We start from the raw sequence: 72,089 nt of genomic DNA, 5'->3' as shown, positions 1-72,089 counted from the left end.
CTGCTCGGCCTCCAGGGCGACCTTGGCCTCGACCTTCGCAGTGTCTAGGTCGGCTCGCGAGGCGGCGAGGGCGGCTTTGGTGGTCTCAAGCTCTTGTAGCTTGGGACGGGCCTCTTTCAGCTCGGCCTGCGCGGCCGCTAGAGCGACCGTAGCCGCCTGCAAGGAGGTCTGGTGGTTTGCCACAACCGCCTGGTGCTCGCTCCTCATCTCCTCGAGCTGGGCCTTGGTCCTGGCTATGCTCCGATGAAGGGCAACGACGCTCTGCGAAAACAGAGAAACACATGCCTTAAAAAAAAAAAAAGGGAGAAAGAAAAAAAAAGGGCAAGGCATGATAGTCAAAAACCATAAAAGGTTGAGGTTAGCTTACCGTTAGGGCCATGCCCAGTGAAGACTCCAGCACGCCCACCGGGCTCCTGGTTTCGATGGCCCTGAGCTCCTTCTCGTTGAACTTGTATATGTGGCTGACGGCGTAGTTCGCCGACTCATACACCGTCCCCCGGAAGGCCTCTGGAATCTTCTCCAGGTCCTGGGGATCAACCGGGATACGCACCTCGGAGGTTGAAATTGCCGAAGTCCCGGGTTCCGCCCCTATGTCCCGGACGAGGGCCAGAGCTCGTGGAGGGGCTGGGGGCATGCTGCTCCCCCCTGCGGCAGGAGGAACAGTTCCCACAACCTGAGCGGCGGGAGGCTGCTCTTTCTCCTTTGCAAGAGACTTGGTCGGGGTCTTGGCGGTTTTCTTTAAAGTCCGGGGCTTCTTCATTTTGGGCCCAGAGGCCCTGGCTGAGGGATTCCCCCCAGTAAACGCAGCTCGAAGACTCCCTCCGGGCTGAGACATCTCTTCTGTCAAAACAAAGATATGGTTAGTACACAAGTTAGCAGCCATTCAAAAACAAAAACAAAGGGGGAAAAAGAGAAATTCAAGTATATATATATACTAAAAGGGATCCTTCCCCCTGAGCTAGAAGAAGAACCTATGGTTACGACCATCGGCCCCGGAGCTCCTGTGGGAGAATCTAAGTCGATTATTTCCCGAGCTGGCGCAAGGTCTGGATCCGACTCTGGTTTCGGGCTAGATTCTTCTACATACTGCCTAAGTCCTGGAGCTATGGCACCCCTCCGGAGTGATGGCCATGACCGAAGGTTGGTCCCATACTCCTCAAATAGGATCGACCTAAAGGCTAGGGTGTTATCTACGACTACGGTACCCCTAGGTCGGCTATCTTGGTAATCCAGCACGAGCTGGTTGAGACAGTGAAGCAGGGTTGTATCCAGGTCCGGATCACTTCGGTGACGTTGGACGAGCTGTCTGGGATTGAACCTAGCTAGCCTGGGGTCGGCGATGGCCCTATCTAAATTCCTAAACATGTAAGGGTTACCTTGGCCAGAAGGACCCGCTGCTGCTCCGGACTGGATCCTCTCCTCGTCCGTTCTCTGGGCGACCTCCAACGCCCGCTTCCTGTTCCTCACGAGGGGAACCTCGTCCTCCTCATCTTCGTCCCCCGCGACCCCCTCCACGATGGTAGGCCTAGTATCGCGAGCTGGTGGAAGCGCCCGGAGCCTCCTTAGGTTCAGAGTCTGATTTGGGAAGATCAGCTTACAGGCCACCATCGTCTCGTCTGTCACGAGCACACGGTAATCCTTTTCACTGGGGGGCAAGCCCGCCAGTGTCTCGTACTGGGCCCTGAGGGTCACAAATTTCTTTGTCCTCGCGAAGATAGCTGCAGGATTAATCTAAGTCAGAAAGGGATACAAGAGGAGCTAAACAATACTTAACTTACGAGCTAAGGTTGAAAAGCACTTACGAGGACGATTGAAGTAGTGGAGCTCGCAGTTTCGGAACCCCGTCGACATAAAGAATTGATCTTTGAAGTCGTTGGGGTGGCTGGGCAGCTCGATGACCGCAGCCGTGTTGGGGAACCGGGTTAAGTAATAAAACTCGTTGCCTCGCCCTCGCTGCTCCGGGCTGGCCTTGAGGCAGAAAAAGTACAAAATATCTGCAGGAGTGGGGACCTCCCACTCCTATTTCAAGAATAAGTATCTTAACCCCGCCAACAGCCGATAAGAGTTGGGGGGGGGAGCTAGAATGGGGCCAACCTCACGTAATTGAGGAAATCAGCAAAATACTGATCCAACGGGAGGAAGGCCCCCGCCTTAAAATGCTCGTCGCTCCAGGCCGAGAATGCCTCGTGAAGTGGCGCGCAGCTCCACTCGCCCTCTGTGGGTGGTCGGGCAACCACGGATCCTCTCCCCAGCCCGATGTTATGGGAGAGGAATATTTTGTTGACCCTCGCCTGGTCAGTGATCTTTGAAACGATCCTCTCTGCCTCAAAGAACGCGTCAGGAGCCACCTCGAGCTCCTGTTCCACCGCTGGCCCGAAGTTGGGGATCGGGGATTCGGCCATCACCTCATTTCCTTTGTCTTGACGGGAGGACGAGCTTCCTATAGGCTTCTTGGGAGCATTCTTCTTGGGTCCCATCTGGTCGCCTAGTGAACAAAAAGAAGAAATTTTAGAAAAAGGCGACCTAAGGTGGAAGAGAATCTTAATGTGTTTCTTTGAAACGAGCTGAGGTAAGCCCAGCCCGTGGAGAGTGAGACCACGCGGTTCTAAGAACACGCGCATGTGCTCCCAACAAATCCCCAATTACTCGGAATTCGTGTGTCAGGAAGGTCAGGATAGAATTTGCCTTGGAAGGAAAATTTCAGTAGGCAATAAGGCAAAACCGACTGTGAAGCATGTCCCCTAAGCTACCCGGTTTTGCACCCAAAAATACCGAATGCTCTAAACAAGCATACCAAAAATGCTACCCAGAAAAGGCATCCTGTAAACCATGTTCCTAAACGGTTTTCTACAGCAAAGATACCCTAACCTAAAAGGCTTTCACCCTTCATTCCCACAAAACCCAGCAAACCCTTGCATGTGGCTACAGTAAATATTTACCTAAGCTACAGTAAAAAATAATTTTGAAACATGCACAGTCAGGAGACTTACAGAGTGTTTGGCTGGGAAGTGGATGAGGATATCGCCTGGGTTGGGGCTTCATCAGAGTAGTTGGTTCCAAGGCTTCGAAGGAGTCTTTGCACCTGAACTTCTTGAACGTTGGGAATGGTGGTCGGGAAGAAGAAGGTTTTTTCTCTTGAAGATGAAGAGAGAAGAAGAGGAAAATTTCTGAAAAATTTCAAATGAAGGGGATGCCTGTGCGTAAGGTGGCCACCCCTTTTTATATGCGTGAAGGGTCACGTGAAGAGGGCCGTTGGATTACCCTGATGTGGGATCCAAGGCCCTCCACTCGAAATATGAAACGACGGCTGGGCATAGGCTAGGCCATTAAATGCGGTTTTCGGAAGACGTACCGTCACCAACCACAATGTTCCACGTATTCGGCGCCTGCGTAGAATGTGGAATATGAAGAGTTCAGGGGGAAGCCTAAAAGCCCCTACTGTGGCCCTACACGACGTCGTGTACCACGAGCAGGGGCTTGGGGGGCAGATGTACTCCTTGATTCTCCCACGGGCTGATTAGCGAGCTTAGATATGGCCTAATCACGACTACCACGTGAACATCCCCAAGACCGGAGCTGCCATCATAAGGTCCTACCTCCTTAGCTCGAGGTAACCTAAGGGTTCGCCAAGATTGCTTAAGGACTGAGCCTGGGCTCTGAAGACCACAGGTCGAGGGAAGCATCCAGCTCGTGGTACGAGCTGGAGTTGAAGGCTGTGACCTTTTATAAAGTCAGTCACGCAAGGTAAACGTGCATATATCAGACATCACGTGTCTGATATACCCCTGACTTCTCGGACACGCTGCAGGAACGTGCGTATTCAGAGACTCACGACTGGTTTGGGCCATGCGGCCCATTATCCCCTTACCTATTGATTTGACCACACTTATGTGTCAGGTTTAGGAATTAATCATGAATGTCACAGAGTTGACATGATAGGTAAGAAGGTCACGGGATGACCTTCTTACCAACTCCCAGGTGCCTTCTCCTATAAATATGGAGACCCTGAGAGTTATAAGAGGTTGGATTCTATATTGTAAGAAATACCCTGTAATCAAATATCCAGTATATAGCAATAATACTGACTAGTGGAGTAGAAGGATTTTAACCCTTGAACCACTCAAAAAACGTATTTTGAGTCACCATTTCATTTCTAAGATCATTTATCTATTTCGGTTCAACCTAAGCACTAATCCCTTTCTCTTCCTTTCTTAATTACCTGTTGGCGAAGAACCGCGTCAACAATATGTATGTTGTGCTTGATACCACGGATTGTGGTGATATATTTGTGATGTGCGATCCGAGACGGTCCTAGGGAGTAGATTAGAAAAATAGTCACAACGGAGTCAAATACCCAGCTCGGGGGGAGCCTAGGGGTATTTTGGGAAATATAGCACATGTTTGGGGTTACTGGGTAACGAGTAGTAATTTAGCGATTATTAGTGTAACGACCCGAATTTGCTAATCGGGCTTAGGGCCTTGATTAGTGTGCCTGGAGGACAATAAGTGATTTAATATGCTAATATGTGGATTTATGTGAATATGTGATAATGATGCATGTTTAATTGAGTTAAATATGCATGTGGGCCCCGTCTGGATATTAGGGGCATAAATGTTATATATATGTGATATGTCTGTGCAGCACGATCCGAGACAGTCCTGGGGAGCAGTTAGCCAGGAAGTCACAACGAGGTTGAGAATCCGACTCGGGGCGAGTCGAGGGGTAATTTGGGTACTAGGTGTGTTATGGGATTATCGGGACATGAAAATAAATATTTGGAGATATATTTGAGGATAGAATGTCTAGGCGGGAGTGTTGGGGAAATTTACCATTTTATCCCAAGCCTTGAGGTGACCATATAGACATAAGTTTAATAAGAAAAATCTTAGAGCTATTCAGAACACTTAAGGAACCGACTCATTTTCTCTCTAAGCAAGTGGATGTTTTTCTCTTTGGAGACTTAAGGAGAACTTGGAAGAATTGGCTAGAAACTAGAAGGGTTTCAGCTGAGAAATCTTGGGGAGCTTGGAGCTTGAGGATTGAAGATCAACTTCTGGGATTGAATTCAGCAAGGGGTAAGCTTTAATTATAAGAATATGCTTAGATTTGCTGCTGGTTTGTAAGAGTTTGCATGTTGGTTGAGTTTGATCTGTTTTAAGTGTTTTGGTTGAGCCTTGGAGTAGGATTCAATGGGGTTTTGGTGCTGTTATTGAGCTGAAATGATGGTGATGGTTATCTGGGATTATTAGTTAAGTTTAGGATGAATTGGCTTGAGGAATGGTTTAGAAAAATGGTGTGAAAATCTAGGTTCGGTGGGGAGGGCGGCGGCCCGTGTGCGCGCGCGGCCATGGGAGGCCGAGAAGTTCATGTGCGCCGCGGCGCTTGGAGCGCGCGCCGCGGCCCGTGTGTGTTGCAGGGGTGTGCTAGCCTCTGCTTTGAGGCTAGCCACGGCTCTTGAGGGTGGGGCCGCGACCCTTAGTGCCAGTTTAAGTTTTTAAGAGTGTTTAGGCTTGGGAACTCAATGGGTAAGGCTCGGGATGGATTTTATCACCCGGATTGATAGAATTCAAGGTCCCGGAGGTTAGGGTTATGGCTCGGAGATATTTATTGGATTATAATTTGATGGATGGATATTGTTAATATGTTGTGACTAGGGATTCGGAGAGACTCAAGTTAGAGGACTGTGCTCAGGACGTCGGTGCTCGGAGAGCTCGGGACTCAGGTAAGAAAACCCTTGTTCCCATAAAGCTTGTGTGCAGGGTTGAGCCCAGTGTGTTTGAATAGAATTGGTGTGCAGGGTTGAGCCCAATATGTTAGAACTGCGGGGCGTAGCCCATTAACTGAATATGCTAGAATTCTATACTTGCTTGCTATGCTATGTATGCTATTGTATGAATGATCGGCAAGAGCCGGGAACGATGTAGGCCGAGGACGGCAGAGGCCGAGAACGATGAAAGGCACGCTGAGTGCAAGGCCGAGAACGGCAAGGGGCCGGGAGCAGCGTTGAGCACATGGAGTGCGAGTTGCCAGGGCGAGTCCCTAAAAGGATACCTGGGATATCCTCACGGCGTGGTCCACGAACCCAGGGCTTGGTAAACGCCTGGGACGGCTAGGCCGTATGTGTTTAGCCCACTGGTGGCCTGTTTATATGCTTGACTTACGTGTTGCATATGTTATCTGTTTGTGGGTTCTCTTGTTGGGCTTCGGCTCACAGATGCTCTGTGGTGCAGGTAAGGGTAAAGAGAATATCAACCAACCATGAGTACAGCAGGCGTGAGGCGGCGTGTACATGTTTGGCTAGCCTGGCTGCCACAGCCAGAGGGTTTTGGGAGATGCTTGTAAATGAACTTAGATTTTGTCGTTTAGCCGACTTAGTTCTATTTTTATGTTGTAAATATTTCTAAACTGTACTTTGGGATCCCAGATGTCAAACTTTTACGGTTTTCAATGATATGGAGTTAATTCTAAATTTTTCTTCTGTTTATGGCTTAATTACCCTGTTTGACTTAAAACCTCGGTTAGCGAGTTGAAAACACGTTTTTAAACTCACCAGTAACGGCTCTAAGGAAGTAGGGCATTACAATTAGGGCATGTCGGGATTAAATGGGTATTTATAGGAACACTCGAGGAATTAGCGGGATGAGGCAAATGACGGGATTTCCCTTGGGGGCGTTAAAAGGCAAGTGTTGGTCTAATGGGCATTTTGGTCATTTTGAGGCAAGTGGTAGCTTAGGATAGGCTAGGTGACCCTGAGAAACCACTAGAACCAAGTAATCTCTTAGCCCTCACTCTCTCTCACGTTTTTGTTGGGTTTTATACCCTTATAAAACCGTGTTTGTAATGCCCCGAATTTCCTAATAAGGGTTAGGACCTTGATTAGGAGGCTGGGAGGGCCATAATTGATTTATCATGACATTAAATGATCATGTGCATGTTAATGTGAATTATATTATTATATGATGATTAAAATGCATGCATATGGGTGTATTTATAGTGATAAGGGCATTTTGGTAATTTGTCATGTTGAGGGCATATCTGTAAATTGGGTGCATATAGTAATTTGTGAATGAGATTTTATTATTATGGAGATATATTCGAGCTATTCGGCATGAGACGATCCTAGATTATGAGTTAGCGGTTTTGTCATAATGGGGTCAAGTTTGGGGTAATAGAAATGTTTATTTGATGATAAATTGGGAGTATTTGAGATCATGATGGAATTCTGGAAGTTTTGACTATAATGTCCCCGGGGGTGTTTTCGGGACCCCGAGCCTTAGGTTTTATTTGAGGTTACTTAAGCTTGAAGTAGCTTGTCAGATAAGAACGTATGTTAGAAAGTCTCTCTCTCCCTTCCCGATAGCCTATTTTACTGTTCGAAGCTTTCTTGAAGGAATCTCGAGTTCTAGGAGTCGGAACCAAGCGAGGGTCGAGGCATAGCGATCCTAGGAAAGATTAGAAGCTTCTTAACCGAAGGATTTGATGGAAAACAACCCAATCAAAGGTAATCTAAGTTTGAAGTTTTGAGTTTCTAAAGTTTTTAAGCTTAGAATTGGACTTTGTGAATTGTTGAGTTTTTGGTTGGTTTGAACCTTGGGTTTTGAGGGTTTTGGAGTATTGGGAAGCTTGGGAACTTTGATTTGATGATTGAGGGAATGCTTAGGTATGTTTTTGGAGGATTTGGAGTGTTAAAATCACGTTTGGGAATGGTTCTGGGTTGGGCGCCGCGGCTCTGTTCTTGGGCGCCGCGGCCCTAGCTCGAGGCAGCAGGTGGGCTCTCTGTTTTGCTGGGCGCCGCGGCACTTGCCTCTGGAATTTCTGGGGGCCGCGGCCCAAGGTGCCAGGGCCACAGCCCTTGCCCTGTTTTCATCCCGTTTGCTCGTTTTGACCCTGGGAACTTAGCTATAGGCCTCGGGAGTGTTCCTACTACTTGGATTAGTTAGGATTTATCTTCCAGAGGTTGGATTTTGGTGTGGAAACCTATGTTGATCATTTTATTGATGGTGTCCCATATTTGGTTATGACTAGGTGACCGCTAAGGGCTTAAAGGTTGATCGTTCTCAAGGGTTGTTCTTATATTGGTTCTAGCTCGAATCTGAGGTAAGAAAACTGCACCCTGTGTATATGTGACATGCATGGCTATTATTGGTGCATGTTGGATTGTTAAATATAATGCATATGATGCACGAGAAACATGTGATTAGGACATGCTTTATAGACTAAGTATGATATTGTTCAGAGCTTGAGCCTCTGTGTTCGTGCATAGTCCTAATTGTACTAGTACATGTTAAGTAAGCATACTGAATACCTTGTTTATGGATATTGGATATGTGATATATGTTTGGTGGCATGGCTTACTTGTGTGTGGCACTGACTTACTAGTCATAATCGGCAATGGTGTTAGATCCATCTGTGAAGCTGTGATTTACTAGTCAAGTTCACAATGAGTTAAACATTGGTCGTGTTTTACTGACCTAAGAGTCAGAAATGGCATAGCGTCATGAACGCCGAGCCAAATGAAGATTAGATCTAATCGATATCAGCAAGAATGACTCATATGGGGTATTAACGCTGGACCGACCCTAAGGTCGATGAACTTATAAGCGCTTGGCTAGTCTGAGACTAGTTATTCAGAGCCAGGGCATATGGCCCGGTGACTGTTCATCACATGGCTAGAGGGGGCTGTACCCACTTTTGTGACTGTTGCGACTGTTACCTATTTATTGGGGCTAAGAGTCCTGGATGATTATTATGATCATTGGTTGACGTGTTATACTCAACATTATGTGGATCTGTTGCCTATTGGAGTAGGGCGTGTGCCTTATGATCCGATGACATGTTATAACTGTTCATGAGCATATTAAGTTTTCTTGCTGGGCTTCGGCTCACGGGTGCTATGTGGTGCAAGTAAAGGCAAAAGAAAGCTGGACCATCCTTGAGTTGGAGAGCTTAGGTGATGAGGTGTACATATGCAGCTGCTCGTCCACCACGGCCGAGGTTGAGAAGGAACTAGGGTTAAACCCTGTTTTGCCGCATAGAACGGCCTGCTGTAAATATTTTCTTGTAATAGACTCTAAAATTATAATTTCGGGATCCCAACATATATATTAAACGTTCTAATGAAACGTTACATCTTATCCAAAGTTTTTAATCCCTAAACCGCTAATCATACCTAGTTACACGATTTTGGCCAAATGACTCGATTAGCGAGTTTAGCACTGTTTACAAGGCACACCGTAACGGTCCCTAGAGTTGGGGCGTTACAATGTTGGACATGTAGCACGATTTCATATTATCAATAAAAGTAGTAGAAATCATTTAGTTTGATAACCGTGTTGCTTGCTTGTTTTATTACATGGTTATTTAAATAATACAAACATTTATAAAATCCCGAACATATGGATAGTTACAATTATAGTGACTAGGTCACAGTGGATTATAGTTGTAATTATATGTTAAAAAAGAACGAGTCCTACGATTAGATTAGTGCATTGGATTTTCACTGATTAGGAAATCTACGATATGATCTACTTACACATTCAGGGTGTGATGTCTTGTCCAAGGCATCGACCAAGTAGATAAGATCAGATGTATTTAGTTACATCGGACTAGGACTGATATTGATTATTGATTGATAAATAAGTATCGTTGTTATCAAATCTCATCAATGTCACAACGTTGACCATATATTAAGTCGATCTTAATTCTGAGTGATAATATTCTGCTAATTATATTATTTAAATCTTTTGACTTGTTCGTTACCAGCTTACCCTACGATCTAGCATATACTTACATCTTGGAGATTTATTAGTGTAATTGAGTGGAAGTATTATTCATAGATACGAAATCTATAACTTCTGTATGAGAAGTGAAAATATGATTTCCTTAATAGCTTTGTTCAAAAGGTTAAATGATTGAGATCTCATTTATGTGATTAAGTTCACAGAAATATCATTTATAAGAAACTTGGTGGGAGTTAAGGATAAAATACTGATGAGGGGTAAAAGGGTAATTTGCACCCAGCTCGTTAATAAGTCATCGATAGAGGATTGACTGATTGTAATGGTTATAACAATGGATAACGTATTTATGGTTTTGAAAATACATTCTATGAATTCAAGAGTTCAATTCCGAGTCTATAGTGGAGTTAGGAGGAATTAATAAGGTAGTGAAATTATTCGTAAATAAATTCACGGTAACTTGTTGGAGCTTGATTTCATGGATCCATGGTCCCGGCATCACCTTTGAGTAAATCATCTAGAATGTCTCAATTAATTGATTTAATTATCAATTAGGATTTTTAAAGTTGACTAGGTCAATTTTAGAAAATTTACATAGATATGAGATTTAGAGAATAAAAGAAAATCTTTGGGTAAATTTATTAATATTGATAAATTGGTATCAATATAAATAAATATTATTAAATCATGTTTCAAATTATAATTAGTTAATTTGAATAAGGATTAAATTAATTAATTAAAAAATAAATAAATAAAAGGTTTTGAATTTATGCCTAGTTAGGATTTAAATTCAAAACAAAGAGATTGGGTCCAAGTCCATTTATGGCAGCCCAAGGCTTTTATTTTTGTTTATTATTTTTAATTAATTTAAATTTAAATAAATCCTATTAAGTTGCCTATATAAGGAATATGATATCTAGGGTTTTTGGGAGAAAGCAAGTCATTCTCAGTTGATTTGGGTAAGTGAAAACCTAGACAGTCTAACCTTTCTTGGCCACTCTCTCTTCTTCTTCTCTTCATGATCTCTATCTCATGTGTTGAGAACCAGCCCACACTAGTTCTAGGTTGATCAAAGGCTTGATGAGAAATACTATATTGCTGATCTTGTTCAATCTCTTGATAATACTCTGCTACAGAAAGGAATCAAGGGTTAGAGAGATTGAAGGATGGAGTTGTTCCAGTTCCGCTGCGTAATGTAAGTTCTTACTTTACTCTGTATTTGTATCAATTTCATAGGAGCATGTTCTAGTAATTTGTATGTTTGTTTGATAATATGTAAATTGCATGAAAATAAATAAATATCCTGCAATGAGTTTTTCCAATAGTTTTTCTCTCTCTCTCTCTCTCTCTTGGTCTTTGGAGAAGTTTTGAGAGTTTTGAAGAAAATGGCCCAGAAATTGAGAATTCAAGGCTAGGATTTGTTGGGGAGTGAAGCTAGAAGTGCTGGGAATTGGCTCATGGTCGAAATCAACACAAAGGTAAGGTTTAGAACAAGTTTCTTATTGAATTTCTCTGTTTTTTGTTAGAGTTTTGGGGTTTGGAACTTAGGTGATTGAATTTAGGTTGTAATGGAGTTTTTGTTTAGATTTTTGAGTTTATGTACTACTTTGAGTATAATGAAAGTGTTTTGGGGCTCAATTTGGGCATTAGAGCATGTTTGAATCATTTTGCAGGAGGTTTAGAAATTTGAAAAAGGTGGAAATTCTGGGTTCGCGGGGTTGCGCCGCAGTGCTGTTCTTGAGCGCCGCGGCCTGCATGAACTCAAGAGGTTTTGGGGGTTTGCTGAAATGCCTTAACGCCGCGGTCCTGTGTAGGGTGTGCTGCGGCGCGTGTCCAGGGAAAATTGTGGCTTGGCTCTCTGACTTAGAGAGGGACGCGACCCTAATTGTTGGGGCATCGCGACTCTAATTGGGGGCACTGCGACTCCAATAGGGAATGATTCTACTACCCGGTTTAGTAGAATTCGAAGTCCTGGAGGCTAGTATTTTAATCCAAAGTTCTTATTTGGTTTAGGGCTTGATGGATTGTTATTATGGATGCATTGTGACTAGGTTTACGTCAAAGCTCAGGTTAGGGGAATGTGCTCGGGATTGCATTAATCTATCAGCTCGGGACACATGTAAAAAAACTGTTTGTGCCCATAGAGCAGGGCACGACCCTATTATTTGTGTGTTTCAGGGCATGACCTTATTGTTTGTGTTTAATATATGTGCGGATATCTATGAATGTTATGCTGTGTGGTGCATGCTTATGAACGAACGGCGAAGGCCGGGTACAGCAAGGGTCGGGATCGGCGTTAAGCACGCTGAGTGCAGGTCGCTAGGGCGAGACCCTCTAGGGTGTAGTATCCACCCGCTCGGTGAAGACTGCGAACCCTGTGCTTGGTAAAGCATCTGGGTCGGCATAGACCGCTATATGTTTGTTTTGCTGTCTGTTGAACTGTTTATTTCTGTGATTGAATTATGATATATTATGCGTTGCGTTTTCTTGTAGGGCTTCGACTCATGGGTGCTCTATGGTGCATGTAAGGGCAAGGGAAAGGTTGACTAACCATGAGTTGGAGAATGTTGAGCAGCGTGTACATGTTCGATCTACTTGGTTGCCATGACTAGGGTTGTTTGAGGAATTTACTGTAAATGACTGATTTTGTCGCTTAGGTCAACTGCATTATTGACTTTTGAATTGTAATACATTTTGAAACAATATTTTGGGATCTCAAATGTATAACTTTTATGATTTTAATGAATGTTCCAAATCTTTTATAACCAATGTTGTTAATTGAGTCTTTATTTCAATTTAATTACACTTTTCAACCTAAAACCTCGATTAGCGAGCTAATGACACATTTATAAATCACATGGTAACAACTTTAAGTTAGTAGGACATTACACTTATAAGTTCTTCCTATAAATATAAATCTAGTGGATGTATGGTGAGTCCGAATCACCCGAACCACTTAAAAAATATCAATCTATTCATTTACTTCCATGTATTCTCATTTTTATATTGACGAAAAAACGAGTTGTCAATAAATAATAAGAAAATATTTTAAAAATAGGATAATTTCATAATATTTTTGGGGTGTAAATATGACTTTTAAAATAAATAAAATTTTTATTTACATCCATAAATATATAAGGTTTCATTTTTAAGAATTTGACTAAAATATATCAATTTATATCTTTGATTCTATTTATAAAGTTTAAAACTTATTTAATATACTCAATATTTTTTTTTTACGCAAATACTCTATTTTTTCCATTTAAATTGAGCTATATAATAACACATCAATAAAATAATTATTAGAAAAATAAACTAATATAGAATTAAGTTTATTGTATTTTTCAGAAATTTATAGTTGATATTATATTTAAATATTAAAATTTTATTTAATTATTTATTTTAATAAGAAAAATTAAATTTTGTCATTTAAAATCTGTAATAAATGAAGTACGTAATATAGAAAATATATAAAGTTTAGTTATAAATAAACTTTTATTTATTTATTTATAAAATATAGTATTTATATATTTATGAGGTATAAATATAAGTTCTAATAAATAAACAATAAAATAGCCGAATTTACCATTAAAATAAGTTTTTTCTAAAAAAAAAAAAAATTAGGTAGAGAGGGCCTCATGAACAAGAAGTCCAAGTGATGGGTATTATGATATTCCAAGGTAGGAAAGGGAGTTTGTTGAAGACTTTTCATTTTCCACTTTGGGTAATTTTTCTTTGAAACTTCGTTAGGTTCAAGCAAGACCAACACTGCGTTTGGTTTAAGCAAAACTGCTGCATTTTTCCATTCTTTTCTACTGTAAGTGCCAACTGGGTCAAACGAGTAAGTCTTATGAAGCAAAAGACTAAAAATGGTAATTTGTGATTAAAATACCAAAATTTTCATAATAGTTGCACTTTTAGTACTAAATTAATTTTTTTTAGTAATAATACCAATTTTTTTTATTAACAATCATACTTAGTATCAAATCAATTTTTTTTACGTGAATAATAGAGAAAATTACAAAATACACTATATAACTCAAAAAAATTTAAAATATAATGTATCTTATATTTATAGGGTTAGTTATTTCAAATATATGATTTTTAAAGGGTATTTTATAAAAAAATAAGAAAAACTAAAGGTAAAAGTAAAAGTAGAGGAATAAAGTGCACTATACATTATGCGTAGAAATTTCTCAATATTCTCTTTCCTATTGATATCTCTCTACTTTTTTCTCTCATTCTCTTCATCCCCTTCATTTTCCTTCGTCAGTTTTCTCCATTTTTCTGAGTAATCTGACCATTTGTATTGCTCCATGGTACCATTTTCGTTGGTTTCAGCTCAATTATTAGGGTTTTAAGCTTTCTTCTCTTGATTTTTAATTTTTTATTATTTGGGTTTCAATTCTCATTGTGTATAACCAAATTTTTTCATGGTTTGTTAGTGTTTCCTATTCTAATCTTAGCTTCAATTTTATATGTTTGACCTTTGTGAATTTTCTGTTTAAATATATAATTTATGTAGCAATCTGTTACATATTTGTAAAGTATGTTTTCTGATTTTCTTTCATTATTTTTTTGGTATTTGATATTATGTTTTAAAATATCTATTATATATGTGTGTTATTGATATATGTAGCTTGCAAGTTCGTGCTAGCATAATAGATACTTTGCTATGATGTTGGGTTGTTGTGATACTTTGTAGGTGACTTAGTGATTGTGTATCTACGAGTTAGCTTGCTTTGATTGTGATAAAACATGACTTACTTTGATTTTATAATTCTTTGTAAGGAGTTGCTAGTTGGTACAATAGTTTGATTCTATTTTTTTGATGCTGGAGATAAATTTATATATTACAATTCTTTTTTAATCTATATTATGGTTTTGTAACAATATGTTACAAACATATTTTAGTTCTGTAAAGATGTGTTACAAATTTGTTAATATGTTTTATACATTGTTGTGGTTGCAGTATATTGCCTCTTAACAAATCTGTTAATTTTTTTTTGTTTTGTAATGGTCTATTTCAAACATGTTAATACTTATTTTGAATCTGTAAAGATCAATTACAAGTTTGTTAATATGTTTATAGTTACGGTACACTAAGATGGCAAAATTTATTTTTTAAAAATTATATAATTAACAAAGAAAAGTTGTCACCAATATTTATGAGCATAAACATTTTTTCTATTTTATAGTTGTTTTATGTATCCCTATCAGTACAATTAAACTAAAACAAGACTAGTACAGAAAAATATTGATAAAACCCCGTACAAGACCAATGATGTAAATGATGGTTATAATATCATAACAATTTGTTTCAAGTGAAGAGTTTTGGTGTAGCTTGATCAATTTACAATTGTAGGCATGCTTTTTTCAAACGATAGTTGGTTATTGTAAACTCTAAGCTTTTATTTATTTTTTATCAATATTCATTGAGTTAGTCTCAGATGTTGCTTCACCATGTAGTTGTTTTGGGTTTGTAGTTATTAATGTCAGGAATATAAATTGAGATGAGATGGTCTTTAGCGTGTATTTAGTGTAACTTTGGGGTGGGCTTTAATGTACAATGGGCTGGTGTGATTCACCTTAAAAATGTAATTAATTATGATTAATGTATATTTATAATTTTTTTTATAGTTTACTGTATATTTGTGAGTTTGCCTTAATAATATCAAATCTTTTTACATAAATATCAATTTATTTTTTATATAATAATAACAATAATTTAAATAAGTGTAATATTAACAAAAGTTTGATATTATTACTATATTTTAATAATTTGGTACTTAAATACAACTATTAACAAATATTTGATATTAATAGTGTTAAAAAATTAATTTAGTACTTAATACACTTATTAGTAAAAAAATTGTAATTTTTCCGTCAAAAAAATTAATTTAGTGCACTTAAGCATACATATCAAATCTTTTATAATTAACTATTATAAAAGATTTAATATTTTTGCCGAATATACGTATTAAATAGTTTAAAATTTGTATGGAGTGTGATAGATTTCCTTTCCGAATTCAAATGGTTTTAAATTTTACAATATTTACCTTATTATTATTATGTTTATAAGTGATTAGTGCCAGTGGTGCCACCCAAAATTGACTAATGGTTTTTTTTTCTTCTTCTTCTTCAAATAAATGTATATAATGTGAATCAATAATAATACTAATAAATATGTAGGTTGTTGTGTGATAAATGTTATAATAGTAATATTGGGATAGTTAAATGTTACCCAACAAAAAGATGGGCCAATTCATAAACCATGATGGAGTGGTGCCTTGGTCATACTTATTCATAATAATCTAATTGCCACCTTCATATAAATATGAAGCTCGTTATTATCTTTCTTACCCTGTTACCCACGTCATATTATTATTATTTTCAGTAAAAGACCAACTAAACCAAGTCTACATACATTGCTGTTGTTGATCTTATAATTAGTTTTGAAGGAGTGGAAATTAGTCAATAGTTTTTGTGTTCCTAAGCATTATTCAAAGTAAACCAAGTCATTTGTCACAATGGGAGTGGGACATTTTATATAATGGCAGACTTTTAGGTTTGATTGATTCTCAATTTTCAACTCACACGGGACCACTCCCGATGACTTAATTTATTTTCTATTGCGAAACAGTATCATCCATTTCTAATTCAGTTGGTTCATATAAATCTCATAACAACCATAATTTTATGTTCAAAGGTATATCTTTATCTTTACATAGTATAAATGTGAATTTAACAAAATTATTATTTTTATTTAGATTTAATATTTTTTATTATTATTTTCTAACATTGTTAATTTTAACATGATCTAAATAAGGTAAATAATTATTTAAAAAAATATCATCTAAATAAATTGGAAAAATAAAATAATAAATAAATTATAATAATTTCTAATTATATATTTAAATTACTCTATCAATTATTTTTTCAAAAATTATAATCGAAAAATATTTATGTGCATAAATTTATTCTTTTATTTATTTTATTAATTACTTATTTTGTCATTTAATATATTTTGTTTATCCAAACGTATATATATATAAAAGTGAAACAAGACATATAAATATGCATGTTTTTTATTTCACCGTTTAATTTTTCTAATGAAAAATTATTTATTTTAATTACTCTAATCATTACAATTTTCTTATTTTATTTTTTAAAACTATAGATAATATTTTTGTTTAATTTTTTTAAATTTTTTTGTCATTTTTTTATAATATATAATATTATTTATTTATTTAAATTTTATATGATAATTTAAAAGATATAATAAAAATAAATTAATATTTTTTTTGTATAAAACTAAATAAATATATATATTTTTACCTAGTTCTATAAATATATATTTCTCAAGGGCAGTACATGGGAAATATATCCCAATTTTTGTATTAAATTCAACAAAATAAATATTTATATGTAAAATTACTATGATTTAGCTGTAATAAATAATAATTTTTAAAAATTATAAAATTTTCAATTTATAAATTACAATAATAATTATTTTGATCACGGGTCAACAAACTTTTCCAGTTCAAAAAGTCTCCTTTGAATTGAAAATTCATATAATCACATTTACACGGCATAACATAAATGTATACATGCATAAATACATACATATGTATGTGTATGTAGGTATAAATACATACACTGACTCGCCAGTCGCCACTTTCATTCGATCTTCGTTGACTTCATACATACCCCGTTTTTTCTAAGTAATTCGTTTTTGTTTTCTTTACAAAGACCCAAAAAAAAATTAAAATAAAAGAAAAGTAAATGGAAAAAAATGAATCGATAAAGAATTGTCAAAAAGCCTTGCGCCTACCGACACGGTTTCTTCTTCTCCAGATTTAGCATTCGTAGTCCTTTTTCTTCGTCTTCTTCTTCTTCTTCTTCTTCCTTCTCCTTCTCCTTGATAAATCTCACTTGGCCTGGGTCGTTGCCCAATTCAGTATTCTGTGCTCGGCTCGGGTCCAATGGATTGCGGTACTGCCTCTGCGGACCATCACATCAAAGGGCTTCCTACCCATGGTGGACGATATGTTCAGTATAATATTTATGGTAACCTCTTTGAAGTTTCTAAAAAGTACGTTCCTCCAATTCGCCCCGTTGGTAGAGGTGCTTATGGAATAGTTTGGTAAGATGTTTTGTCTTTGTTTCAGATCTTTGCTTGCTTTATCTCTCACTTCTAACTCCACTATTTTTACTCCGAAGCCGAAAATTTTGTGTTTGAGAAAATTGGTTTGTGGTAAGGATACCAAACATTTACTTAGTTGAATTTGGAATTGCACTAGTTCAGTGAATTTGGAATTACACTAGTTCAGTTATGGTGATACTAGATGACCTTGGCGAGACCAATGTAGATTAGCTGGACCTGTCGTTATATGTACTTGTTTTTGTGGGTTTGATTAGTTATTGCTGTTTTCTTTAGCTATGGAGCTGGATTTTGTAGTGGGACTTTCATGATTTGAGAATTTATTGATTTTGTGAAGAGTATAGAACATAAGTGGGTTTTGGTGCTTAGAACTTAGAAGGGTTGAGTCTGATTTCTCAGTGGGTACTGCTAGTACTACTATGTCTTTGAAATAATTCATAAGGCTTTGACATGTCTCAGCGAGAATCGGAACTGCTGAAGTTCATGATGCATATGTTTGCCTTCAAAATGAAATAATACATCAATTAGGTGTTTTGTCTACTCACTGTGGATTTGATGAATAATTATTAAAGCTGGCTCAATTTATCGCATCACAGTTGAATTGAACTATTTTTCCCAAAGTAGGAAGCTAGTTTTGTTCCGGTCTTGCCACTGTCCGATAAAGAGAATTGGTATGTCTTGTTGTGCAGTTAGCAATATCCATAAGTTTTGAGTTCATATGCTATAAGAAATAAATAAATTTAATTATGGTTTTCTTGTGTTAGAGATGTACTTTTTCATGGTTCTAATTTTATTAAATATAGTGTTTGGGTAAATGACATGTTTATATTAAATATAAGTCATATATGTCCTTGTCTGTGTTTTTATTTTGATTCCTCTCTTTTCTTTTTTCTTTTTTTCATGTGCTATTGATACGATTAAGGATGCTAAATTCTCATTTATTTATTTTATAGTGCTGCTACTAATGCGGAGACAAATGAGGAGGTTGCCATTAAGAAGATTGGTAATGCATTTGACAACAGAATAGATGCAAAAAGGACTTTACGTGAAATTAAACTTCTCCGCCATATGGATCATGAAAATGTAATTTCAATCACCTTTTAACTCGCATGTTTGTGGATTCAATACAAGTTCTCTCTTCATAAGAAAATTTGGTATTTACGAGCTGTGGCATGATGTTCTTAGATTCACTAATTTCTTTCCATTTATTATTTGCTTGTGCATTTTTAGATAATATAGATTTTGGCGTTTTATTTCAGAGTACTGATAATTGTTAGCATTGCCTTCTTGTAGTTTGAATTGTCATATCAAAGTATGTTTTCACTTCACAAAAATTTGATGGTGATATGTCACCATTCATCATTTTGTCATTGTTGAAACAAAAATGATGATGAATCCAGTCCTCAACTAGTTGTTTGAATCAACTAGAAACCAAATGGGGTTAGGGGTTTGAACCTGTCCCTATGCATGCAATGAAAAGGGATTCTTTGATGCTCTTTTGTGATTGTGTATAATACTTTATATTTTAGCACCTTTGTGTGTGGGTGTATGTTGGTGCAAATACTTCTCATAACATACAGCCTTGACATATCATATAGGTTCATATCTCGGAGATCATTTAGTTTGAGGCTTATAAATGTGTAAAATATTGGAGCGAGGGTGATATTATTTTGAGGTTTGGGCATTGTAGACATGTCAATGGATAGTGAAGATTTGGAGTGGAACTGCCTATACAGGAAATTTTCTCCAAACCTTTATGATTTGATTGAATGAATAGAATACTTATATTTTTTGTGTGCTCTTTCCCTAGCCAGTCTTAAAGATCATGCTTGCACAAAATGTGAAGTGCTTTGGGTAGTCACTAGGCAGATATCATAATTTTCTTTTTGAGTTTTTTCGTTTCCAGTCACGATGCGGTTTCAAGATTGTTTGTATGTTTTCTGGGCTTAGAAAGGTGTCGAACCTTTATTGTTTGCCATTGTCATTTCAAATTAACATCTGCCACTCACACTTAAGTCTAGCTCAAGTGTTTGGGTGGGTGTGTTGTGGGTAAAAAGTCTGGGGGTTCGAAGTTCAAATCCCAGCTGGGGCTAGTTAAATAATGTGTAACAACTAATTTCTTCTTAAAAGATAATAAATAATAAGCCATCTCCCATCGACTTACCTGTGTTGTGTATTCAAATGTTTTTATGTTATGGTTAATACTTTCTGACTTTTGAGACTTATGCGTACTGGTTTGTTCTTTCTTGATCACAGGTTGTTTCCATCAAAGACATCATACGACCACCACAGAGGGAGAACTTCAATGATGTTTATATTGTATATGAATTAATGGACACGGATCTCCATCAAATAATACGTTCTACCCAGTTATTGACAGACGATCATTGTCGGGTAGGTTCTTCATGAATTTCTTGGTGCATATAAAATATTTAATTTCAGTATTTCTATTTCCTGTAGCCACCAGAACAATTTTGATTATTCATGTACAGATTTCCAACATAAGATAGAATGTTGGCATGTTTAACTTTAACCTCTAATTTAATTAAGTTTTCATTTTTATTTCTGCTGTTACTGCTGAAAGCAGAATGATTTAAGAATATTTGGCACTTAAAGACAACTTTTGAGAAATTGATCGTTCTGCTTTAGATGAAAACTCTTATGGTTTAATATTAGCAGATATACAAAAATTACAAGTAAAATAAGGATAAACCTCCATTCGATAATCTTATAGTAGCAATTTTTGTGGTGCAAATCTGGAGCTGGCACTGATGAATTTATCCTATCTATGCAGTACTTTCTGTATCAGTTATTACGAGGACTTAAGTATGTACATTCAGCAAGTGTTTTGCATCGTGATCTAAAGCCCAGTAACTTGCTTCTTAATTCAAATTGTGACCTTAAAATTGGGGATTTTGGGCTAGCAAGGACGACTTCTGAAACTGATTTCATGACTGAGTATGTTGTTACTAGATGGTACCGAGCACCAGAATTACTTCTTAATTGTTCCGAATACACTGCAGCAATTGATATATGGTCAGTGGGTTGCATTCTTGGTGAAATTGTGACCAGACAACCTCTGTTTCCAGGAAAAGACTATGTCCATCAGCTGAGACTTATAACAGAGGTATGGTTTAAAGGTTTGCTAAAACTTTTTTATTAAATCTAGATTACTTTCATCTCTCAGGCTTAGGAAATTACATATTTATTATTATTATTTGAGATTACGTTATGCTGATTAATATTAAAACATACATTTATGATGAGTTGAGCCCTTACCACTCAAACACATATTTACCCACCCAACCACTTGAGCTAGCCTCAATTGGCCGTATTTTTCTTTCTCATTTTGAATTTCAATTTTGCGTCTAAACCTTGTTCATCCCATTGATCCTTGTATATGTGTTTTGTTGTTATTATCCCACTCTTTTTTGTTGTTGTTGTTAAGGGCGTTCTGTTATTTGAAGGATAATCTTCCTAATTTACAAACAACTTTGGGGGCATGATGTTACATTTGAACTTTAAAAAAAAAATACATGGTCTAGAAAAAAATTAAGAGAGAAAGATGAACTTTTTTGAAATATAAAAATGGTTGCATTTTGAGCTACGTAGAGTAAGAGCTATTCAATTATATTATATACATAGAGGGAAAGAAATGTTGTAGCTATCTCTTACACACCCTATATGTTCTTTGTTCAACAAGATGCTGCTCAATCATTGTTATATTTGTTTGTTTTAATCTTTTCAGATGATCTTGTAAATTCTTCCCAGGGCTGTTTCTGTAATGGTTTTTTTTTTTCGTATATACACTTTGTTGTTTAAGCTGTATTCATCATTTTTGTTTAGTGGCAAACCTGTGAAATATTTCTGTTATTCTGAGCAGCTCATTGGTTCACCTGATGATACTAGCCTTGGGTTTTTACGAAGTGATAATGCCCGAAGATATGTTCGGCAGCTACCACAGTACCCGAAGCAAGACTTCTCTCTTAGATTTCCTAATATGTCTGCAGGAGCTGTTGATTTGCTAGAGAAGATGCTTATCTTTGATCCAAACAAGCGCATTACAGGTATACCAAATCATAGTCATGCAAGTTTCTCTCTTCCATCCAAAAATAAAATAATAATGTTGAAATGGTGAGGAAAAAACACCTTTCTTGCTGTATTTCTATTCTCTGATATCTTTTGTACAACCTAGGACTAGAGATATATATAGGATATTCAAGAATAATTACATTAATCACAGAAATAGGAATCGATTCCTATTCCTAGGAATCCCAAAGATCAAATATTAATACCCCATTTTTTCTAACTGTCAATACTCTCCCTCAAGCTGGACTATAGATATTGATGAGTCCAAGCTTGTTTACAAGAAAATCAAATGTTTGTTCAGATAGTCCCTTTGTGAGAATATCAGCAAGTTGTTGATTAGTATGCACATATCTAATGCTGATAACTCCTCCATCAATTTTTTCTTTGATGAAGTGACGGTCAACTTCCACGTGTTTGGTTCTGTCATGATGTATAGGGTTATGTGCAATGCTGATAGTAGATTGGTTGTCACAGTAGAGTTGAATAGGGGCTTCATATTCAATCTTCAATTCTTCTAGTAGACGTTTGATCCATATAGCTTCACACACTCCATGAGCCATGGCTCTATACTCTGCTTCTTGCAACCACAATTTGCTTTTTACTTCGCCATGTGGTTACATTCCCCCATACCATTGTGCAATATCCAGATGTAGACTTTCTATCATCAACTGAACCAGCTCAGTCTGCATCTGTGAACACTTCAACCTTTCTCTCAGTTGTCTTCCTGAAAAAAAGACCTGAAAAAAAGACCTTTTCCTGAAGTTTGCTTGAGATATCTCAGAATTCTATACACTGCATTGAGATGTCCTTGACACGGATCATGCATGTATTGACTGACTAGACTCGCTGCAAAAGCAATGCCGGGTCTAGTATGTGAGAGGTAGATGAGTTTTCCTACCAGCTGTTGGTACTTCCCCTTGTCAACTGGACTTTCTTCAAACATTTTCCTTTTGTCTCCGAGCTCAATTGGAGTTTTGCTGGGCCTGCTTCCAAGCATTCCGGTCTTCTTTAGAAGATCTAGAGTGTATTTTCTCTGGGACACGGAAATACATTTTTTACTTCTAGCAAATTCCATACCCAGAAAATATTTGAGAGCACCGAGATCTTTGACTTCGAACTCCTTTGCCAACATTTCTTTGATTGAGTTTATCTCCTCAATGTGATTACCAGTGATAATTATGTTATCAACATATACGATTAGTACCGCAATTTTTCCACTTCATAAGTGTTTGATAAAGAGAGTGTGATCAGTCTGGCCTTGTATGTATCCGAGTCCTTTGACAACTTTCAGGAAACGATTGAACCATGCTCGGGGAGATTGTTTCAAGCCATAGAGAGATTTGTTTAGTTTGCAAACTGTGGTTGTCTTGAGAGATTCTTCAAATCTCGTAGGCTGACTCATATACACTTCTTCTTCAAGTTGTCCATTCAAGAACGCATTCTTTACACCAAGCTGATGTAATTCCCAATCCATGTTAACTGCTAGTGAGTAGAACTCTGATAGTGTTGAGTTTGGCAACTGGAGCGAATGTTTCCGTGTAGTCAATTCCATAGGTTTGAGTAAACCCCTTGGCAACTAACCGAGCTTTGTACCTCTCAATAGATCCATTTGCATTGAATTTGACGGTGAACACCCATTTGCACCCTATTACCTTCTTGTCTGGTGGTAACTCCACTAATTTCCATGTTCCATTATGTTTAAGTGCTCTTATTTCTTCAAGCACTGCTGCTTTTCACTGAGGAGAATCAAGTGCTTCTTCGATATTCCTGGGAATCACAACATTTGATAGATTCGAGGTGAAAACTTTAAATGGAGATGACAATTTTGAGTAAGAAATGAACTTTGAAATGGGGTGTTGGGTGCATGATTCTGGTTCCTTTCCTTAATGCAATAGGAATATCTAGATCTGACTGTTTGTTAGATGGGAGAATACCTGGATCTTTTGAGGGAAGTGGTTCCATCATCGGATTAGGCGTTTGACTATGCTGAGGATTCATAACTTGTTTATTTCTTTCTCTCCTGGAATACACCCGAATCTCTTTATGTACGTTTTGGTCTTGAGGATGTCCTTCTGGTTCAGTGATTTTAGGAGAGGTTGGTGGATTTTCTTGTTTAGGAGGGAAAGTCTAGATATTTGGTTCAGAAGAAAGTGGTGTGGAAGAGGTAAATGGAAAAAGAGTTGTTAAGGGTAATTCTAACCCCCACGGCCACTGAGCTTATTGCTCGTGATGGTTGGACTCCCCCTGAAGCAATGTGGGAGTGAAGTAAGGAGTATCCTCGAAAAATGTGACGTCACATGAGATGAATATTTTTTTTGGTGATGGGACAATAACACCGATAACCTTTTTTAGGTAGGAGAGTAACCCCAAAACACAATCTTAATGGCTCTAGGATCAAATTTACTTCGATGGTGGGAGTGAACATGCACAAAAACAGTGCAACCAAATACTTTAACAGGTAGAATATTTGTAGAGATGTGAGGATGTAGAGATTGAAGAACAGAATATGGTGTTTTGAACTGAAGGGGTCGACTAGGGAGGCGATTAATGAGATAAGCAGCGGTAAGGATAGCATCGCCCCAAAGATGTTTAGGGACATGCATAGTGAACATAAGAGCACGAGCTACTTCTAAGAGATGACGATTTTTGCGTTCAACAACTCCATTCTGTTGCGGAGTATCAACACACGAGCTTTGATGGACAATCCCATTTTTGAGAAGATAGGGACCAAGAGTGGTATTGAAATATTCAGTACCATTGTCGGTACGGAATATTCTTATAGATGTTTGGTATTGTGTTTGGATCATTTGATGAAAGTTCTGAAAAATTTGGCATGTTTCAGACTTACTTTTAAGAAGATAGACCCAAGTGGGACTTGTGTGATCATCAATAAAAGAGATAAACCATCGCTTACCATGAGAAGTATTGACCTTGGAAGGTCCCCATATGTCACTATGAATCAGAGAGAATGGGTTGGAAGGTGTATATATTTTGTGAGGAACGAAATACGCGTGTGCGTGTGCTTGGCAAATTGACAAATATCACAATGAAAATCAGTAATATTCTTATTTACAAAAAAAGATGGGAATAAGTGTTTTAAATATAAAAATCTTGAATGCCCAAGTCGACAATGCCATAACATAATTGTTTTTGAAACAGAGTTTGAAACAAACGATGAACTTGAACAAGAATTAGAAATAGAACTTGAACCCAAACGTAGTAGAGAAGAGAGCTCGTTAACTGGATGTTGCCTTTCAAAGAAATAAAGTCCATTACGAACCCTAACAATGCCAATCATCCTCTCCGATGATAGATCCTGAAATTGACAAGAATTGGACATGAATTTAGCGAAGCAATGATTATCACTGGTTAGTTTTTGGACAGAGATTAAATTGCATTGCAAAGAAGGAACATAAGGTACTGATTTAAGAATGAGGTCAGCAGATAATTTAATAGTGCCTATTCCAACAATAGGAGAATGGGTGCCGTTTGCAATTGTGACACTAAATTTAGTGGAACATGGAGAATAAGTATCGAACAAATGTGGTAAACTTGTCATGTGATCAGTGGCGCCCGAATCGATGATCCATGGTGTGTTGGAGGTGGAAGAAAAATTACCGGAGTGTGCAATAGAGGCACTATGAGTCTCAGGACCGGAACTGGGGTTCATGGATGATTGACTCAAAAGAGTGTATAGGTGGGCAAGTTGTTCCTTACTGAATGAAGGGGTACCGGCACTATTCTGATCATTGGTACTCTCAGTTTGAGTTTGATAAGCCTTTCTTTCATTTTGGCGGCGAGGGGTCCAATTGGGTGGTTTACCATGGATTACCCAACAAGTAGATCAAGTATGACTGTGACGTTGGCAGTGATCACACTAAGGCCGATCACCCTTACGATTAGGTCGAGGGTCAGGAGTGGATCTGCCATGTGGTGGAGGGCCAGATTTTGATACGAGAGCTAAGCTTTCAATGGGCTGCAGGTCAGGAGTAGTGAGCATGACACGACGACGTACTTCTTTACGTCTAACCTCAGAGAAGGCTTCTTCAGTGTCAGGAAATGGGGCACGACCCACCAGACAACCTCTAACTTCATCAAGATTACTGTTTAACCCCGTAAGAAATTCAAAAACTCGTTCTTTCTCTAACTGCTGCCGCTGGATTGTAGTGCAGTTAGCACATAGTGGTGTGGTATCCAGATACAAATCGAGCTCCTGCCACAAGTCTTGTAAGTTGGAAAAATATTGGGTAACAGTTTGATTACCTTGCTTGATTTCTTTAAGCTTGGTATGGTTTTTGAAAATCTGAGAGGCGTTACCAAGGTCAGAATACATTTTTCGGGCAGCGTCCCACATTTCCTTAGCAGTCTTAAAGAATAGATATTTGCGGCTGATTTTTGAGTCCATTACATTAATTAACCATGCAACTACAATAGAATTTTCAGCTTGCCATACCTTGTATGTAGGATCATTGAAAAGAGGTGCAGGGAGATCACCAGTAATGTATCCTAGTTTATTACGACCACAAATGACAAGTTTGACAGATTGGGCCCATTGTAAATAATTTTTATCATCAAGTTTATGGGCTGTAATATTAAGTGAACCACTATAAGGCTATAAAGAGAGCCCATAGACCACTGGGCTGAGTGTGGGCTGAGTTGGGGTTAGAGTTACCTTCATTGGGCTGGGTTGAGCGAGGCCCAATATTCTGAGAGGTAACCTCCTCACTATTCGACATCACAGTGAGATTGGTGGCTGTGAGTGAGAGAGCTGAGAGCTGGCCGAGGGCTACGGGGGCCGACTGTAGCGCCACCGGACTGGACTGCCGCTGGACTGGACTGGCCGAGACGCCGGAGATGACGCCGGAGTGGAGCGACTGAAGGGATTGTAGGTTTGGAGCAGGTGCCAAATGACTTTGCCGGAGGCCTGGAGTGTCGCCGGACTGGTTTGCGACCGGAAGGAGGGATGACCGCCAGAAAAAATGGAGGAAAAAAACAGAGTGTGGTCGGAATTGAGCCTTACAGCTCTGATACCATGTTGAAATGGTGAGGAAAAAACACCTTTCTTGCTGTATTTCTATTCTCTCATATCTTTTGTACAACCTAGGACTAGAGATATATATAGGATATACAAGAATAATTACATTAATCACAGAAATAGGAATCGATTCCTATTCCTAGGAATATAGGAATCCCAAAGATCAAACATTAATACCCCATTTTTTCTAACTGTCAACAAATAAAATAAAAGAAAATGAGTCGAATACGGAAATAGAATAGGAATATCCTCTCTATGCATAAGGAACATAGTTTTCCTTCTTGTTTTGGCCGGAAGTTTACTGGTCTGTCTGCTTTCTAGTAAACTACCTTTCTTAGTGTCCATATTAGCATTAATTTTCTTTCTGCTCATATCCTTGCGTGTCAATGTTAATCACTTTGCAAATCAAAGAAAGTGACTTTCAGGCCTGAGTTTTAATCCAGTTAAAGTAAGGGTGATGGTTTTGCTTAACCTGAGGGTAGTTTGAGTGGTGAGGCCTTTGCTCCCACGTAGTTCCAGGCTAAATTCCTTCGGGCAGTTGGTCGATTACAAAACTTTCATGCTTACCGTATATTGCTGGGTTTGACTAGACTCCAATTAGACTTGAGCCTGCTAAAAGTTTAGGGGTTTCTTTCCGGGATACCATAAGGAAAAAAGAAGTTAATTTTGTGTAGTTCAGCTACAGGATCCCGAAGAATTACTAATTTTTTTCTTTCTTGGTTTTTGCAGTGGATGAGGCACTTTGCCACCCGTACTTGGCACCTCTTCACGATATCAATGAGGAACCAGTCTGTCCGATGCCTTTCAATTTTGATTTTGAGCAACCATCATTTACTGAAGAGAATATCAAAGAGCTCATCTGGAGAGAAACTGTAAAGTTCAATCCTGATCCGACTGATTGAGGATTATGTGGTGATCTAATGTACACAGTGTACACTAGATAATTGGCCAGTTAACAATGGACCACAATGCTTCTTCCTCTTGTGGAGGGGGAAAATATAGTGGGTTTTACTGAAAAAAATGTTTTGAGATGTCATTCATCGTCATTATCAGACAGTATCAGACACATGATCCTTTGATGTATGTAACATTCAAACCAGTTAAAGCTTGTAGTTAGTAGTAGAGCAGTTGATCTGTTTAGAGAGCGCCAGTCCCTCGCTGCTGTAGGTTTGTTGTTCTTTGGTCGCCTTACAAACCAGAGCTTAGTGTCGATTGTTTCTTCTTTTTGATGTTGACGAAATGCTTGAAAAACTTTATTCATGGGCTACAACCTTTTTGTGTATTTTGTTTCCAATAAATTCTTATTATTATGCCTTCGAGTGGTACTGTATGATATTTGTCATCTGTTTCATTTGTTGCCCTGTATTTTAGGTTGCATTTGTCTATATTTCGCCACTTAATTCTAATGGGGGTCCTTGACTAAACGTTTGTGCCATATATTTTTAGGGACTTTTAAGTGAAAGCTGACTCTGGAGTGTCTCAATGTTGATAAATTGATAAACTATATAACCAAGTTAGAATCTCACAAATCATGTCCAAAAATTAATATTAATCACTGATCATTTAGTTTGATATATTGATAAACATAATCATTTAATAAAAAAAAAGACTTTATAGTGAATTATTATTACTTAACAGTCGTAAACTTTTATGGGCATCTAAAAATATTTTTCTAGATCTGTTCGCTTCATGATTTGATATTTATTTCCGTGTTCAAGTTCTAGGCTTTTAGCATATAGTTTACTTTAGTGTCAAAAAATTGTGAAAGTGCCTTAGCCGTTGGTAAACAAAAAAAAAAAAAAAAATCGATAAACGAACTGCGTGTGACTTAATAATCAAGCACCATATTAGTATAGTTGCAGAAAAGCATACTCTTTAAATATGGAATTACAGAAACAGAGATTCTTCCTACTAAGAAATCAATACCCAAACTCAACAAGAGCTGGAATCGCTGCTGTTTGGCAGTATATGGTAGACTAGATTAGAACTAACTTATACATAACTTACACATAATAGTTCATCTTATAGCTGCATCTCTTGATTTCAACTAAATCAATGGGAAGATCATCAGAAGGGAAATCACAAGCCATTTTCTTCTCACCCCGATCAGGCAAAAGCCCACACGGAGTGGGAGTGACGCCGCTGGTGATCCCCGCCACGTCCGTGCAAGTCCAAGGTTGCTTCTTTGCCTTGGCCGCCATCCCAAGAGTGACATTTGAGATGCAAATACCAGTGAAGGGATCACCAGAGATGCCCTCCAACCTGGCTGCCATTGACACATTGTCCGCCACCATGTCACGGTAGTTGATCCCTTTGATCTCCGGAATGGCGTTGGGATCGTAGTGGTTATCTGCATGAGCCTTGTAGTTACCGGTCATCCAGAATGCCCATTTCATGGTATGCATGGTCATTCTCCTTACGTAGATGTCTTTCACAAACCCTCCTCGCCCCACAGCAGTCTTGATCCTAACCCCAGACTCGGTATGGATGGCCACTAAGTCTTCAGCTCGGACATCTTGGATTCCGCCGGACATCTCACTCCCCAGCGCAATCACGGCACTGTATGGTGAAATGCATGTGAGCCGTCGGATCACTAGCTGTTTCGTCGGCATGCCAAAGGCAATGCCATACTCGTCCCAACCGCTTTTCACAGCCACGCAATCGTCGCCAGAGACTATGTAACAGTCCTCAATTCTGGTATTTGTGCAAGAATCTGTGATTGGAATTGAGTTAATGTTATGTTTGTTTGAATGCTCATAAATGATTTGTAGAGGAAAGAAACAAACCTGGGTTGATCCCATCTGTGTTGGGGGACGAAATTGGGGCAATGATAGTGATTCCTTGAATAAGAATATTACTGAAAATTCCAGACCATGGTCACTAAATCAGTTCAGGAATTAATCAAAATAATAAAGCCATGCTTTGAATAAGAATAATACCACAGTACCTGCTGTAAACAGGATGAACATTCCATGATGGAGAATTCAAGAGTGTCAGATTAGAAATCTGAATATTTTCAGAGAACATAAGCTCAATCAGGTAAGGCCTTGTATACTTGAGCTTGCCCTTGTGAAATTGCTGCCACCAGAATGACCCCTGACCATCAATTGTCCCATTTTCCCCTGAAAATTTCAATTAATTTCAGGTACTAAGCAACACAATTAATTAACTATTTGAAAGAAAACGGAAAAAACCGTGCCATATTGCCATGTGTTTATATTGTTATATATGAGTAGCTTTCTTGTTAAGTGGCCACTGAGTGTTGGGATAAGTGTACCTGTGACAACAACATCAGTGAGGTTTGTTCCAAATATGAGACTGGTGAACCGTCCACCAGCAGCGTCTCTTCCTCGGCCGTACGATGGCAAGGGTTTGAGGACAGGCCACTCATTTATGTCCTATACCAAATCAAATCGATTCATCATTAGATGTAAGAAAACTAGTCCTGTAATGTTATACAACAGCATAATCAAGTTTAATTGAATAATTGGTTATGATTCAAGGGATGTGTATGAAAAGAGACTAAAATCACAAGACATGTATGTACTATGTATGCGTATATTTTCTTATTATGATACAAGCGAGTATGGTCTACTTACTCATTTATTAGTAAATCAAGTTGATTAATGAGTTTTAATTGATTCCGATACTATTGACATGTGACTTATACTACTTACTCATTTATATCCTACACCAACCAAATCAATTAATGTTGTTGAACCACTGCAACATATAGTAGGTGGTGATATAATGTAAGGTTTATTCAGAAGCAGTGTTAGGGACTTTATTAGATATATGTCAATTATCAAAGTCCCTGTTTCAGTCTTAGTGCCTTTTGCGTCTTTAGATTCAAACGATCTCACCAAAACGATCCCTTGACTGTTTTAGTCCACCAAATTCTTAGACTTTTTTTTATTTGACATTGTCAATGAACCGTTCCTTCATATCTTCTTTCTAATGCCCAACCCTTGACTTTTTATAGACCAAACCATGTGACATGTTACCCTTTTTTACATGGTGTCATATCGAACCATACAAAAGACACCTACTTCATTTTTAGCTACATAACACTTTATATAATTGAATTTTTTTCATTACCAAAGAAAATTAATAAAATTTGTCCCCCTCCATTTTTAATTCGAAATAGTATTTTGAACTGTCTTAAGCGGTTCCTAAGATTTGACTCTTGTTCCCCTATCCTCGTAGCCAACATATATTAGAAAGATTTATTACTTAAAACTAAAACTTTTTTAAAGAATCTCAAAGCTGAGAAAAAAAAAACTATTAAATATTATAATAAGAATAAACAAGAAAATATAATTACTAATTCTAACCCGAGTATTCTCATTTTTCTTTAGAGAGAGAGAGAATCTTTCCTAGTTCTATAAGATTTTACAGACTTTTTTTCCTTTTTCAAAAGTGGTAATTTTCTTTCCAAAACAATGCAACCAAAGTAAGCATAATGTTTGATGTCAAAAAAAAAAAAGTAAGCATTAAGCAACTCTTAAACGCATTTCCAAACCCTTTAAATCTAAAAACACTTTGACAAGTACATCATTTTATTAACAATTAATATGTTTCAATGCAAAAAAAAAAAATGAAGAATAAAAATGTTGAGAGAGAGATACCTGAGAAGCAAGAAGAACAGCATCCTTGTGGAGAAAAAGAGTGAAGTGACTAATGAGGCTGAAACTGCCGGTCAGCCATTTGCCAGCAGGGACAAAGAGCTGAGATCCACCGTTGGATGAATATTGGGTGAGATTTGTAATGGCATCACGAAACGCCTTCGTGTTTGATGTCGTTCCATCTCCAACTCCTCCAAACTCCGTCAGCACTGCACTGTGAGCTCTACAGCTTATGGCACTGTACTCTAACGACGACTCTACATTCCTTCCTTTATGTCTTCTTCGACTCTCAACTCCATTTACTATGTTCAGTACAAGAACTGCTACTATAACAAGCTTAATCACCTGCCCAATATCAACAAACAAACTATTCTGATAAAAATCTAAGATAAACCCATTATAGTAGATTAAAAAGTATTATGAAATAGTTTGTTTTTGGTGGAAAATTAATGTTGACGCAAAACTTAGAGAGAGAGAGAAAGAGAGGTTTGTTCGTTTTACCTGAGCTCTCATGTGATTTTTCATGAATATTGGCAACATTGTGAGAAATGACACTTTGGAATAAATTTTGTTTTTGATGACAAATGGTGGTGCGGGTATATATATTTATAGGGTAAAGCTGCACACATAAGCTAAGCTAGCCTAGTTACCAAACATTATTATTTTATTATTATTCCCCGGAATTAAAGCTTTGTTTTTCCACTTTTCTTTCATACTTAAAAATAAAAAGAAGATATACATATAATTATGTATTTATGATCCTCGCATTGCATCATCCATTCTCAAATATGTAACCAGTCATTATTCTTATCTTTGTTTTTAGACCATTATCTTTATTTTATAAAAGAACATTATTGTAAAAGGACTAGTATGGTGTTTGCATTTGTTAAACAAGAAAAATTAGTGTATATATATGGAAAGCAATCATGTATATAATTAACAATATACTTGTCTATTTAAACGTTAGATTACCCACTAAGAGTCATCTAGTTGGTGGGTTTTTTTTTTCAAGTTTCAACAGGAAAGTGATCAAATGTAAAGACTGAAGACAAAATGCTCTTATTAAAGATCCAAAATTAATGGCACTGTTTTTCTTCTAATTGGGAGCATTATTTGACACACTAACTAATTCCTTAATCTATAACTTATCTTTGGCCATCATGTCAATCACTATCTCGGCGACGAAGGGTGACCACAAGAATGTTTAAGTGATATCATTAAAAAAATAGATAAGGACAGCCACTGAGTGTAACAAAACCCATTTTTCTTTATATTATTCTAAAATGAAAATAGAAAGAGAAGATGAGAAAAGTGAGTTAAAAAAGGACTGATTACAATTTACAGGAGCTCGTGAGCAAGGGAATCTTAGAGAGAGAGAAAAAAAAAAAGAGGAGTTGAATTTGAATTGAAGGGAAGGGTGGTGTCTTTTTGTACTGTTTCTGTTTGTGTTGATTTGTTCTTTTTGAAAGTAGTGAAGCGATGAGTGGAAAGCCCTTTTCACTTTTTTGGACTTTGGTTGGATTCATCTAAATCTGGTCTCGTGATCATTTTCCAACCAACCGCCCAACATCTGATCTAACCATCTCTTTCTTTCTCAGCTCCATCAAACCTTATTCTATCTGACCACCACTGTTAGTTTAATAGTATTGCCGACCCTCTTTCACGGGTGAGCAAAAAAGGTAGACCCCACCTTTCATGGCCCTATATAATTAGCCCATTTCATTCTTTAATCTTTTTTTAATAAATATGTAGTTATTTATTTGATCATTAAAACAACATAAATTTTTTGTTGAGCTCACTTTACTTGAACTTAAGATGTGTAATAAGTCACCATGTCCAAGTATAGAAATGAAAATGAGGGGTTCTGTTATGATATCTCATAATGCATCCAATGGCAAGGAAATGAAATGTCTCTTAGCTTATGTAAGCACAGTTTGGCATTTGTTGTATCTTATAGATGCATGACCCACGTGTCAAGCAGTAATAGGTCTGTGTGGGAACATTATAGAGACAATTATTTGATGTTATGTTTCTATGGGCTTCCATTCCACCCTAAACAATGTCACATTACATATAAAACCAAAAGAGTCTCTCTCCCTCATTATTCAATATTCACTCACGAGAGCATTCCTTTGCTATAATCTAAACGTCCAAACACACATTTTGGACCCTTCTGATTAAAGACTCTTTCACACTCAAAAAAAAGTGCAAGCCCACATGAACCTCTCTTTCAAATATTGAATTGAGTATTGTCTCATAGGTTTTCTAATTAGTAATAATACCACGCATCATAATTGTCTTTTTTTTTAAATCAATTTTAGAATTCCCAGTTTTATGATCCAACGACTCATTTACCCTTTTAGGTAAAACAATTTGCTTAATATAAAATGCATATGCTGAAAGCCTCTAGTAGACTAGCATGTGATTATTTTCCGTTACTCATTTGAGACTGATTAAAACGCTAATGACATAAATGCATGGGTGTGAACTCGCATTAGTTTCACGTCGACTTCCAGACGTAATTAGAAAAACTACTAATAGTAGTCTAATATGGACTGATTGAAGAATTAAAACCCAATCATGATGATAATAGTGGGTCACTAATTTTGGCTAGTGGAAAGAAAATAATTCCCTAACCAATAGCAGACCCATGTCTAGCCAAAATGAGATAATGCTACTTACTACACCTACTACACTGTGATAGGCAAGCAGGCCTGCAGTTTCTGTCACAAACACTCCACTCAATGGATTTTCTTTTTCTTAATGTGATAGTGCATAAGTGGAGGACCGCAAATAATAATAAAATTATCTTCCATTCCTTTTTAGGATTACACTTTATCTTAATATGTTCTGAGATCTCAACTACCAACTGAAGCATGCCTACAACTTTAGTGGCATCCAAGACAGACTCTAATACATCTAAACAATATGGTTTCGTATCTCACAAATCCAAACACAATGAAACTACAAAACCTCAATTACCTCTAGTCTAGTCATATATATATATATGTGTATGTATGTATATGTCCATGTTTTTGTTTTTTTCCTTCACAAATCTATAATGAGACAAAACGAATCATGTACCAAGTCAAAGACAGTAAAGCAAAGAAGCCAGCAATAGGTTCTCAAAACCCCAAAATGAGAAAGTTTGTTTCATTTCAGCATATCATAGTACATTGTTAAATTGGTCACCTCATCCATACATTAAAAAGAAGAAAAAAAATGACTATTTAATGGCTAAAGATGAAGACATAAAAGTCTGCCAAACAAAATCCATTTACATATATCTCATGATTCATTTCATCAGTTGCTCTCTCCTTAACAATGCACAAAACAAAAACCCAATCAAGACTTGTTGTGAAGTCATTTTTGTCAAAAGCTTTTCCTGTGTGTGACCAACAATGAAGTGTAAATATTCTTCGAGACAAAGAGACAAAACAATATTCCCTCCTTAATATAATCTTCCACATTACGGACTGGTCATGTGGCCAACGCAGCTGCCTAACATTGCACCATGCTGCTTAATAATATGGACCGACTGAAGAAGAATGTCTTGTTCTGTAGAGTAAAACTCGTCCTTTCTCTGTGATCAAGAAATAAAGATTAGCAACAAAAAATAAAATAAATAAATAATAATTACAACAATTTGAGAATTGCATAACTTGATAGGGAAAGTGCAGAGTGCAGACATGCAAGGCATTAAGAACATATCTGAGATAAGTACATATCAAAAGTTACTTCAACTATGAATATTCATTATACAGAACCAAAAATGCAAACTTGAGAGCATGGTTATGATCTTGCATATAGAAGGAGGACCAGTCTCCAGAAGTAATATCCACTCACACTTACTTTAAAATTTAACCTTTTACAGGGAAACGACTAAAGGTTCTCCACTCTACCCTTCTGTCCTTAACATTTATAAATGTTATTTGGGCAAAAGTACCTAAGTTGTTACATTTGTAGCACTTGAGTGTCTAAGTTATATTTTTTGCGGCGAAAGTATCTTCCGTCCATGTTTTGATACAGTTTGGTACAATGGTCAATTCTCACCGTTAAATTTGTATGTGAGACGTACGCAAAAGTACTAAATTAAAGAGATATTTGCGGCGAAAGTACCAAATTTAAAATATGCTTGCGGCAAAAGTACCCAATTTAAGAGATGATTGCGGTGAAAGTTCCCCAGTTATAAACAAATTTCACACTACGTATGTGGATTTAACGACGAAACAGACAACTGCACTAGACTACACCGAAATATGGACAGAAAGTACTTTCGCCGCAAATATACCCATTTATAATAATGAACGGATAAAATTCTAAAGGCTTGCATTCATAACTGGATTTTGTTAAAGATAACTAACGAATGTCAGTTTCAATCAATGACTGACATCAAACAATTACTATGGACAGCTCTGTTGTTAATTGTCCTAAAATGAATGTAACTAGCCATTGCAAGTTCTGCATTCAAACTTAATGCATAAAAGAACAAACTGCTGATGCTGATATGCTTAAACTAAAGATGCAGTGACGCAGGAGCAGGAGTTGCTTTACAAATATTGAGAGGCCAGGGGCTTACCATATGTTTGAGGTTGCATCCGAGAGTCAATTCTGCAAATGTACTATCTATTCGAGACAAGAAACAGTAAGGGGCCTCCTTTCCCAAGAATACCTTAGAGTGCGATCTTAGCATACTGTTTATATCATTAGCAATCTGGGGAATCTTATTCAAATCATTTATCTGCAGGGGAATTTTAGAGACAATGGCACGCCACTCGGCACGTGACTTGTTCACAATTACCTAAAAATTAGATGAAAGATGGTTAGGTTATACTGTGATAAATACTTGTATAACTTGCCACAGAAAATTATCCACGGAGAACCATACGCAGGAGAACAGCACTATAGTACTTAATTTATTTTCTAACATCAAAACTTGCATACAGACAAAACATAAATCTGTCGGGCGGGCACTCAACCAAGACAACAAATTAATGATCATTTAGTAAAAAAACAAAGGAAAAATAGATGGGTAGAGATACTTTAGCCTCAGTTTGAATACATAATAAGCTTGATGTATGCCACATAAAACACCCGAGAGTAACATTTCTTGCAATTTTAAAACCTCAGAGATTTGATCCCATTGAAATCGCTTACATCAAGGAGCTTGGACTTAAGGCACATTATTTTAGCTTGCACATGAATAAGACAAGATAACAGTAACCAATACGACCAAATAGATTGCACTTTAAAAAAATAAAAATAAATAGAGACTGCGACCTTTTTCAAGCACACAAATCTAGAGCTATGTCAAGGAACTCAACTACTGGATTTCATACTTGAATTGACATCACTAACAGTAAAATGTGAAATATATCAGCTCGGAAAATCCATTCTATTTGTATGATTCATAAATATGAAATTCATCCTTTTTGCTAATAGATGATTTGACTAAGTCCCAGATATCACTGGATGATAAGAGTGCTACTACACATCCTTTTGCTTGTAACCTGCAGCTAAATTTAACTTCTGAAAGGAAGCAACTAAAAGTGGAATAAAAAATCCAAAATTTGGTTCTACTGATGAACAAGTTGCAGAAACGTGAAAGGATTTAAGAGACGAATTACTCACCTGACTAGAAAACAGAGAATTCGGGACAATGACAGGAAACTTCTCAGCATTCAGTAATGAGGTGGTCGTAAGTCCCATTTCCACCACCTGACCTTCTATAGATCCGGCCTGTAATAGTAATTGTATAGATCATGCAGGAAATAGGTATTGAGGAGCAAATTTTAGTATTAAATAGTAGGTTAATTATAGAATCCTTGTACCATCGAGCCTGCAAAATGAATTTAGAGTATTTTTCCCATTAAAATTATAAATCAGGTTAGTTATATGAATGTTTTATTTGTTTAAATTTCAGATATTGTTGTGTATTTATAAAGCATAATTCATAGGCGACTTAAAGTATTTCCTTGTGCCCATTGTGGTCCAAAGGAGGAACACTAAATTAGTGGCACTTCACTAACTAGAATCCAAGCAAACTATGTTTTCAAAACATCATTTCTTCTTTTAAGGGTGAGCCTGACATACTTTTATTGTATCTCCAAGTGAAAAGGGCCTTGAAAATTGCATAGACAAACCACTAAGCACATTTCCAAGGACGTCTCGAGCAGCAAAAGCAGCAGCAACTCCTGAGTCAAAGTTCATAGGAAAAAGGTTGGATTTTTAACAATTTGGGGCTTAGATATTAGTTAAAGAACTAATCAAGAAAAATACCATGCCCTCTCTTTTAGACCAATTAATAAGAAATTTCAATATAAGAGAGAATTAAAAAAAAATTGAATCCATAAACCAAAATAAAAAAAAGACTAAATATCAGGTGTTACAATTTAATATAATTTGAACATGGGGAATTTATTTTTTGGAGCTATAGAAAATGGCAAAGCATATGCTCATGACTAGTAACTGTAAGCCTGTAACTCACGTAATTAGTAAACCAGAAAAGAAAAATGTATACAAAGGGGCTTGCCAATTGAGAATCCAAAATATTTATACAAACAGAACAAAAGGGATGGGAAGCATAGACAACTAGAAGCAGATACTCACCTCCTATGCCACCAACTGTGAGAATAGATTGAACAGCCACCCCACATGCTTCCGCTAAAGCCATTACACCAATTACAAAAAGACCAACAGATGAAACTTTGTCAAGAGCTAGCAATTTCTCGCGATCAAGACCTGCCACAGTAGGACCAGCCAACGCACGAGTAAAAACATTTCTTTTCCACCGATTCAGGAACCATACAAGTGACAGGATAACAGCACCCCTCCATGCCGGTAAAAGGTAATGTGATGCAATAGTAGATGGTGCTACCATCATGCCACTGCAAATCAAATTTATCCAGACTATTATGCAATTATAAAAAAAAATCATATGTACACCTATCAAATAAAAGATTATAAAGAGGTATATGCAGAACAGGGAACCACTAACATTTGTGTAAATGCTATGAAGGTAACTAAATATCGTACTGGGTCCTCCAAAGCACCCCAAAAACTTCTCTCATAAGGAACCTCTTCTCCAGACACGCTTCTGGACAATATACCAACAGGACCTTGTGAGGAATACTTGTGAAATCTTCTCAAGATCCTAGGCATCACAAACCAAGCCAGTAGAGTACCAGTGAACATAAAACTAACTGGAACAACCACGTCTTTTAGATACGGGTGTGAATCCAGAAATCGTTCAACATGAGGAGAAAGCTCATCAGAAACTTCCTTAGCTTTTTCCCCAGTATGAGTTGCTCCCTCAACTGCACTTTGCCAAAGATCCTTAATCTTATCGAGCCATTCATTTCCAGCACCACTGCCAGAAACATTTACTTCACTGACACCAGATGAGGCTGACACTCCTTGGTCTACAGCTTTACCAGTATTGCTACTACCAGAAGAGTATGAATACGAACAGTACTTCAAAAGAGGGCTAGCAGAAAACAGAGGAATAGCCCTCCTAAAGTGAGAGTTTGACAATGTGGATGAAAATGCACAACTGGGTCTGGTTGTATAGCATCTGATACTAATAGGAGACTTCAAACCCAATACATTTTGGCGACTATTTCCAGTGTTTTCAAAGCTTTGTGTTTCTTTCACTTGGTAATGGCGATTTACATAAGCATATGATGTTCCAGTAATGTTACATGAACGAAACGAATAATGTTTCGGATAAAAATTGGTACAATTTCGAAGGGACTTCATTGTGTAAAATCTTAAACCAGCCATTACAGCAGCATAGCTTATGAGAGGAAGGAATCTATAAAAGACTTAGTTCAATCGAATCTCAATCTGCAACTCTGGAAAGACAAAATCACAAAATTACAATCAATTATCAATAAACACTCACCAGAACCCAAATCACGTAACAATAATTCATGTCAAAATTAACCATAAAGCAGTACTTCTACTTTCTCTGGTTTTATTTTCTAGCTAATTTTCTCGGCGACCAAACGCAAAATTAACAAGTGCGTTATTTTCAGAATACCTGTTACAGTTGACATTGGAGGTTTACATGAGCTTCGTTTTTGGGCAAATATGGCGAAAGGGCAACTGATATGATCAGCAATATTTTCAATTCATTTCATTTCCTTGTTAATAATGTGGCAAGGTCAATTTTCCCTAATATCCCTCAAATTTGGTCCTTTGGACTTTTTTTCATTTTCATTTTAACAGCTATACTTATCCCCAAACACTAGACGAGGGAATATTCTCTTCTTGTGATCCACCCGTCCTAAATTAATCGATGATATTTCAATATAAGGGGGAAAAGTATGTTATTAGTGTAATTTATTTAATTGTTATGTTTTATGGAATATCAAAAAGATGTGTTTGGTTTGTAAAGTGAAATTAGCCTAGTGATAAAAATCATAACTATGTAAAATTGTACTGATCATGAAAATAATAGGCAAAGGTACATCAGGCAACTAAATTGGTATTTTATTTACAAAAATACTGCTTAACATTTATTTAAAAAAATAGTCTTATATTGGATTTCACACTTTTTTTTTTTTTTTTACGGATAATGGCGCCATAAATACTTAAGTGTATGTCTCTGTTGCACTTAAATACTTAATTTATTTTTGTGACAGCATAAATATCTAAAATTTATTTTTTGTTGCAACCATTACTTATTCTCGTTAAGTGACAAATATCAAATTTTTTAAATATAGATATTAACGACATAAATACTAAGTTTATGTAACTCCTGCACTTAAATACTTAACTTTTAATTTTTGTAGCATAAATAATAAAAAAATTATTATTTATGCTACAAATATTAAAAGTTAGAGGAAATTACATCTTATATGAGATTTTTAATAGAGTTTGCAAAAATATGGTTTTTTTTCAAAAGAAGTTAATATATGGCTTTTTTTAAGAATTTTCACTTTTATGGGTTTATTTTCCCATATTTTTGTATAAAAGTTGGTTTATGCCATAGTTTTACTCTTAATCAAATTTGGAAGGGTGTGTTTGTAATTTGATTATTATTATTTTTTTAGGTTATTTGTTTTTTTAAATTGTTTTTATATTACTAATTTTATATTAAATTTTTCTTTGGTTGTTTTGCAAATTTTTTTTTTTTTGTAATATGAATTGTTTTTAAAATTATTATTTATTTATTATAAACGTGTTTTTTTAAGATTGTACATTTTTTTTCAAATCCTGGGTAGGGTAACCAGTTACTTGATTGATCTTAAAAAAAAATCTTAGAGCTAGGTTAAATAACATGCACCAGGAGGGGTAACCAGTTATCCTGAGATGAGTAACTTTCTGCCATAAGAGAGGTAACCAGTTACCTAAGAGGGGTGACGAGTTACTTATATTAAATATGAAAAGAAACATCAAATTTGAAGGAAAAAATGGAAAAACACTTCATTAAAAAAGGAAAAAGAAGTAACTATGATTTTAATAACATAAGTAACTAGTTACCATAAAGAAACCATAAATATACACACACCAGAACGTGAAAGTAACCAGTTACTCTCAGAAATATACACACAAAGAATGTGAAGGTAACCGGTTACCCATTCACGTTTTCATATTTTTATTAGTTTTCTTTCCAACTTTTGGTATTCCTATAAGTGTCACAGTAAAAAGAAAATGCTGAAAAAAATGATTTTAATTTTTTTTACATATAGTGGAAAAAACTATAAAAAAAATTACAATAATAAAAGATAATAAATAAATAAAATAGTAGAATAATTATGTAATGTTAAAATATATGTGTGAAAAAAAAAGAAATAGAATGAGAAAAGAATAAGTACAAAAATGAAAAAAAAAAAACAAAAGAAATGATGAATGAAAAAAAAAAATATGAATAAATAAGAATGAAAAGACGAAGAAGAAAAAAAATGGAAAAATGAAAAGAAAAGAAAAATATGAATGAAAAAATTGGTAGAAGAAAATGAAAAAAAAATGGAAAAAGAAAAAAAAGCTCATATGTGTGAAAAAAGAAAAAAAAATGGAAGGAGAAAATAATAAATACAAAAATGAAAAAAAACTGAAAAAATAAAACAAAACAATACAAATGAAAGAAAAAAATAGATAAATGAATAAAAATGAAAAAAAGAATAAGAAGAATGAAAAAATGGAAAGAAAAAAAGATGAAGGAAAAAATTGGTAGAAAAAAAAAAGAAAAAGGAAAAAATAGAAGAAAAAACAAGTAAAGAAAAAAAATTAATAATAATAAAAAAATGATGGAAAAAAAATAAAAAAAATTACCTTCAAAATAAAAAATAAAAATAACTATAATAAAAAAAATGTGACATTTCCATATTTTAGTTAGCTACTAATTGTGTTTCCCATACTTTAATTTTTTCTTTAATAAATTTTCCATACAAATTAAGAAAAGTATAACTCTCATATTTTTGCACATTGATAGTATAAAAGCCATATTTTTGAAAAATTCCCTAAAAGTTATGTATTTAAGTGCAACAATTACATAAACTTATGTATTAATGACGTCAATATCCCTAATTAAAAAGTTTGGTATTGTCTGTTAACGAAAAAAAGTAACGGTTACAACAAAAAGTAAATATTACATATTTATGCCGTCAAAAAAATAAGTTATATATTTAACAAAAGCATGAACTTAAGTATTTATGCCGTCAATATCCATTTTTTTATTTTAAAAACCACCTTTTGCACTTGCTTATTCAAATATTTGAAGAATTCTCTGATATATATCTATTGTGCAGCATTTTACCCATCATCAATCACGAGACTTTTTTATGCTACATGCGCCACCCATTGTGATAGAAAATATTTTTACGAGTTTGCCGTTGAAATTTCACCACTAGACGACACTCACAATTGTTACACTCGCTGGTCAAAGTCGTTGGAGATGTAACTTTTTCAACCAACTTTGATCACTCCAAGGCTAAGGGTGCTATTAAAAGAACAAGTACCTTTAATAGAACAAAATCCAACCACCATTTCCCATGCCACTGTATAAGCATTTTTCATCAACACAAACAATCATTTAGGTTCATGGGTAGTACCAACACAACCTACTCTTCAAAAATGTTATTTTAGTATATGACAAACATATTTTGTTGTTGACATCGAAGAAGATTATTTGAAAATGTTGATTTTGTGCTATGATCCAAAAATAACTTCTTAGTTTCTTTTTTATTTAGTTAACAATAAATTAATTATAATTCAAACATAAATTCAATAAGTTACCAAAAAGTATATCTTTCTTTTACATTTTAAAGTTACTTATAATTTATTCGACAACTTTAAAAATTATTTTAGAAACCTATAAATCTAATTTTTTAAAAGATATTTGTTTAAGATATTGTTTAGTAAATTTTGAATAACAAGACACTTTTATTGGGTATAGTGCCCTACAAACAATAATTTTCTATAAGATAATATTTTTTTAATAAAATAAAATATTAGAGATGGATTTAGATTTTGATTTTAGAATTTTTGACTTATAGTTATCTTCTAGAATATTCATAGATAGTTTTGAATTGTTTGAAAGAATACCCTATTAGTCAAGTCATTGATTATGATTGTTTCAAAATTAAGTATACGCAATTGTAAAGTGAGAGAGTTTAGCCATCTCGTGAGCCAAAACGAGTCACAAAATAATCCCAGAGTGATCCTCCCTGTGATGTTAGAGCCTACACACTCTGTAGAATAGACCTTGGTTGAATCATATGGTGAGAATTTCCTTAATCAAGTTCTATCTTTCACGTTCTCCATTATCTAATATGTATGTTTGCATAGGATCTATAAAAAAAAATTATGGAATTTTTATTGTATAAGCTTGTATTATTCCCCTGTGTAAGATTCACTTTTCAAACAGCTTTTTGGTAACTCATTAGGTTGGTTGTTTTAGCCTAAACATTAAATTGTGTTTTAAAAGTTAATCAAAATGTATCCTAAATAAATTTTTAGGCAAACAAAAAGAAACCATTCTTTTTGGTGATTATTTGCCACCCTAGGTTATATTTTAAAAGGATATTTGCGGTATAAATACTCAATGTTTTACACTTGTTACAGTTAAATACCTAGTTTTTTTATTTCTACGGCAAAAATACGCAATGTTCAATATATGTTAAAGATAAATACCTAATTATTTTTCTTTGTAGCAAAAATACCTAAAGTTTTTAAAATATTACTTTTTTCAATACCTCATCTGTTGGAGTTGTTAAGTGTTGACTCAACAGATGTGTATCACTCTATAATTTATATATTTTTGTTATCAAAATATGTATTTTTTTCAATTTATATTAATTTAAAATGTCTTTTCAATTCATTTTTCTAATTTAAAATATTTTTAAAAAAAAATAAATATGAAATTGACCGATTACAGAGTGACAAATGTCTGCTTAGTCAATATGCTTAACAGTTCCAACATAGGAAGTACTGACAAAATTAATGTTTTAACAACTTTAGGTATTTTTGCCGCAAAGAAAAAAAATTATGTATTTATCTTTAATATATATTGAACATTGAGTATTTTTGCCGTAAAAATAAAATATTAGATATTTAACTGTAACAAGTATAAAATATTGGGTATTTACGCGTCAAATACCCCTATTTTAAAAGGTGACCAATTAAATAGTGATAAAAGCAACCAATAAGGTAACTTCAATGTTATTGTAATTTTTTTTTTTCAAAATGTCAATATTTATGTAATTATTTTAGTTTTGTTGGTATTTTTTTACAATTATTTTTAGGGTTGATATTTTTGTAAAGAAAACCTATTTTAAGGTATGCTAATAAAAAATCTCAAAATTATATTATGTTTTTTGGTTAAATTTTATAATAATGTTGGAATAATAATAATTATTTTTAATTAATTATAAAATAAGAAATATATTAAATAAAGTACTTTTGCTTTTATATATATATATATATTAGAAATGCTTTTATAGCTTTAGTTGGATTAAAATATTATTTTAGTTAATTTACAAAATTATCAGGAGGTTAATAAATAATAAATAAAATTAATATTTTCATTAATTATAAAAATAATCATTTATTTTATAATTAAAACTATTAGGGGTGATTGGTACGAGGGTTTGATTTGGTGAGAATGAGAATGTCAAATCTAACCCATGTTTGGAAAATTTATTTTTAATGGCTTGGAGGTTTGTGTTTCCAAGTGGGTCTCATTTTTTAGCTTGATTTGAGGGTAATCTTAACCCCTTTAAACACTTGAGTTCTAGATTCCCTTAATCTAAACTCCCTCTAACTCTACTCCCACAAACTCAAACATCATACCAAACACTCCCTTAAAGCAAGACATAGGAAGATTCTTTTAAACATAAAGTAAACGAAATATTGATTGATTAGTGAAAATTTTTTTTTTTTCTTAATTTCACTTTATAAAATAATGTATATACAAAGTATGCATTCTGGACATGATAAGTATCGAATTTGTCTATTTTTAATTCATTATTCTTCTATGATTATGCACTTGATTATTTATATATATATATATATTTATTTAATAAATTTATTCTGTGTTTTTAGGACTTCCATGACATTTGGGTGAAAAATAATGAATTTGAGATGTTTTTACAAGCAATGGTTAAGCTCGAAATTATAAGTCTGAAACTTCACACTTGATTTTGATAATTTTATAATACTCTTTTGAAAAAATTTCAAGAAATACAAGTTTTATATCTTTTTATTAGCTTTCCATAACTTTTTTAATCGTCCAATTTCGAGTTATATCGAGGAAGTTATGGTTAAAATACCGTCAGTGGCTGCAGTTGAAGAAAACTAAAAAAAATGGAAAATTGCTACGGCCAGCCTTATTCTAGGCCGCCGTCGAAGCCCGATTTTCTAGAAAATACATGTTCCAGTGGTCGTGGCTGCCAAGAAACACTTCAATCTAGTTTTTCTTTCTTCTCCAAAACTTCTTTATTTTCATTTAATATTTATGTTTATGATCTTGAATATGATTATGGAGTAGTTTTCTTTTAGGTTAAGGGTTATTTCAAAACCCTAAACATGAGCTATTGAATGCCTTGATGAATTTTATTCACTTTATCCCTTATATTAAATTGCCTCTATTTTTCTTTGTAAAATCTTGTTTAGATGGCCACTAATAAGGGTTTTGCATTGTTTGTTAGAAATACTTATTACAGGATCTTTATTTATTTTCATGCAATTTACATAGTATCAAACAAACATGCAAATTCCTATAGCATGCTCCTATAAAATTGATACAAATACAGAGTAAAGTAAAAACTTACATTCATGCAACGAAACTGGAACAACTCCATCATTCAATCTTTCTAACCCTTGATTCATTTATGGAGCCGAGTATTATCAAGAGATTGAACAAGATCAACAACATAATCTTCCTCACCAAGCCTTTGATCAACCTAGAACTAGTGTGGGCTGGTTCTTAACGCATGAAATAGAGATCTTGAAGAGAAGAAGAAGAGAGAGTGACCAAGAAATGTTAGACTGTCTAGGTTTTCACTTACCAATCAACTGAAACTCACTTCCTTATGAAAACCCTAGATATCATATTCCTTATATAGGCAACTTAATGAGCTTTATTTAAATTTAAATTAATTAAAAATAATAAACAAAAATAAAAGACTTGGGCTACCATAAATGGACTTGGGCCCAATCTCTTTGTTTTGAATTTAAATCTCAATTTGGCCTAAATTAAAAAATATATATTTATTTATTTTTAATTAATTAATTAAATCATTATTCAAATTAACTAATTATAATTTGAAACTTAATTTAATATTATTTATTTATATTGACATCAATTTATCAATATTAATAAATTTACCCAAAGATTCTCTTTTATTCTTTAAATCTCATATCTCTGTAAATTTTCTAAAATTGACCTAGTCAACTTTAAAAATTCTAATTGATAATTAAATCAATTAATTGAGACATTCTAGATGATTTACTCAAAGGTGATGCGGTAGGGGTGCACAGGGGTCAGATTTTTGAGTTTCGGGTTCGGGTTTTGCGGGTTTCGGGTTAAGAAAAATGGTACCGAAACCGATCTGAAATTTTATGGGTTTTTTCGGGTTCGGGTTCACTCAGGTTCGGGTGTAATTTCGGGTTTGCTGGGCCAAATTTTACAAAACATATATACTAACAAATTTACAAAAAGAAAAAAAAATATATACATATATACTAAAGGTGGCCGTGCTTACCAGGCCGCTGCTGGCGAGGCGAGGCAAGGCGGCGTGCTGCTGGTGGCCGTGCGATCTAGTGGTGCCGCCGCGTGAGAGCTGAGGGTGAGGGAGGCTCCTGGCTCTCGTCGGGATGGGTCGGCAGGCAGTGGCACTCGGCTGGGCTGCTGCTCTCTTCTCTCCTGCCGCCGTGCTGATCTGCCGCGTGAGAGCTGAGGTGAGGGAGGCTCCTGGTTGAAACGAAAGAGAAAAAGACTAAAAAAAGGGGTCGGGTCATATGTAAACTTTAGTTTAGGGCTGAGTATTTTTTCATATTTTTTCAGATTTCGGTCGGGTTTCGGGTTACACCCGAACACGACGGCACATGTTTTATAAACCCGAACCTGACCCGATTTTTTCGGGTTCGGGTCGGGTTAGACCCGATTTGTCGGTTTTTTCGAAAAAAAACAGGTTCTCCGGGTTCGGGTCGGCCGGGTTTTGCGGGTCCCGTGTGCACCCCTATGATGCGGGGACCATGTGTGACGACCCTATGGTAGGGTACGCCTGCCACATACTCGTAATTCCAAGGTTTACAAGTATGTTAAGCACTTGACCAAAAGAATTAAATAAAATGGTACTGAGAAATACAGAAAAATTTAAAACTTTTATATAAACTTATTAATAGAAATTATTACACGTGTGAATACTTTAAGTTTAAATATAGCAATATGAAAAACCTTAAACCACTATTGCATTGCTACTGAGTCCGTGCTCCACAAGTTGCTCAACATCTAAAGCCACACCTGGAAAAATGTTGGAAAATAACATAACGAGCTAACGCTTAGTAAGTAAATCTCATGCATACACATACACAAGAATGCCGTGAGTTTGAAGTGCACATATACTCATATGCTGACTTATAATACTTATGCATTTCATTTATTGATCAAGCACTTTCAAACTTTACTTTTGTGTTTTTTCTCTTTTTACTTTCACATTGTTATGGGTCCATTATCTTATGTGCACACTGTTCGATTTAGACATTGCCTGCAGGGCTTGTTACACATATAATATGAAATCCCATGGGTTCTCTTCCGACTAGCCATCAACGCAGCTGGGCTCATCGTATTGCTCATTTCATCGTTGTCATAGCTTCCATACTTATTACACATATAAATGGAGGAGAAAGACGGGAACATGGCAAACATATCGAAATGGTCAACTCTAACCTAGCGCACACTAGTGGGCAGCCACTATAAGTCTTATAGACTTTCGTCTTCTTTACTGAACTTACATAATTGCTTCATCGAAATAGTAGCACCCTTTTTAAACATATTATTATCACATTGCTTAAGCCTTGTGTCATTAAAATGTTTAACTTTACATAAGACTTTTCAAGGCATTTAATAATTTTTCTCATATTCTTATGCATGACCTTATATCACATAATAATGTATCACAAGACTGTACATGTCATGCATACATGCTGATGCTGAAATGCCAATGTTCATGTTCATGATTCATGTTTGATGGTATTTAATCAAGTCATTATATCACATCTCATATAACTCAAAACATTTTTAGTCATAATACATGAAGCTTTGGGTTGGTAGCGTTGTTATACCTTAACGTAGAGCTATGACTCAGGTCTAAGGCTTCCAGCCTAAAAACTTAAAGGCTTCATATATCATAACATGTAACAAAATCATGAACATAGAAGGTAATCCACATATTCATCAACATAAGAACACATACTTGCACATAACTCATATCAAATTTAACCAATTAAGACAACCCTCACATATCACGAAATTCATCTATTATATGTCATATAATCCATTATGAAATACATACCACACATAACTCATATAACCATTCATTACATACTCATCATATGCAACATCATCCCATACTTAACACAACAGACATACACAATCAATGTAGTCATGCATATCACACTTAAGCACAAAATGTGAAATTTACTTACCTTAGGTCCTTAGCTTATTTTAAAACTACTCACCAAGGAGTTAATCAATCCAATCCATACAGATCGCATTCAAGGTACATCATTTATTAAATTCTATCAAAATCATAAATATACACTATTGATGGTGTATATTAACAATACCAGAAACCACATAAATGATAATAATAATTATTATCATCATAATGCATTGCTCATAATATAATAATTATTATATACTCTTCATGCATCATAATCCTCTTTACAAAACAATGCTTTAAACATTGCTCATAATATAATAAACTTATTTCAATATTAAAAGACTTTTAAACATATTGATAATATTAATAACAAAATACATGAATAACAATATGTGTGTGAATATATATATATATTTGAATAATCATTTTATTAAAAAAATCATATTTTTAACATTGTAATTATCGATATAATGATAATAATATAAATATAAATATAAATATTATATTACTATTAATCAACCATAAAATCGATCACATTGATAAAATAAATATAATTTCTACAAAATTCAATGTTCTTACAAATATCAATAACTGTATGAAAATATATATATATATTTATATCTTAGTGTTCAAATATTAAACAAAATATTAATGCACATTAATAACTATTAAATAATAGGTTAACCACAATCACACTTTACATATAAAAATTATATTCTTAATTTACCAAACAAAATAATAAAAATAAATTATAAAAATTAACTATTCATAATAATTTCCATATTAATAAAAAATCAATTAAATATGTCTTTTTATAATTTATTTAATGTCTAATATTTTCTAGAAAATTGGACAACACAACGACTATAATATGGACATTCCCAAAATCAAAACATGTATCAGAAATACATATAATCCCAGACAGCCAGTATAATTATAGAAAAATATTCAATATATCAAGAATGTATAAATATATACTATAGGTACACATAATAACAATTACTCTAATCAATCACAATTAAATCACAATATATAGGTCAAAGAAATTATACCACAATGATCGGGGTTTCAAAACAAGTTAAATGATGATTTCTGAAGCTCAAAACGAACTTTGAAACCTCAAAACTAAGTTTTGACTGTCGGTCTACGGTGGATCACGATGGCTCGTGGTGGGCCCACCACCCAACTATAGTAGATGTGGGAACAATTTATTGGGTTTTGAAGCCCACAACACGAGGAACACGATGGTGGTGACGGATCAGCTAACATATGCTTGAGGTGGCGGGATCGCAACTTTGAAGTCGCGCGGTGGCCGAACTTAAATTGACCAGTTGAGGTGCTTAACCAGCGAGTGAGTTCTGGATTCCCACGTGATCGATAGTTTGGAGGATTCTGCGCATTTTGGTCAGGCGCGTGTCTATTTGTGGCAACCGGAAAGTGGTCGTCCGTCGTCGGCAACAGTAGCACACAAAGAGGAAAAGAGAGAGAGAAAGAAAGAGGAAGAGAAGGAGAGAGAAAGAAAAGAAAAATTTTGAGGAGAGAGAGAGAGGCTATGGGATTTTTTTTAAATTACCTTTGGACCAAAAATATTAAAATTCTTTTCAAATAAGCCCTTTAGCAAAAATTTCTTAATTTCATAAAAATCCCCAATTAAAATTATATGGCATTTGGGTCCAATACTTGACTACTCAAGTTTCTCTTTCCTTTTAATCTCGTTAATAACATAAAAACATGTTTTAAACACTATTTTTCCATTATTATTTCTTAAATTTGTAAACTTGTATATTTTATGTATTGAAACTCTGATTATAATAAAAACTGTATTATGAAAAATGTTGGGTGTTACACTATGGATCCATGAAATCATGTTCCAACAAGTTACCATGAATTTATTTACGAATAATTTCACTACCTTATTAATTCCTCGTGATTCCACTATAGACTCGAAATTGAACTCTTGAATTCATAGAACGTATTTTCAAAGCCATAAATATGTTATCCATTGTTATAACCATTACAGTTAGACAATCCTCTATTGATGACTTACTAACGAGATGGGTGCAAATTACCATTTTACCCTCATCAGTATTTTATCCTTAACTCCCACTAAGTTCCTTATAAATGATATTCTGTGAACTTAATCACAGAAATGAGATCTCAATCATTTAACCTTTTGAACAAAGCAATTAAGGAAATCATCTTTTCACTTCTCATACAGAAGTTATAGATTTCATATCTATGAATAATACTCCCACTCAATTACACTACTAAATCTCCAAGATGTAAGTTTTGGCTAGACCGTAGGGTAAGCTGGTAACGAATAAGTCAAAAGATTTAAATAATATAATTAGCAGAATATTATCACTCAGAATTAAGATCGACTTAACATATGGTCAAGGTTGTGACATTGATTAGATTCGATAACAACGATACTTATTTATCAATTAATAATCAATATTGGTCCTAGTCCGATGTAACTAAATACATCCGGTCTTATCTACTTGGTTGATGCCTTGGACAAGACATCACACCCTGAATGTGTAAGTAGATCATATTGTAGATGGCCTAATCAATGAAAATCCAATGCACTGGTCTGATCTTAGGACTCGTTCTTTTGAACATATAATTACAACTATAATCCACTGTGACCTAGTCACTATAATTGTAACTATCCATATGTTCGGGATTAATGTTTGTATTATTTCAATAATCATGTAATAAAACAAGCAAGCAACACGGTTGTTAAACTAAATGATTTCTACTACTTTTATTGACAATATGAAATTGTGCTACATGTCCGATATGGTTTTATAAGGCCATAAAACCCAACATTGTTCTACTATCTTCTTAGGATTGTTATCACCTAATAGTTTAGGATTCTAAGCAGAGTGATAAATTACAATTAAGTATTGTGACATGTATTTTAATTGTGATGAAGAATAAAACCTAGGTTAAATGAATTGCATGATTAAAGAATTTGTTGCCTAAATTAACTTGTTTCCATTGAATGTAATGTTTTTCCTGGGTTAAATAGATCGCATGCTTAATGGAATTATTGCTTAATAAAAAGGAATTATGAAGAGCGCTTAGCTTTAATTAATTATAATAGGGAAACTGTGATAATTAACTGCTTAAGTGTTATCTGCAATGTTAGTAGTTTAATTGGGAATAATGAATATTATTCGTCATTGTTGATAGATTTATTGTCAAATGTGGAGAATAATTCTTAACTGTTTTCTAAAATCATATTATCCATTATTCTTTGTTTATTACTTTATTTTATGTTATTAAATCTTGAAACAAAATTACCTATTTAATTATTGTTTTTATTTTGAATGATAGATTGAATAACAGTCCTTGTGGGTTCGACCTTTACTGTCACTTTACTAATAATTTAGTGAGTAATAAGGAATAAATATAATTAAATTTGGTACGACATTCGAGATGTATCAACATGACATTGGGTGTGTCATAATAACTATTTTCTAAAAAAATATATTTAAAAAATCATTTTGTAAAAGAATATTAAAAAAATATTATTTTTTGTCAAATGCCCTTATATGGTGGTAATATTTTGATTATGTAGTCATTTAAATTAGTCATTAAGAATTTAATTATATAGGTTAATAATATTATTAAAATATCCGAAAAATAGGAAATATATGTCTTCATATTAAGTTATTAATTAATATTGAGTTTATACCTTTTTGGACCCTGTGTTTTGTCCCATTACCTGTTTGGACCCTGTGTTTTGACAAATTACTTTTTGGACGCTATGTTTTGTAAAATGGTTAAAATAAAACCATAAACTCAATTTTGATGAAGAAGAAATTGAATATAACAATACAGTTTTTAAGCATAATGATTTTATTTTTGTTCTGGATTGTTAGTTTGGTAAATTATTTGTGATTTTAGTTGAGAAAACATTGACCAAAATCGTGTTTGGAGTTCTATTTTAACAATTTTACAAAATATAGGGTCTAAAAAATAATTTATCAAAATACATGGTCCAAATAGGTAATGAGACAAAACACAGGGTCTAAAAAAGTATAAACCCATTAACATTTTAGTTAATTATATAAATAAATATTAAACCTCGCTCATAAAATGGTGAATATTTATTTTTACACTAGTTTAGGATTATAGAACACTATTAATTGTAGTTGATCATTTGCCAATTACAAATTGAATATAGGAGATTAAATATAATAAAATTATCTCAAAATTTTCAATGTGATTAAATTATCTCATACTAGGCAGATTATTTATGTTGTTGAATTATTTATTTTTTCTATATTATCTTCTCAATTATGTAACAAAATTATGAGGTAAAAATGTAATTTAATTAAAAACGTGTCACTACCATGAATGTGCTAGGGTTAAAAAAGGTTTTGGTCTCAAAAGATACACTTTATATAGTTAAACAGTTTTACACATGGGATCCCAAAAAAGAGCAATGTTTAAAAGTTGGTTTACAGAATTTCCAAAATACAGACAATCATCAGCCATTCTAAGGCAAAACAAACATTTCTGGTTCCCCTGCTCCTGCTTTCCCCTCAACCGTGGCAGCTGAGCAGCTGGTCATGTACATTCGGCTCATAGAGCTCTCCAAGTCAGAACTGATTAAGTTTGCCCTTGCATTTACCTGCACCACGTAGCACCTGTGAGCCAAGGCCCAGCAAGAAAACATAATATACATCACAAACAACAATAGCAGATAATTAATCTTTTAAGCACGATCAAACACTTAACACTCATATTAATCATATATCATGTACTCAGAATCAAGGATACAATTATACGTTAATAATAATCAAGTTACGTGATTATCAGGGTCGACAACTTAGGCCACACCCTCTGTTTATCCCACTGACTCCAGCCTGCTTAAACCGAGCTCAGTGCATAATAAGCTGTCCTCGGCTACCAGTGACCGAGCCGCGCCCTGTTCGCTAGTGTAACCTTGGCACTCTTAGGTCGTTGGTTTACTGTTTACATGGCGTACTACCATCATTTAAAAGCATACATATTACAGAACCCTTAGTCCCATTACAATTACACAACTGGGTGCAGTTTTCTTACCTTTAGTTTCCACGTTCACTGACTACAAGCGACGTCCCTCGAGCACGATCCGTCTCCCGAGCCCCTAGCTTAACACCTTCTTTGTTGTACCACTTCCTTAACAGGATCCTGAGCTAGAATCCAAACTTCTCAGCTTTAATTCAATCCTTGATCCTGGTTGAGTGTCCCTTAGTCAGAACTAGGCTAATCCTTCATAAATTCAGCTCAAACACAGAATTCCCAGTCGAGTTTTCCTTAGTTTTCTGTTGTTTCCTTAAGAGAGAAAAGAGAGAGAAGAGGAGAAGGAGAAGATATGATAAAGGGTTGGTTGTGTCTTTTGTTCTACTGCTTTCCAGTAACTTAGTCTAATCTTAGCCAGTTAGGTCAATCCCGAGGCTCGAGGTACCGGAAACGTCCCCGAGGGCAAAACGGTAAAATTCCCCAATATTCCCGCCTAAGCCTCCTAACCTCACTTATATATCTATATATTTATTTCCATAACCCGATAGTCTAAATAACTACTTGATACCTAAAATACCCCTGACTTGCCCAAAGTCAAATATTAAACCCCGTTGTGACTTTCCCACTATCTAGCTCCCTAGGATCACCTTAAGTCGCACGCTGTAGATCTACCCACATAATAATGTGGTTCTCACAGTTACAATATTTAACCACACTTACATTCATATAATCACGCATTAATTCAATAAATTCTCACATAAACCAATTATGCCCTCCCGGCACACTAATCAAGGCCCTTAAGCCATATTAGTGATTTTTGGTCGTTACAACTATCCCCTCCTACTGAGAATTTCGTCCTCGAAATTTACCTGAATAGCTCGGGATACTGATCCTGCATCGCTGCCTCTAACTCCCATGTCTCTTCCTCGACCTTGTTATTTTTCCATAATACTTTAACTAACGGAATTGTCTTATTCCGTAAGACTTTGTCCTTTCGATCCAAAATCTGAACTGGTCACTCTTCATAGGACAAATATGACTGCAACTCTAAGTCCTCATACTTCAGCACATGTGTTGTATCTGAAACATACTTCCGCAACATGGAGACATGGAACACGTCATGAACTCCTGACAGCGACGGTGGCAAGGCCAACCTGTAAGCCACCTGTCCAATCCTTTCTAGGATCTTGAAAGGTCCAAAAAACCGAGGGCTTAGCTTTCCCTTTACTCCAAACCTCCTCACCCCTCTCAATGGTGAAACTCGCAGAAAACACATGGTCCCCAACCTGGAACTCCACGTCCCTACGCTTAGGATCAGCGTAGCTTTTCTGTCTATTCTGCGAAGCAAGCATTCTGGCTCAAATCTTCTCAATAGCCTCATTAGTCTTCTGAACCATATATGGCCCTAAGTGCCTCCTCTCACCCATCTCATCCCAATGAATGAGTGATCTACACTTTCTCCCATATAACATTTCATAAGGAGCCAATCCAATCGTGGATTGATAACTGTTGTTATACGAGAACTCAATCAATGGTAAATACTTACTCCAAGATCCCTCAAAATCAATCACACACGCCCTAAGCATGTCCTCCAACACCTGAATCGTTCTCTCAGACTGTCCATCAGTTTGAGGATGAAAAGTTGTGCTAAACTTCAACTAGGTCCCCATAGCTCTCTGTAGAGCTCCCCAAAATTTGGAGGTAAAGATAGGGTCTCGATCAGATACATTAAAATTTGGAACTCCATGGAGACGAACTATCTCCCTCACATATAATTCTGCATACTGTTCCACTGTATAGGTCGACTTCACTGGCAGAAAATGAGCTGACTTGGTGTATTTGTCTACTATTGTGGAGGTGATTTCCTACAATTGATTAGATGGGCACCAGCAACCTGTCAAGAACAAAGAGAAGATAGACGAGAGTTCAATTGGGAGCACCAGTGGGGTGTCAGCCAAAGGGACTCTGACGCTCAAGTCAGTCGGGTTGTAATGAGAGCAAATAGAAAGCAATAAAATTAAGATATAAATAATCGAAATAATGATGAATGGAGGAGTCGTAGAATGGTCAGAGTGACGGTGGCGATGACGGAGGGGTCAAGCGACTAGGTCAGGTCCAATCAGACTGACTAATTAGTCTTGCGTGACTGTATTGCTCAGAAATAGAGTAGCCTTCGTTTCAATTAGAGAGTAAAGAAAGTTCAGTGATTATCTCATGCCTTTTCTCAACCTCTGATGGTCTTATTTATTGTCCTCCTTCTCGTTCCGTCCTCCTCCATCTTTCTGATTCGTTTGACTCGCTCCAAGTGGTTTCGTTCCGAGATTCTTGGCGAACGTGATGGGAGCCTTGACTGTTTCAAGGTCTCTGGCTGACTGAGTGTATCCGAATTCGGGTCCGGGTATGGTTTTGGGCATTTGGATGGTACTTTGTATATGCGAGCCTATTTTACATGGGCTTTGGGCCTTATTGGCTAGTTAGATAGCTTATTGGGCTGACTGACTGCTTGTTGGACTATTATTTATCAAGTATACAGATTTTGTCCACTACAGTTTGTCCCTCACTCTTTGGTATAGAATTCATTCTTTTATCAAAGAGTAAAAAAGAAATTAATTCCATCAGAATTTATCCATTTTCCCAATAGTTAGAGAAAATTGTTAGAATATGCATTAACTCAATTTACCCCTTTCAGAAATTATTGCCTGGTTGGCCGATCGGCTGCTTGGGCCGACTGGCTACTTACTTGCGGCCGAGTGATGCGCACCTACGCATCCAGCCGAGTGATGAGTACCTATGCATCCAGCTGTCCGAGTGGCCTGCGGATGCGCGCGGGCCTGGTTGGCCGACCGGCTGCTTGGGCCGACTGGCTGCTTTCTTGCGGCCGAGTGATGCGCACCTACGCATCCGGTCATTCTGAGTGCCCTGCGGATGCGCGCGGGCCTGGTTGGCTACCGGCTGTCTGGGCCGACTGGATGCTTGGGCCGAACGGCCTTCTAGCCGAGTGGTCCACGGGGTGGCCCTGAGGCATGGCCGGCTGCTTGACCAACTGAATGGGCTGCACGAGCCGAGTGCTTCATCGGGATGGCCGAGTGCTTCGCCGGGTTGGCCGAGTGCTCCTCCGGGATGTCCAAGTGCTTCGCCGGGTTGGCTGAGTGCTCCTCCGGGATGGCCGAGTGGCCTACTCCATGTGAACCTTCATTTGTCTTTGAGACTTTGAGTGTTCCCCTAGAGGAAGTTAAAATCCCCTTTTTTGATAGGGCCACCTGATGGATGACACTTGGCACTCATCTGGTGGATTTGTGTGCCTATATAAGGGTAGTTTGTTTTTACCCTTGCATTCATTTGAGGAAGGCTTGGAGAGGAGGTGCAAGGTGTGGAGTAGAAGTGCTTTTCAAGAGGTAAGTTTTCTCTCCTTTTTCCTTTGAATGTTCTTATGGATGTTCTTCGTGTTATTCATGCTAGGTTAGGTAATTCAACTGTTAATTTTGTTTGATTCTGTAGATTTTCCGTTTGTGTTTGATCTGTTTGCAATGGTGGCAATTTGAATTTCTGTTGTTTATTCATTTTGGGTTTGCTTATGTATGATTCATGTGTTCCAATTCCTTAAGCCGAGTGGGCTGTCTGACTGATTAGTAAAGACTCATAGGCTGACTTCTATCTAACTGAGTATTTTGTAATTTGATTTGGTATAATAGTCTGTTTTGCCATGTTTTATCTTATGTATTTGATGTTAAGTACGTTTGACTGATTGATGAGTCCTCCTCGAGTGTGTCTTAATTGCGTGTCTATCTGAATGTTCTTCATGTCTTTTTTGTGTTCCTTAAGGCTTAGCTGTTGTTTTGCTTTAGGTGATCAGCTCATTATGTCTACAAGTAGGTGTGATAGTCATGATGATTCAGTCATACGACTGTCTTGTTCATTTAGTGAAGAAGATTTTAGTTCTCTCTTTCAAATTTATGCTGAGATGGTTGATTGCAACCGAATTACAGTAGTAGAATTGGGGGGTCGTCCCTTAGGTGATGTTGCTGGAAGGGGAATAGATTCTAACGAACCTATTGATGGTGGTATGCCGGGTTCTGGTAGTATGCTTAGTTCCAATCCTAGTAGTTCGATATGTTTAGGTGAGTTGCCCTATCTTCGTCGTCATTATGAGATTCCTGACACCATCAGTCTGCATGCTCCTGCTAAGGCGGAGCGGCCTGACTGGCACTTACCTGGTTGGGTGTGTCTGTATGAACTTCCCTTCAAGGAAGGGTTTCGGTTTCCTATCCCCCGATTAGTGGTTGAGTTGTGCGAATACCACGAGATTTCGCCCGGACAACTAATGCCAAATTCATGGAGGATTTTGATGTCTCTCGAAGTCCTCTGTGAAAGGCACAACATAACACTTGGGGTGGCTGACTTGTTGAGGGCTTACTATTTGAAGGCACATCTTTATGACAAGGGTAGGTACCAGTTAACAGCCAGGGGGAAGGACCCTCCTCTAATTATTAGTTTGAAGAGTGGAGATAAGAGGTGGAAGGACCGTTACTTCTTCGTCCCTTTCGTCTCGTTGGGGTTCCCTGCTGATAGTAGGATACCTTGTTCATGGTCTCCTGCATGTGAGTCTTTAATGCTTGCCTACTAATCCGTTTATTTGCATATACTTGTTGTTGTTTTTATTTTAATGTATTTATTTATTATTTTATCTTGTGTACTGATGCTTCTATTATCTTGCAGGTAGGCTTCGAGTTGAGTACCTTTGGGATTCGAGGGAGTCTTCTGGTCGGCTTAAGAGTATTCTTTCTATCCCTGAGGAGGAGCGTGAGTGGAGTGATTTTTTGTCTGAATCAAGTCTCCGTCAGAGTTCTTTGTGGCGCTCTGTTGAAAAACTCCCTGAAGGTATTCCTCTTCTACAGAGTCCTGATAATCCTCGTATTGTGTTTATCAAGAGAAGTTTAGAAGTCTTGGGATATACTCCCAATTTGTTGACTGAATTGACGACAAGTGAGCGGTTGTTTGCAGACGTAGCTATGTGACGATAGGGTCACCAGGGCTTAATCGATAAGTGTTTCATTCATAAGTTTGTTCGGGACAGGTGCATGGTGATTGGTCACCAACATAACCTTCCTCACGACTCTAGAGTCGAAACTATGGACAACGTCCCTTAGCCACGTGACAAACGGTCACCGGGGTCATATACCTTGGCTATAGTCATCTGGTCGTAGACCAGGCAAGCGCTTGTAAGTTTCTTCGACCTTAGGTCGGTCTCGCATTAATGCCATAGAGCCACTCAATGCGTGATCATCGACTTTAGAGTCGGTCCCTGACTAGTCAGTGTCTTAAACAGGTGATTAGCAATCATTAGCATTTGATATGCAATCCACGTTCACATATAACAAACAACATGCCTCAATATCAAACCATGCATGTCATATACCTGTACAGGGTGCAACTGTGTCCATACACTGTTTTCTTACCTCAAGTTCGAGCGAGAAGTATGATAAAGACGACCCCTGAGAACGATCAGTCTTTTAGTTCCTTAGCGGTTACCTAATCACAACCAATTATAACCTCCATTAATGAGAATCCACAATAATAGGGTCTTAACCTAAGCACCATCCTCGGGACCTCGAAACATGCCCACACGGTGAGTAGAATCGATCCCGGGCCTTAAGGATTGAAACCCCAAGTCAAAAACCCTTAAAAACACTCAAAACGGGGTTTGGAAGGAACAGGGTAGCGCTACAGCGCTCAACCCCTAGCGCTACAGCGCTATACTCAGAACCGCCCAAGTGCCAGAAACCCTCCTGAGGAGCGCTATAGCGCCCTAGGGTGGGCGCTGTAGCGCTACCTCCAGCCCAAAACTTCCCTGAACCGACCTTCTTCATCTCCTTCGATTCTAACTCGATTCCCAAGCTTCCAAAGCCTATTCTTGATGCCAAATGAACCCAAAAACCATCCCAACACATCCCAAACATCACAAGCATGGGAACCCTAGCCAAAACTCCCAACAAAACCCATGAATTCACCCTAAACATTTCAGCTGCAAAACAAAACTAAAACAGAGCAAACCAGAGAAACTATGGTTAGAAACTTACCCAAAGCTTGGCTTATGAAGCTCTTCAATGATGGAACACACTCCCAAACTCCCAAGGCTTGCTTCCTAAGCTTGAATCCTCAAAATTGGTTCAGAAACCACAAAGAACAGTGAGGAGAAGAAGGTACGGGAGAACTCTCAAAGATACTCTGTTTTTCCATCACCTTTTTCAGCTAAATAAGGTTATATCTATCCTAGGGGTGAAATGACCATTTTACCCCTAGGTCAATTAATGGTTTCTAAAGACTCCCAAGGGCATTTTTGGTACTTTCCTCCTAACTCGTTAATCATAATTAACGCTCTCCAATTCCCGTTATTCTCGAAAATCATAAACACCAATAATTCTCATCCCGTTACCCTTTATTTCCCGGTAACGCTCTAATCATCAAAATCACCCCGAGACTCATCCCAAGTCCCGACACTTAATCCCGTTGTGACTAAACCGCTAATCAATAATCTACGATCGTCTCATGTCGAACAGCTCGAACAAACCCACATCATAATGTGGTCTCAACATATGTCACCGACATGCGTACAATTAACATTATACTATAATATAATTCTCATAAATATGCATAAACACATTTAATAACGTAATTAAACAATTATGGCCCTCCCGCCCTACAAATCCAGCCGCTAAACCACAATAGGGAATCCGGGGCATTACATCAGGTATATTCTGACCAGCTCCAATGATGATCTGGCTGGCTCCAATGGTAGGCTGATTAGCACTTGGAACCTGCTGCTGTCCGGGTCCAGTGGCTGGTTGACTCGCTCCTGGAATATGTTGCTGTCCGGGTCCAGTGGCTGGCTGACTGGCTCCTGGAATCTGTTGCTGTCCGGGTCCAGTGGCTGGCTGACTGGCTCCCGGGATCTGCTGTGATCCGGGCGCAGATGAATGACCATGTTCAGTCATGGTAACCTGTTCGCCTGAATTGACAACATAATTTTGAATGTTAGACATGGTGGGTGGAGTTTGATAATTCCTTACCAAGGGTGATGGAACTGTCTGATTCGGTCCATCACTGTTAGAGATAGGAGTGAGGTCTCCCAGAGGTTGCATAGGGCTGACTTGGCCTCGGAAGCGAGATGGCTGAGCCTCGGTGGCTTGAGAGGACATGGCCTCCACTCGTACGAGCAGGTTAGCATTCTCAGCTTCGAGCCTCCTCATTTTCTCGCATTCTTCATTCATCTGGGCAGTAAGAGCAGCGAGTTGAGCAGACAGATCAGGTGTCTCAGTCACGTCTGACATGGCTCTCAGGTGAACTTCTTGATCTCTTTATCGATCGTCTGATTGCTAGGGCCCCACGGTGGGCGCCAAATTGTAGAGGTGATTTCCTACAATTGATTAGATGGGCACTAGCAACCTGTCAAGAACAAAGAGACGAGAGTTCAATTGGGAGCACCAGTGGGGTGTCAGCCAAAGGGACTCCGACGCTCAAGTCAGTCGGGTTGTAATGAGAGCAAATAGAAAGCAATAAAAAGATATAAATAATCGAAATAATGATGAATGGAGGAGTCGTAGAATGGTCAGAGTGACAGTGGCGATGACGGAGGGGTCAAGCGACTAGGTCAGGTCCAATCAGACTGACTAATTAGTCTTGCGTGACTGGATTGCTCAGAAATAGAGTAGCCTTCGTTTCAATTAGAGAGTAAAGAAAGTTCAGTGATTATCTCATGCCTTTTCTCAACCTCTGATGGTCTTATTTATTGTCCTCCTTCTCGTTCCGTCTTCCTCCATCTTTCTGATTCGTTTGACTCGCTCCAAGTGGTTTCGTTCCGAGATTCTTGGCGAACGTGATGGGAGCCTTGACTGTTTCAAGGTCCCTGGCTGACTGAGTGTATCCGAATTCGGGTCCGGGTATGGTTTTGGGTATTTGGATGGTACTTTGTATATGCGAGCCTATTTTACATGGGCTTTGGGCCTTATTGGCTAGTTAGATAGCTTATTGGGCTGACTGACTGCTTGTTGGACTATTATTTATCAAGTATACAGATTTTGTCCACTACAACTATCACCCACACACTGTCCTGGGTAGTCCTCCCACAAAATCCATCGTGATGTCCTCCCACTTCCACTCTGGGATTCCCAAAGGCTGAAGGAACCCCGCTGGTCGCTGATGCTCAGCCTTTACTTGCTGGCATGTCAAACATCTAGACATGTACTCTACCACATCCTTCTTCATCCTGGGCCACCAATATAATATCCGTAGATCCTAATACATCTTTGTGGTACCCGGATGAAGCGAGTATGGTGTAGTGTGAGACTCAGCCAGTATCTCTCGTCTGATCCCCTCATCTGCCGGAACACAAATCCGTCCCTGATATCGAAGTATACCAGTCTCGAAAACATAATAATCCTTAGTTGTCCCCGCTAAGACATACTGCCTAACATCCTACAACTGCGTATCCACCAATTGTCCCTCCTTGATCCGTTCTAGCAAGGTCGACTGCAAGATAATATTAGCTAACTAACCTACCACCAATTCTATCCTTGCCCTGGTCATCTCATCAGCTAACTCTTTCGAGATCTGGGTGGAACTATACATCTGCCCTGGGCCCCTCCTACTCAATGCATCTGCCACCACATTGGCCTTCCCTGGGTGGTAAAGGATATCGCAGTCATAATCCTTAACCAGCTCCAACCAACGCCTCTGTCTCATGTTCAGATCCTTCTGAGTGAAGAAGTATTTCAAACTCTTATGATCAGTGTATATCTCGTACTTCTCCCCATACGGGTAATGACACCACACCTTCAGTGCGAATACCACTGCTGCTAGTTCCAAATCATGAGTAGGATACCGTTGTTCATACTCCTTCAGCTGCCGCGATGCATAAGCAATAGCTTTCTCATTCTGCATCAGCACGCAGCCTAAAGCTATCCTCGACGCATCACAATAGACCACAAACTTTCCTTTTTCTGAAGGAAGACTCAGCACAGGTGCAGAAATAAGCCGTCGCTTTAACTCTTGGAAACTGTTCTCACATTTCTCTAACCAAACAAACTTCTGATTCTTTCTTGTCAATTCTGTCATCGGTGAAGCAATCTTTGAGAATCCCTCCACAAACCGCCTGTAATAACCTGCCAACCCAAGGAAAATCCGCACCTCCGAGGCATTCCTTGGCCTTGGCCAATCTCTCACCGCCTCCACCTTGGACAGATCCACCTTAATCCCTTCTGCGCCAACAATTTGTCCAAGAAAAGTCACCTCTAGCAACCAAAATTCACATTTCTTAAACTTAGCACATAACTGGTGTTCCCTTAATCTCTGTAAAACCTGTCGAAGATGATGTTCATGCTCTGTCTCTGAACCGAAGTAGACTAGAATGTCGTCGATGAAGACAATGACGAACTAGTCTAAGAAGTCCTTGAACACCCTGTTCATCAAATCCATAAAAGCTGTTGGGCCATTGGTCGAACCAAAAGACATGACCAAGAATTCATAGTGCCCATATCGTGTCCGGAAGGCCGTCTTCGGTATATCCTCATCCTTGATTCTCAACTGGTGATAACCAGATCGCAGATCAATCTTTGAGAACATCGTCTTTCCCTGCAACTGATCGAACAAGTCATCAATCCTTGGCAGAGGGTATTTATTCTTTATAGTCAACTTGTTCAATTCTCTGTAGTCTATACACATCCTCAGAGTCTCGTCCTTCTTCTTAACAAACAACACTGGAGCGCCCCATGTTGAGTAACTAGGCCTAATAAACCCCAAATCCAGAAGTTCCTGCAACTGTATCTTTAGTTCCTTCAACTCTGCTGGTGCCATTCTATACAGTGTCCTTGATACTGGCTCTGTCCCCGGTGCTAACTCAATCTCAAACTGAATCTCCCTGTGCGGCAACAACCCTGGTAGATCCTCAAGATATATGTCCAAAAACTCACACACCAATCTGGTCTCTCCCGGCCCTGCTGGCATAACCCTAGTGGTATCCACCACACTGGCCAGAAAACCTATGCATCCCCCTTGCAACAAGTCTCTGGCTCTCAATGCTGAAATCACGGGTACACAGGGTCCGCATACCGCACCCACAAAGACGAAAGGATCCTCACCCTCAGGCTCAAAAGTCACCATCTTTTTCCTGCAGTCAATAGTAGCATCATATCTGACCAACCAGTCCATCCCTAAGATCATATCAAAATCCTCCATGTCTAATTCAATCAAATCCACCGAAAGTTCCCTACTATTAACCATCATTGGCAGTGCCCTAATCCATCTCCTATAAATTACCAGCTCCCTTGTAGGCAGTAAAGTCCCAAACCCTGTAGTCCGATATTCACTAGGTCTACACAATCTATCAATCAATTTACTAGAAACAAAGGAATGTGTAGCACCAGAATCAATCAATACAGTAAAAGGACAGCCAGCGCTAGAAAGCTGACTTGTCACTACCGAGGGACTAGCCTCGGCCTCTGCCTGCGTCAAAGTGAATACTCGAGCTGGAGTCAAGCTATCCATCTTTCCTACTTCACCTTTCTTCACTGTTGGGCAGTCTTTCCTAAGATGCCCCACTGTTCCGCACACAAAACAAGCTTTGGCTTGACATTCGCCCAGGTGACGCTTTCTACACCTCGGGCACTCTGGATAGGTCCGCCATGCCTCGCCGCCATCCTGACGGCCACCCTGACCACCCCGACCTCTTCTGTCAGGACCAGCAACAGTCGAAGTGTCAGGAGTCTTTCTCTTGAAGTCACTGGGGCCTCCGCCCCCACCTGTCCCTGAATAAGGAGGCACCACTCTGCGGCCCTCGCACCTCACCGCACCTTCCCTCCAAATCTTGTTCTCCGCTTCCTCAGCTGTAAGAGCCTTCTCAATGGCCTGGGCATAAGTTGTTCCTATAGGTATCGTTGTAATCCTAACATCCTGGGCTATCATAGCATTTAGCCCCTGATAACCCTATCTTGCCTAGCAGCATCGGTAGGCACAAGATCTGGTGCAAACTTTGCAAGCCTGTCAAATTTTAGGGCATACTCTGTAACAGTCATATTGCCCTGCACCAAACCCATAAACTCATTAACTTTCGCTGCCCTCACGGCAACATTATAATATTTCTAGCTGAACAAGTCCTTAAATCCTTCCCAACTCAGAGTAGTGACATCCCTGGTCTGTGAAGCCACCTCCCACCAGATGTGGGCATCCTCTCTCAACATATACGTGGCACATGCCACTCTGTCATACCCCTCTACTCTCATGAAATCCATAATAGTTGTGATCATAGTCAGCCATTGCTCAACCTTCAATGGATCAGGTCCCCCCCTCAAAGATTGGAGGTTGTTGCTTCCTGAACCGCTCATATAACGGCTCCCACCTGTTCCCAACCTCCCCAGACTGCACAACTGGTACCAACGCAAGTGGTACAATAGGGGCAGCGCTCCCTGATGGAGCCTGCTGTCGCAGTAGATGAATCTGTTCATCTTGGCTCTGTAATCGAGCTTGCATGTCTGCCATGAGTTGCTGCCAGTTCTCAGGGACTGGCGGAGGAATCTGGCCCTGGTCATCACCCCCGGTCCCAGACCTAGTGCCGGCTAGTCGCGTAGATTTTCTTGGACGCATAACTATCAAAGTCAATTTGCAATCAACGACTCGGCAGTCAGACCATGATGACAGGGTAAAAACTTCTCCAAAATCCACCAAGGGAACATAACCAATCACAAACAATCAGAATATAGGCATTCATCCACATGCACCGGCTGTTGATCAGCATGCCCCAACATTACCACATGACAGCTAAGATAAAAACATTCATCCATGCTCAATATACAGTTAATCATTCAAATATTCATTTACATGCACAACAATGCTAATAGGCATGCCCTAATATTTTCATACAGCAGTCAAGGGCCAGACCCAATCAGTATCTCATGCTTCCTATTAATCCAATAAATAACAACATTCATAACTCATTTCAAGCATATAAGCATATAAACACATATACACATTACCAAACCCTGAATCGAGCTTGTCTTTAGCAGAGAATTTACATGTCCAGCCGGTCTCCAGGAACCCTTAAACCTAGGACGCTCTGATACCAAGTTGTAACACCCTGGATAGCCAAGACTGCTACACTGTGTACTTATAAAGGTGCAAGACTTGGTAATCAAGTCATTTATTTAAAAACGTGTCACTTCCATGAATGTGCTAGGGTTAAAAAGGGTTTTGGTCTCAAAAGATACACTTTATATAATTAAACAGTTTTACACATGGGATCCCAAAAATGAGCAGTGTTTAAAATTTGGTTTACAGAATCTCCAAAATACAGACAATCATCAGCCATTCTAAGGCAAAACAGACATTTTCGGTTCCCCTGTTCCTGCTTTCCCCTCAACCGTGGTGGCTGAGCAGCTGGTCATGTACATTCGGCTCATAGAGCTCTCCAAGTTAGGGCTGATTAAGTTTGCCCTTGCCTTTACCTGCACCACGTAGCACCCGTGAGCCAAGGCCCAGCAAGAAAACATAATATACATCACAAACAACAATAGCAAATAATTAATCTTTTAAGCACGATCAAACACTTAACACTCATATTAATCATATATCATGTACTCAGAATCAAGGATACAATTATACGTTAATAACAATCAAGTTACGTGATTATCAGGGTCGACAACTTAGGCCGCACCCTCTGTTTAACCCACTGACTCCGGCCCGCTTAAACCGAGCTCAGTGCATAATAAGTTGTCCTCGGCTACCAGTGGCCGAGCCGCGCCCTGTTCGCTAGTGTAACCTTGGCACTCTTAGGCCGTTGGTTTACTGTTTACATGGCGTAATACCATCATTTCAAAGCATACATATTAGGGAACTCTTAGTCCCATTACAATTACACAACCGGGTGCAGTTTTCTTACCTTTAGTTTCCACGTTCACTGACTACAAGCGACGTCCTCGAGCACGATTCGTCTCCCGAGCCCCTAGCTTAACACCTTCTTTGTTGTACCACTTCCTTAACAGGTGCCTGAGCTAGAATCCAAACTTCTCAGCTTTAATTCAATCCTTGATCCTGGTTGAGTGTCCCTTAGTCAGAACTAGGCTAATCCTTCATAAATTCAGCTCAAACACAGAATTCCCAGTCGAGTTTTCCTTAGTTTTCTGTTGTTTCCTTAAGAGAGAGAAGAGGAGAAGGAGAAGATATGATAAAGGGTTGGTTGTGTCTTTTGTTCTACTGCTTTCCAGTAACATAGTCTAATCTTAGCCAGTTAGGTCAATCCCAAGGCTCGGGGTACCGGAAACGTCCCCGAGGGCAAAACGGTAAAATTCTCCAATATTCCCGCCTAAGCCTCCTAACCTCAAATATATCTCCATATATTTATTTCCATAACCCGATACCTAAAATATCCCTGACTTGCCCAAAGTCAAATATTAAACCTCGTTGTGACTTTCTCGCTATCTAGCTCCCTAGGATCGCCTCAAGTCGCACGTTGCAGATCTACCCACATAATAATGTGGTTCTCACAGTTACAACATTTAACCACACTTACATTCATATAATCATGCATTAATTCAATAAATTCTCACATAAACCAATTATGCCCTCCCGGCACACTAATCAAGGCCTTAAGCCATATTAGTGATTTTGGGTCGTTACAACTATCCCCTCCTACTGAGAATTTCGTCCTCGAAATTTACCTGAATAGCTCGGGATACTGATCCTGCATCGCTGCCTCTAAACATGACTTTATGGAATATTTTAACTCTTTTATAGAATATGTTTAATAATACCAAACATTAGAATAACTTTTTATAATAAGACTAATTTTAAAAAGAAAAAGGAAAAAATGTGCATGGTCTTTTCAATAACCTTTTATTGTATTATGTCAGTCTTTTTATTATTAATATTGATGTAGTATATTTTTATAAAGCATTAAATGTCAATATAATGCCCCTTTCTACTCCAACTATAGTATATTGAAAGACAAAATTATCCTTATTACTAACGATTTTCTCATGGAAATCAATCAAACTAAAAGAAAGATAACTTTTTGGTTATAAACATACACTAATTCTGAATATAAGGCAATATAAATTGGTTTCAAAACACTACCAAAAATAGAGAGAGACTGAAGTGGTAGTGGAACACTAAATGTCAAGTAGGAATTAATGAGAAATAAGGAAAGTGTCAATAAAATTAATTGATTATTAATAGGAATGAGTTAATCTAATGAGATTTGTTAATGGATACTAGTGGTGTCCAACACCATAAGAAGTTGGCGTATCAATATTAGTGAAATTCAATATTAGGTCCTATACATTTGAATTTAATAAATATTATGAGATATTGCTAACCAACCATAAGATGCTATCTCATATGGTGTTAGACACCTTAAGACGTCAAATTACAACACTCTAATCTAATGCGTGGTTCCCAAGTTGATTCCAAATAAATCAGATATGGGTTTGTTTCATGAGAATGGGACTTGTTTGTTCACATACACGATTTTGGGTTGTATTTACTTATGACAATAGCATTGTGGTTGGTTGTGCCTTATAGAAAACAAATATGAGAAAATAATATCATTAGAGGTTCAACTTTTGTAGAAAATATGTTTAGAGCATACAAGTCATCGATTTCAATTTTATATTATATTAATTTAAATAATATAATGTTAGATTAAAAAATGTGACAAAATGTGAATTGTCATATATACAAGTCATCGATTTCAATTTTATGTTATATTATTTTAAATAATATAATGTTAGATTAAATGATGTGATAAAATGTGATTTGTCAAATCAATATAATTTGTCACGCTTTGTAACATAGAATTGCGAGTACAAATTTGGACATATCTGTGTGCCCAAATGTAAAATCAGTTACAAATTTGTAACTCTCAAATATCACTCAATAATGTGTAGATTTTATGTTAATATTTTTTATTTGAATTGATCAAAGCCATTAGTGATATGACTGTTGGCGACATGATTTTAACTCCCATAATGTGTTTAGAGGTTACAAAGTCATGTGAGAAGAGTATAGAGCTGTTTGGAAAAATGCACAAAAAGTAATATGCTGAAAATTGGTCTGTAGCTGCGGCCTGGTGGACAGATGCACTTGGCCGCGACCAAGAATGCTGGTGGCCGCGACCAGAGACGTGTGCAACCAATTTTATACTCCTTTTTCCACTTTGAACGATTCTAACAACTTATGTAACTCCCAAAACTCATTTTTAATTCCATAAAACATTAGTATCAGTCATGAGGGTTGGTGAAATTTGAAATTTAAAGGGTGTCTCAAAACTCTATAAATAAGAGTCTATTACTCACTTGTAAGACAACACTATTTCTATTTACTATAGCACTTAGCTAGAAATACACTAAACGAATTGATTATTCCATAAAGTTATTTCTAATATTGTGAGAATCCCTTAGTGCTTGAGATGGGGAGATAAGATTTTGGACAAATGTTGTAAAACTTGTTCAAGTTGGTGATCCCCCATGCTCTTCACTTTGGTTGTGTGAGTGATAGAGTGACTTCCTTTTTCTTCTTGTTCTTATATTGTTTATTCTATTTCTTTTGTTTCTTCTCTTTATTTTCTCTTTACATATTTGCTTGTATCTTTTGTTTTAGAATTGTAATATCGTCTACTTCTTTCTTCTACTACTTCTAGTTTATTTGTATCTATTGTCTAGAGTTGTATTTTCTATTATTCTCTTCATCTACATATTTCTACATTTACTTGTATTTTTATTTAATGAGTTGTAATCTTATTTAATTAATTACCTTATCATTTGTATTATTTTGCTTAAAGTTGTAATAATTTTTTTTATTTCCATAAGAGAACCAACAAAGTCAAAATCATTTATAACACTAAGTGGAAAATTTGTATCTTACATGTATATGCGATATTAAAAATACTATCCACAAAATAATAATAATAATAAAAATACTAATACTAACTCAAAAGTTTGTATTGAATTAATTTTTTTTATATCTTTATTAAATATGAGTTTAACATAAATTGTTGGTTTCCGTTGCATTTAACATTTTTTATTGTTTTCTAACACCTTTAGTTTTAAAGTCCTCTAAATATGGTAAATAGATTAAAAAAATAATAAAGTTATCTAAATATGATAAATAAAATTGAAAATAAAAATAAGAAATTAGTCATAATAAATTATCATCACATATTTTAAAATTTCATATTAAAGTATTTAAATTACTCTATGAATTATGTTTTAAAAACTATAACAAAAAAAATATTTATGTGTTTAAATTTTTTTTTTCTTTCTGTTATCCCCGTTTCCTGTCAGGCGCCCGGATCCGCGTTTCAGGCCCATGGGTTGGCCAAATGAGTTTGGGCCCAACCCAGGCTCGTTTGGCAAGAAGTATAATAGATATCGACAGCCCGATTCTGGGCAAGGCCCGAAGGGCGTCCGGGGAGTATTGTCCGGGACGGTCATCCGGGAAGTGGTATGTTTGGCTTCCGGATAACAGTCGGGATCAACGTGGGTGATCCCGAAGCCTGGTAAACGGTCTGTGCTCCGGGTAAATGGTCCGGGCCCATGGTAAATGATACCGGACCTCGACAAACGGAGAGGGACATGGGTAAACAAACCTAGGTCGGTTCTCTAAGGTTGGCTGGATAAAGCGTTCGTGACCCTGACTTCGTCACAGGAAGCATGGGAGTAGTCCCCACTTTTTCCCTGCAGAAAAGGTCACCTCGGGATTGTACGCCGTTGGTTCAGACATGCGCAGTCACTGATCTGATCAATCTTGTCCCCTGAATCTGCCTCGTAACTCGAAATGCCCAGACCAAAGCTCCAATTTGTCGCATGATAGATATGGTTTGGGCTGGCCTAGTGGGTTTAGATTAATATTTTTCTTTTATGTTTTAATCTTTTGTATTGGGCTTCCAATAGAGGAGCCAGCAGTAGTTATACCTTTATTGGGCTCGGGTCAGCCCGACCCAAGCCCAGTGTACCTGTGAACCTATAAATACATGCAACAGAGTACTGGAGAAGGGATCTCTTTTTGGCGTGTATACAGTTACTCTGCTGAAACTTGTAGAAAACTCCATTGTAAGAAGCTCTCTAAGCTCTAATACAACTGACTCGTGGACTAAGGCTCATTAATGCCCCAACCACGTAAAAATCCGGCTTACAACTTCTAAATCCTTTCTCCCTAATCTCTCTTATCTTTTATTATTCTAGTTTTCGAAAAACTCGGTAAACACTTTCTTTTATTAATTATTTATTTTGTCACTTAATATATTTTGTTTATTCAAACATATATAATATTGACATAAGACATAAATATACATATTTTTTATTTCGTCATTTAGTTTATTAATGAGAAATTACTTATTTTAATGGCTTTATAGCTATTAGTTTATAAATAAATTTATGTTCACTTTATTTTTTTAATTAAATAATTAAAAGTTGATCAAATAAATTTTTTAAATTCATACATTTAATTTATCATTTCTTAATATTTTATTATATTAAATATTTTTCTAAAAGAAAATTAGAAAAAAATATTTAATTTTAAAATTAAAATTGCCATGTATAATATATAAATCAAAACATAAAAATACTAAAATTTAAATTATTCTGAATATTAAATTTTAAACTAATAAATAACATCAAATAATTTACTTTTAAATTAGAATGCATCATATTTGTGTATGTAAAAATGATATATATAATAGATTCTTTGTTTAACTTTTTTAAAACTATAGACAATGATTTTGTCTTAATTTTTTAAATAAAAAAATATATTAATTTTTTTTTTTTTTAAACTATAGACAATGTTTTTGTCTTAATTTCTTTTAATATATTTGTATTATTCTTTTTTAATATATGATATTGTTTATTTATTTAAAATTTAAATAATAATTAAAAATATAATAATTTTTAAATAAAATTAAACAATGCACGTTGTTTATACTATATATATAATAATGGGACAGTTAGATTTGTCAAAAAAGAAATGGGACAGTTAGAGTTAGTTGATTAGTTATTGACGTGTCTAATTGACGATAATTAATAAGTACAAGTTGATAAAAGTTCGTTAGCCAGCTCTTTCTTAGTTGAAATTAGTTTAAACTAATTGTAATATTTATTTTATGAGCCTCCTTTGTTGTCATTATTATTTATTTTTAATAAAAGTTTCAGTTTAATTTATGTCACTATTTCCATATAGATGTTGGGTGTTATAGCAACTCATTCTTTGAGGAGTTTCTAAATAATGTATTTTTAAAAGAAAAGATAAAAAATCGTTACGTGTTTTCCGTG

General features: G+C 36.6%; 3 protein-coding genes across 3 annotated transcripts; 1 reads left to right on the top strand and 2 right to left on the bottom strand.

Moving 5' to 3' along the window:
- The first annotated feature begins 17,510 nt into the window (after positions 1–17,510).
- LOC133796755 (mitogen-activated protein kinase homolog MMK2) lies at positions 17,511–28,356 on the top strand. The gene is made up of 6 exons (XM_062234402.1): positions 17,511–17,884; positions 18,856–18,985; positions 20,159–20,296; positions 20,697–21,029; positions 21,786–21,969; positions 27,756–28,356. Exons 1-6 carry the CDS (start codon positions 17,724–17,726, stop codon positions 27,926–27,928), a joined length of 1,119 nt encoding a protein of 372 aa, XP_062090386.1. The 5' UTR covers positions 17,511–17,723; the 3' UTR covers positions 27,929–28,356.
- Positions 28,357–28,835: 479 nt separating this feature from the next.
- LOC133796754 (probable polygalacturonase) lies at positions 28,836–32,309 on the bottom strand. Its single transcript, XM_062234401.1, has 6 exons — positions 32,153–32,309; positions 31,655–31,996; positions 30,304–30,424; positions 29,974–30,148; positions 29,813–29,883; positions 28,836–29,739 (listed from the first exon to the last, which is right to left on the bottom strand). The coding sequence occupies exons 1-6, from the start codon at positions 32,189–32,191 to the stop codon at positions 29,030–29,032; spliced, it is 1,458 nt and encodes a 485-aa protein (XP_062090385.1). The 5' UTR covers positions 32,192–32,309; the 3' UTR covers positions 28,836–29,029.
- Positions 32,310–34,769: 2,460 nt separating this feature from the next.
- On the bottom strand, positions 34,770–39,875 carry LOC133796753 (mechanosensitive ion channel protein 1, mitochondrial-like). The gene is made up of 7 exons (XM_062234400.1): positions 39,693–39,875; positions 38,649–39,504; positions 38,261–38,538; positions 37,745–37,845; positions 37,283–37,390; positions 36,231–36,452; positions 34,770–35,234 (listed from the first exon to the last, which is right to left on the bottom strand). Exons 2-7 carry the CDS (start codon positions 39,431–39,433, stop codon positions 35,121–35,123), a joined length of 1,608 nt encoding a protein of 535 aa, XP_062090384.1. The 5' UTR covers positions 39,434–39,504; positions 39,693–39,875; the 3' UTR covers positions 34,770–35,120.
- Positions 39,876–72,089: the final 32,214 nt, after the last annotated feature.

Source organism: Humulus lupulus, chromosome 8, assembly GCF_963169125.1.
Source record: "Humulus lupulus chromosome 8, drHumLupu1.1, whole genome shotgun sequence".
Lineage (NCBI taxonomy): Eukaryota > Viridiplantae > Streptophyta > Magnoliopsida > Rosales > Cannabaceae > Humulus > Humulus lupulus.
This window is presented reverse-complemented; position numbering and strand designations above follow the sequence as displayed.

What these genes read in the sequence shown, in the direction of transcription:
- LOC133796753 (XM_062234400.1), bottom strand. Translation starts at nt 39,433, where the DNA reads ATGGCTGGTTTAAGATTTTACACAATGAAGTCCCTTCGAAATTGTACC. An exon ending in TTCATAGCATTTACACAAAT is followed by an intron (nt 38,539 to 38,648) that starts GTTAGTGGTTCC and finishes TTTGATTTGCAG; the next exon opens with TGGCATGATGGTAGCACCAT. An exon ending in CACAGTTGGTGGCATAGGAG is followed by an intron (nt 37,846 to 38,260) that starts GTGAGTATCTGC and finishes ACTTTGACTCAG; the next exon opens with GAGTTGCTGCTGCTTTTGCT.
- LOC133796755 (XM_062234402.1), top strand. Translation starts at nt 17,724, where the DNA reads ATGGATTGCGGTACTGCCTCTGCGGACCATCACATCAAAGGGCTTCCT. An exon ending in TGACAGACGATCATTGTCGG is followed by an intron (nt 20,297 to 20,696) that starts GTAGGTTCTTCA and finishes CTATCTATGCAG; the next exon opens with TACTTTCTGTATCAGTTATT. An exon ending in AGCTGAGACTTATAACAGAG is followed by an intron (nt 21,030 to 21,785) that starts GTATGGTTTAAA and finishes TATTCTGAGCAG; the next exon opens with CTCATTGGTTCACCTGATGA.
- LOC133796754 (XM_062234401.1), bottom strand. Translation starts at nt 32,191, where the DNA reads ATGTTGCCAATATTCATGAAAAATCACATGAGAGCTCAG. An exon ending in CACTGATGTTGTTGTCACAG is followed by an intron (nt 30,149 to 30,303) that starts GTACACTTATCC and finishes TGAAATTTTCAG; the next exon opens with GGGAAAATGGGACAATTGAT. An exon ending in GTTCATCCTGTTTACAGCAG is followed by an intron (nt 29,884 to 29,973) that starts GTACTGTGGTAT and finishes TGGAATTTTCAG; the next exon opens with TAATATTCTTATTCAAGGAA.